A 72,089-nucleotide genomic window follows, 5' to 3' on the forward strand; every position below is an offset into this window, starting at 1 on the left:
ATGACAATTGTGTTTCAGAGTCGATACACCTGTACTGTGATAGAGAGCATTGTACTCTTGGAGTAGCATGAGACCAGGGTCCTGACCACTTGTGCAATCTTTAAAGATCCTAAAGCACTTTTCTCAAGATTAGGGGACACTAGCCTGTGTTCTGAGTGATTACCTTCTGTCTGCTTATTTTATCTCCAGTTTGAATGGGAGTAAAATGCTTCATTTTGTATCCTAAACAGTAGTGTACTGTTGCTGTACTTTGTTAAATATCCAATATGTTCTCCCCAGATGTGGCTGCTGTGATTGCTATATAAAGTTTGCAGCTTGCTTTAAAATCCTTCAGGATGAAAGACATGATGTGAAATGCCAGATCATTATCACTTCATTGATTTTGTACCATTTTCTTTCTCTAAACACACATACAGAACTTAGAATTCTGAAAAAATATGTCACTTCATTTAAATTAATTTATTTTTAGAATATCCCTTTTAATCCTGCATGCATTTTTAGCACAAAAACTGAATTTTATCACAACCTCCTTTGTAAAAGTTAGTACTTTATGTATATTAATGTAGCTGTTTCAACAGTTCCTTTGTTGCATATCCCATGTCTGCTGAACCTTGGCAACACTGTACAGTCAGTGACCTACATAAAGTTAAAAAAACCAGATTACTGAATATCCTCTGTTTAATGTAAACAAGGCAGGAGGCAAAACAAAAAGTGTGTGTATATATATACATATATATATATATAGAGAGAGAGAGAGAGAGCGTAATTATTTTACAGGGCCCAGAAAATATTATTAGTGATCATAGTTGGAAAGCTCTGTATGATATGCATTATATAGGTTTGGATTTATCATATAACCCAAAGTACAATTACCATGAAATCTGTAGGTTTTACATAATACTTCATTGTAACATTTCTCTTACTAAGACAAATAATGATGTCTTTCATCACTGACTGGTAACTGTGCATACAGCAATGCCTGGTAAGAAATTACCATGTATTACAAAGCAATTCCATGATTACTTGTGCCCTGTAAAATCAAGTGTAACAATCTTTACACTAGCAATAGTGTAAGCAAGCTCAGGATTTCAGTCCTTATACATACATAGGTGATGTACAACCAGACTGATGCTGTGTATCAAATCACAGCTCTCATATTGCACAGATGAATACATTATGACAACATTACATAGACAAGATTTGAATACTAGGAAAATTACAATCATAATGGAACTGGACTAAGGACAAACTTCTGTTCTATCAGATGTAGCATGTTGCTTATTACAAAAGTTTCTACATCAGAGACAAAATCAAAAACATACAATAAATGGCAGAAAAATAAAAACATGTCCTTATTTACAAATATGTGCATCAAGGCTAAAATGCAATTTGAATTTATTTACTGGAACCAAAATCATCCCAGTATTTTCCCCAAATATTTTGAAATATTATTGGCCATATTTTTCAAAGATGATGAACACCTGCAGTTCCCAATGACATTGGAAGGATTTGCAGGTACTCTGAACTTCTGAATATCAGGCCATGTTTCTCAGGTGTCCACCTGTGGGTAATAAATAACCACATACACACACAGAGAGAAACACAATGGGCAACTCAATAACATGCAGAGATTCAATGAGTAAAATCATGGACTTGAACTAATTTTTACTTTTAAAAATAAAAGTGCATGAAAGACAAGAAACAAAATTCAACGATCCCTCTCTTAAGGAAGAGCCAATCGTTTTTACAAAAATACAAGTCATTGTCACAATTTGTGGTAATTATTGTATGCAGCGCCCATTGCTTCGCTTGCTATCAAGACAGATCCACTTTTTAGAATTTGTGGCCTGAATAATATTTGGCTTGCGAAATATCATCACCATGGCTACTCAACGCGCTGAAGATTGAATACTAGACAATGACATCTTGAATTTAAGAAGATTTATAGTGATATCTTATTGGTCAACTGCAAACAATAAACTATCAGGCTTGCAGCTAGGTAGCTTGTTTTGCATTTAAAAACTACAGACTCTGCAGTTATCCTTGCATACATTGACTGATGCAATGCCTTACTGTGTAATTAGCTCAGAGAGCAGCAACTGGTAACAAAAGTAAATAATGTTCACATCTCCATCTGAGATCCTGCACCTCTTAAATAGATTTAGAACTATTATACTGTTTGGAATGCTCGAATGTGGGTTTTGTTTTCATTCATTCTCATTTTTCATAGCATTATGTCTTCTATGATTTACACTGCAATGGGACTTTGGGAGTATTCTAAAAATCAGAGTTGTTTTTTTTTAATAAATAATGAAAACAGGATTAAATTTTGGAGCAAGTGTAATTAAATTCAAGCTAAAACTAAAACAAAAAAGACCTGAGTCAGCAAAGCACGTAAGAACATGCATAACTCCACAGCTGTTCAGCAAAACACTGAAACACAAGCTTAACTTCAAGTGTTTTCCTAACTCATATTCACTTAACAGGTCTTAAGTAAATGCTTAACTTTAAGCTCATGCTTAGATGCTTTGAAGAATTGGGGCCTAAATTATCGAAAATGTAGGCATTAAACATAAATCTTCTCATATGAATATGTTTATACTGTATGTATAGGCAGGTACATTAATGAAGTGTCTCAAAATGGATTAATTTTAGTATACATTGCTCTGAAAAAAAAATCACTTGCTACTTTCCAAATATCCATGTAAAGAATGGGAATGAAGAGGAAGTACCCTTTCTTACACTTTATTTTACTAAGCTACTTTGGTATGAAAACATTTTCAGGCCACATTCAGCAAAGCTGGTGCATGTGCCTGCTAAGTCCACCGCTACCCTCTATTGAGAGCATCTTTCATTCCAGCTGAAGTGCCAGAGCTCTGTGGATGGGAGGATTTGTACGGAGCTACTGAATCATCTTACTCCCTGGCCACAACCACTTTTGGGCAATGCTGTCCTCTTTTGGAGTGGTGCTCCACATCTCCTTCTGCCCCCACAACCTGTAACCCTACTGGAATGTTTACCAGCAGGACCCTTCTCTGGAGTTTATGCTGTGAATAAGTGGTGAATTTAGCCCATTAACTGTGAGAATGTTCAATTTTGTTTGACAAGCCACCTGGTAACTTCAGGAGTTGTTCAATATGCAGATTCCATAAAGGTAAAAAATAGACATGGAGGGCCAGATTCGGATCCCAGTTATGCTTGTGGAAACCAGGAGGAATGCTACTGCTTGATTAAATCAGTCCTGATTTATACTGAAATGAGATAAAAAACCGGCACTCACTGTCCAACAGGATATTAAAAAAGACAGACTAAGAAATGCAATGTGAACATTAAGGGCTTTACCTGCTTCGTCTGCTATGCTACTATATTAATTAGGAAGATATTCTCCTGTGTAAACAGGAGGGCAGCTCTCCCTACAGGGATCATCAAGAGTGATATGAAGGTTAAGAAGCACATTCAGCCCCTCCAGCCTGCTAGCGTATATGCTGCTCTCTGCAGCAAGTGCTAGCTGCAGTCATTCAGGAGGAACAGTAGCAAAATATGCTTGAGTACATGCCCCTTGGCCTGCAATGGCAATTTCTGCGCTGGCTGGTAGAATTAATGTTGCAAAGAATGCAATGGGAAACATCTCTGCATCCCCGTGTTGTGAAAACCAGTGGAGAATTTTGGTCCTCTAAGTATTGTATCATCCCTTTTACTGCTGCCCAAAGTGGTATCAGCCACTCTTTTGTCTGGGTACTATGGTTACATTTAGGCAAGCAATAGAGCATTTTTAAAATAACAGAACATTTACACTACCAATTTGCAAGGCACAAAATATTCTTAAACCAATGTTAAATAACATTTAAAAAAAATACTGGTTTTAGCAACTACTACTAATGACCTGTATAATTAGCATCCTTGTAAAGATGACATGGATCAAACATACTGGAGCTCACATACACAAATCTAAGGCAAATCTAGTTATAGAGCTGAACTCAGGAGAAATCATTTGGAAAGCCAAAGAGCACGGCACTAAAAACATGCACATTTAGGCTATGATCATTTTCTACATACAGGCCCTGATTAACCAACGTATGGCAATATAATTTCACCGGCCCAGAATTCACTACAATATAAGAAGATTCACAAAAGTAGAATTCATCCCACATGGATCATACTGCATATGTATTAGCAGGTCTTTTCAACCTCTCTGCAATGTTTTAGATGGTATCACTTGTATCTAGACATGCTGCTTTACTCTTTTCCTTTCATATTTTCAACTGGAGAAAAAATGTATGACATGAAAACACTACAGAAATAGCTTGATATTTGAAAAAGCAATAGTGATCACAAAAGACAATTTAAGTATATGAGCCCCAGAGCATATCAAAAACCCCTACCCCCTAAAATGTTGTTAAAACAATGGCTTAGTAATTAAAGTTCTGAAGTTTGTGGCTCTTCAGACATTGTTTTCAGCTCTTCAAACAGCGGCTAGAAATGTTATGTTTTGTCTGTCCTGGAGTCCTTTTGATTGCATCCTGGGTTCAGTATCTCCATCAGAGCCCAGTCAGTGCTGGAACTCACCCTTCACTGCCATCCATAACAACAGTCAAATGTACATCGACCCATTGTTAGGAGGCTCCCTCTCTCCTTGTCTAGGTGGAGTCAATAGTTTTTTTTGACTGAAACACGCTCCATTTTGTAGTCCAGTCACTTCAAGTGGCTGCTTAGGGTGTAGACGCGGCATGGTATTTCACAAATGCAATTGCTGCCAGTTCTTTACAGAACTCTTCCAGTACAATCACGCCCTCCAGTAATGTCATGTGGTCAACGCTGGGAAAGGAAAAAACAACACGAGCTAATAAGAAGCTGCACACAAAAACAGTTTGCGTGGAGGGTTTGCAATTTATTGACTTACATGGGCCCCTCTGGCTCCAATCCAAGCAGACGTTTTCTGACCAGCAGAAGTTTGGGAGTGAAATCTGGGATGCGCTGGATTCTCACCATAAGATCTCCAACAACCTGCAAATCACACAGAGACGAAGTAGTATTATATGAAGTGAGAGCCAAATAAAGAGACAGCCAGTGAGAGTTCAAATAAATATCAACTTTCAGGTGGTTAATTCCTCTTCACAATTTCCCAACATGGGTGAGGGATATTCGGAATCTTTCTGCCACCGGATCTCGTCTGCCAGCCATCGACTGCATTCCCTCTGCTAATTATTGCAGAGACCATGTTATTTTACAGCGTCTTGTCCTGGGCTGGAGAGCCTGGGGCTCAGCCAGTCCTGATTACAAGATGAACCTCAGCTGAGAGGAATCAGATGATTCCAACAGAAAAGGCAACAGGAAGTTGCGGGTGTGTGTGCATTTGAGATTGCCAGAGGCAGGAAGCTTGATTAATAACATGGGACACTCAGGAGAGAGGAGACTGTGTGGAGCTGGGACTGGTGGGAGGAGCAAGCCTTAGCCAGATAAAGCCTGTAAGTGAGAGTAAAGAGAGCTCAAAGGAAGAGCAGAGTTAGAAGGGGACTGCAAAGTGAAGATGCAGGGAGAGAGGGTCTCCTGAAGTGGTCCCCAAGGAAGGGACAGTCCCTCAGGGAGGAGGGGCTATGCCCATTTTAAGGCTGGGTGGGAGATTTCTTATGTGTTTGTTTTTGGCAACTTTGTTAATAAAAAACCCGGACCCCAAGAAGGGCTGTGACTTTGTTTAGGGAGCCCTGAATGAGAGGAAAGAGGGGCAGGGCATTGCAGAGGCAACCTGCCCATGAGGGGGCCACTTGGCTGGCAGCTGCCATACTACAGTCATCTACACATAACATCATATCCCTGCTGGGGGCGGGAATGAACTTGGGGATCTCTGGATCTAAAATCATGTGCCTCTGCTGCCTGAGCTAAAAGACCCAGTGCTATTACTCAAAGGTTTTGCAGACTCAAACCAATTTGTATCCTAGCCACTAGATGGTGACAGAATTGTTAGTGCACAAGTACCAAAAACATTAGCAGAACTTAGAGATGTGGAACCAGCTGATGAACAGAGACTTGAAGGCCCAATAACTGCAGGTCCAATGCACTGCTCTATGAATTGGTGGAACTCTCTTGACTCTACGATTATGCTAGTGGTGAATTTGGCTTCCTAAATATTGGTATAGGGAACTGGCCAATAACTTAGTGGCTTTAGGGACTGCAGACGGGGTGAGTACTGAACTGCGTTTTTAAAAGGCTTGGAAGTCGGGCACTCTTATTTGTTAAAACCCAACCGTGTGCTTGGCTCTGCAGATGAACAAAGAGAATGCCTGCCCCAAGAGTTTAACAGCAGGTGTGGTTCTGGCAAAGGACCAACCTCTAATTTAAGAGAGAAGAGATTGAGATCTGGCTGGAGGGCAGAACTGGCAGAGTGAAAAAAGCAAGGTGTCAGCGCTGAGGGACACCATCTTGTGCAAAACCCGGTTTGACCCGCCTACGTCAGTGTTTGACCCAGGCAACAAATCAAATCAAGTAAAACAAGCCAGAGCCCATAAATGTAACAAACAAGTCAAAAAGCCCTTGGCTCTCAGGGCTTCTATCTCCCGATCTACCTCCTTTGTGCTTCCAGAGGGCTTTAAATCTCTCACATGTAGACTGGTGCTAGCTCTTCTGGCACAGAACCATTGCTCCCTTGAAGGTTTAAGCTCTTCTCCCCAGCTCCTTTTCATCCTGTTTCTCTTTCTTTATATGTGGACTTGCCATCATTAGCTACGGCCACTGGGGGGCCAGGTCTCTTCATAAATGACAATCCTCACAGCTGAGCCCTCGTGGGGCTGGTTTTGCTGTCTGCAGGCAGAAAGGGTTCTTAACATGTTTCTGCCTGTATTTTGTGTGGGGTTTATAGACCTCATCATGCCAGGTATTAGAGGGAGAGATGAGATCAGAGGGAGATGGGGGGACTTGAGGTAAGTACAGCAATTTTATAGTGGACATGGATCTGCAGTACTTACAGGTAGGAAAGGAATGAATCAATCATGCTTGACGATAATACGCTGTAGCATTCCATCCAAATGCAAAGAGTGTTCAGGATGTAATTTATTTGTGCCTTAATAAAACCAACTCTTTCACAATCCAGTTCTGATGCAGACATATGCCTGTACTTACGGCATTACATAATACCACCATGTCAATGATTCTGACAGGACCCATTCAGAATTAAAACAACTTTATTGCAGAATTATGGGCAAATCCTTGAAAGAAATCATTTTATATCCACATCTTTGAAACCTGGCAGGTGAAACAATTATAGAGACACCCTTGGAGAGCAAATGGATTTACTGAAAAATGTATTCTTCAGTGTTGTTTGGTATGAGACTTAAGAAAAAAATGTCTCTCTCTTTCAAGAGACCAGACAGTTGCAATATTAAAGCCAAAATTACCCGGCCTTTAGACTTAATTACACAGCTATTTAAGTTTATCGCCCCTGAAGCCACACATAAATGTTCGTTGGTCATTTACTCACCCTGACAATAACAGAGAAGAGAGATCGACAGCCTGAAGCCAGATTTACATAGGGATCCAAAAGGTATTCGTGTATATGTGGATGGGGAAACAGGGAGAGTTTCGACAACACTGATGTAACTTGTAAATTTACATCGTATGGCTGTGAACAAACAAGAGGACATTATTTGTTAATTTCATTATGACTTCCTCCCCTTCAATCCCATGCCTACAGAGCTATCAGGGGGTATCCAAGGTATAAAGTATGGCCAAAATCCTCCTATCTCCACAACACATGCTGCTCTGCAACTGAGGTGTGTCAGACCTGGACTTTCCTGCTCTTGTAAGTTGCATCATTTCCTAATGTATTAGATCCAGGAAATGAGGCTAACTATAGAAGTGTAGTGGACGGAAAGTAGCTACGCCCTAGCTGCAACATATTCGTGGTCTCAAGATCTGATCACTAATAAATCGTTGTAACAGAAGAAACTGAGCAACTGATTATATGGGAGCCATATAAGGACCTAAGATAGGCAGATAAATAACTAGGCTAAAACCTTCCTCACAATAATAAAGAAATGATTAGTGTCAAAAGGATTTCTAAATGAAAAAAGCAAAGGGTAGGGTAGGAATGTGACCAGGCAGCAATGGCTACTGCTCAGGCCCTTTGCTGTTGAAAGGAAAGTCTATATTTGCCAATGGTTACATGTTTTCATTGTGTGACATCACACTTGAAAATCCCTTTTTCATTGCTTTTATTTGCTATATCTCTATAGCTCTGCCCAGGCCATCAGTTATCTGTGTTTCATATTTGGACAAAGCCCACAACACCTGTCCAGGCAGCATGGTGCTGCAGTGGGGAAAAACTATGAAAGAACTAAAGAAATTGCATAGAATCCCTTTAGATTAAAGCGCTGTTGACTTTTCCTCAATGATTACTAATTACATTGAGACACACATTAGAAAGACAGAGAGACAGGAAAATCTGAAATACAAAACCATGCTCATGCTTGTATTTTCTTTATCTTCCTTCACTTTTATTCTGTACTAGGAGGAACAGTCACAGGTAGCCAGGCCATCTAGTGACAGCACCAAGTACTACAATGCGGAGTTGAAGGTTTGGATGTGGCACTGGGAAACCTGCATGACCAATGTATTTTGCACTGTTTTCTAAGGACCTTTTTACCGAAACAAACCCTAACCAAATGCAAGAAGCAGCACTGTCAAGTACTGAAGGAAGCTCTGTCCAGCGCTCCTTGGTAAGAGAGACTTTCAGGGAAGAGGATGTAAACAATGAGTAGTTTTAAGAGGATTCCCTCAGCCCACAAAGAGGATCCATTTCCATGAAACCTGTATTGTCAGGACAGCTTTTATTTGTTCCTGGTGCTTATTCCTCAGCTACTGATCATCTCCAAACAGGAATCCCATTGGGAGAGAGGTGATCTTCTAACTCAGCACAAAATCTCAAAACTGTTGGATGATTTTTCAAATGACTGGCAATGGAATACTTATTGCTGACATTTAAAATGTCATCATTATACTTCTGAGATAACACCCCACTGAAGTGTGAGGGAGCAGTTAACACCTCTCTTCTATGTTTTTATAACATGCCATTCAATGGGGGATCCAAGTACGTTACAGATTAGTCAAAGTGAATATATACATTTCTTTGTTCTCTCTCCAACCCTAGTCAGTGGGAATTATATTTGTATGTCGGCCTCCATCTGTAAAATGGGGATGCTGGTACTTGCCTTCCTTTGTAAACAGCTTTAGGAAATGCTATGTAAGAGCTAGGTATTATATTCTGGAGGCGGTGTTCTTGTGGGACAGGCAAGTCAAGTGGGATTTCCATGGTATTCTGAAGGCAAAGATTCATGTTCTACGTTCACCCTGGTTACTTCCAGAAGTAAGTTCCACAGTGTGAGCCCAGCTACTGTGAAAGCTCCCAGTGGCTGACAGTTCCACTGCACCAGAGGACTGGAGCTGCCGAGGAAAGCCCTTAGTCATCTGAGCCAATGAATTCCATGGAGGACGCTGAAGAGAAGAGGACTGAAACCTTGAATGTGATCCGGTATTCAAGGAGGAGACAGTGAGGCACAGAGGTGATGTGCTCTCAGCAGGCTGCGTTGATTCGACACACAGACTGCTGTGTTTTGAACTAGCTGGAACTTCAAGGGCTGTTGGTTCTTCTCACCGAGCTATTGTTTCTATCTCCTTGTCAGCAGACTCAGTAAGAGCTGTATCAGCTAAGAGCCACAACCTTTTTTCACAACTATAAGAGCTACAAACTTAATATTGGAAATGAAATTTGAAATGCTGCAGGAACAAATGGGAGCACCAGAGAACTGCTTCTATGGTATACCTGCCAGAAGCAGCTCAATCCAATCCATTTCCACAGCAAACAAAGCATTAAGACTGCAGGAAGGAAGAGAAAAAAGGACCAGATGAGCTCTTATGAAACAAAGAGCCTTGCTTCATGCTAGTGTACTGTATATTACTAATAAGGGGCTGCAGAGTGGTCCAGAGTGGACAGAGCACTGGACTGGGACACAGGAGATCTGGGTTCTATTCTATTACCTGCTCTGCTACTGGCCTGCTTGGTGAACCCTGAGCAAGTCACTTCATCTCTCTGTCCCTCAACTGCCTCATCTGTTAGTGAAGATAAGGACACTTGTGACAGATACTGCAGTGCCCTGCAGGACCTTTGGGGACCACTGTATTAAATTTAGGAATGATTCATATATGAATGTGTTCTACTCCTTGGGGAAGAGTTACCACAGCTCTTCCAGAAACTAAAAGCAGTAAGGGGAATACCCCTAGGACTGCAGACAGCTTCAAAGCAGCAGCACCCCTTGGGGAGGTTTGCATACACTGGATCAGGCTGGGTTTTCCAGCGTATGTCTACACTGCATCTGAGAGCGAGTCTCCCAGCCCACAAAGACCAACGAGATTAACTTACAGCTTGGGCTGGAGTTCGGACTCTCAAGTCTAGGGGGTCAGGTGGGCTTGAGAGCCTGAGCACCTGCCCAAAGTGCCATATCCACACTATTGTTGGGCAAGCTCAAGCCTTGCTAATGTGAGTCTGTCTACCTGGGCTGGGAGGCTCACTCCCAGCTGCAGCCTAGACACACCCTAAGAGACTAGGAAACAACACAAAGGCTTTTGGTATAAAAGATGATCTTGAACTGACTTGCAGTTTTCCTTTTCATTCAACAAACTGACAGGAACTTGGGTCCTAGGGGGATCCCGGCCCTTGCTGAAGGGTTGGACAGACCGCCACTTCCAAGAGCCGTTGTCGGAGTTGGGGGTGACGGCTGATAAGCTTTTAGTAAGCATGGAGCAACTTTTCTTGCTTTTACCTTAAAAATAAATGCACTCTGCTCAGCAAAATTTGTGTGGTACATTGTTCATAGCCCTCAGAGAGAAAGCAATGCACAGGTACTGGCCATTAGGCAGACCTGCTTGTTGGGGATATCAGAGTATAAGGCAGAGAATGTGCAGCCTGAAAAAAACCAGTGAGAAAAGAGTAGGACCATGGTTCCTACCCAGAGACGGGTGACGGCTGGAGTTGTGAGACCTGACAGGGTATGCAGGTGCACTTACCCCTGAAACTCACAATACTTACCTCCTTCATAAGCTCTTTGAGATCTACTCTACATAAAAGCTAGGTATTAAATAATGTATTATGATAACAAAGCCCAAAGGAAAACTAACGCAAGCTGAAAGTAGAACTGAATGTTTTGCTAAACTTATCACTTGGTGTGGACCTTTAAATTCACCATATCAAATTTGTCACTTTTATTTGACAAGATAGAACCAACTTTTTATTTTTCTGGGTTATGTTAGCACGTCACTAAGAATTATCCCCAGGCCAAGTTTCAATTTAGCTTTAAGTCTGGGTTTTTTGGTGGGAAATAGCTTTAGCAATATACTCTTGCTGTTTGACTGAGGCAGTTTGTTTTAATTCTTTTGGAGTCAAGTATTGTTTTTAACACTGTAGAGCGTGACATCTTGCTTGACTAACTCAGAAACTGTGCTATGCTGACAGGTACTAAATCAAATTGACATTGTGCTTCAATAGTAGGTATTTGTTCCCCGATGTCCCTTAGGGATATATTTTTGCTCTTTTATTTGTTACAATTTATGTCTCATCACTGAGACAAGATTTTCATATGTATAAGATTAGCTTTTCCAAACACAGATGATACTCAGATCTATTTGTTATTAAAAACCAGTATTGCTTTAGTTAGTGATGCACAGAATACGTTTACTGGAAGCAAGACCCTACGAGTACACAAAGTGTTCTTTAACTTAATCCACATAAAACAGGTTGGATAGATACAAAATCCACATGCCAGAGGAACATTTCTCTGTTTCCCTCAAAATGTAAAATTTCTCATTGCCCCCAAATTACACTGAGGTAAGTCAAAGACTGCAATATTGAAGTTCAATAGCTCACGGCATAGATGTTCACATAGGTTTACTTGCTTTGAGATTCATATCAATCCTATTTAACATGGAAAACATTCAGTATTAAGTAATGCATTAAACATCTAACCTGATCTATTAAAAAAACCCCAAGGAAATGCAGTATTAAGGCTGGAAACACGTCCTCAGCATACTGAGCCTGCATAGAGTGGACAGAACTAAAAATGACACAAACTAAAGACACATTCTGCAACCCCTATAGGGAGTGTTGTAGCAATGAAAACGTTTCAGCGTTATTTTTCAATCTCCTTTTATTTTATAATTTTATAAATTATACTCTCACAGCATTTTTCTTATAGCACTCTCATGGCAGATCAGCTGTACACTGTTGCCATGATTCCTGATCTGCTCTACCTCTGCCCCTGACTAAAAGTGGCGGAAATCAGATTTCACAGGAAATCTGGTACCAGCAGCATCTAGTTTTACACTTGGAGCTAGCTACAGAGGGAAACAAATGCTTAGAGAAGGATTTTATCTTAGTATTACCTCACTCACCTTGTCTCTCTAGTATCATATGCTTCTCCTGTAAATAGTTTCATTGCATCTATAGCAACGCCACCTGTAAAGCATTCACATAGCACTACTGGGGGAATAATTTAGATTTTAGATCTTGTCTTCACTAGGAAGAAAAAAGATGCATTCCTAACTTGAGGCAGCTAACTGGAGTTAACTAACTTATGCTAAAATCCTAGTGAAGACAAGACTGTTTATAGGTTTCACATGAATTGACCTGCTAACTTGTGTGCAAACTTGCATTTTGACTAGGATTTTAGCTCAAATTAGTTATTGCCAGTTAGCTACCTTAGGTTATCAACACAACTTTTTTTTCCTCGTGAAGATGCAGCCACAAAGAAGAGAGAAAAAAGGAGGCAGGAGAGGCGATAAATAGAAAAAGGAGAGGAATGGTAGTGGAGGAAGGGGATGAAGATAGAAAAAAATGAAATAAGGTTAACCAAAAAGGATTTCTCTTCTACCTAGAATTACCTTCTGTAAATTCCACTATACTAATCTGGACTTTATGTATTATATCTGTTTTTTCAGCAAGAACAACCAGTCAAATTCACAGCCAATTTGTTCACCCCCAATAACTACATTTTTAACATAATGAAATGGTGGAGAGACCTATTTTTAAAGTGATCTGTTGGGGCCTGGAAAAAGTACCCTCCAGAAATTTCCTTGCATCACTGGTGTGAGGAGAATAATTATTTCAACCCTGAAAAAGCCTGGGGGAAACTCTGCGGATGATATAGTAATACAGTCTGGCTTTCAATTTGATGCACAGAACTTTGAGAACAATATTATACAGTAAAGTTTATTAAATATATAGGATATCTAGACCGTAAAATATTCTATATAGTGAAGAATTCACATGGCTACCTGAGAAGTATAAATGCTGGAAAAATCAAAATAAAACAGACACTCACAAAGGCCATGTAGTTATAAAACAAAAGGAATATTCTAGGTAGTTAAAAAGCTCTTCTCCTATCCTTTACTACTCCATAACACCCCACCTTCTCCTGGAAGGATAAACATGCAAGAAGGACTTGTGCTTTTGTTAATTTGATGACAGGAGATCCAATGCACCATGTTGCCCCCCTTACACTGTAGTGACATTTCCACTCTATGAATCATCTGTAGCTTTAAATGACATCATTCATGAAATCATTTAGAACACAAAACAGGTAACTAACACAGATGACTATGGTGCTCAGTGTAAGTGAGAATGTCATAATCTACCCCTTGTTATTGATAAATGCCAGTCACTTCAGTATTTAGTAATCTAGAGAGTCCAATAGCAAGGACAATCTGTAGAATGCTCCTTCAGCATGTTGACAAGATTGCCAGTATTAGTAAAAACAACACCTTAAAGCCACTAGTCACTGCAGTCAAGCTACACAGAATTTGGTAGCAGAGTTGCACAATAATACACTGCTATATTAAACATATGTAGAAGGTATTGATGTGACCTGGGGGAGATCAGTCATTTATAAGGGATGAATGCATCAGAAATGAGTCATAATGACGTGTTTTGTTACCTGATCGAGAATCCTGCCCATTCTGTCAAACAGAATTTTCAAGAAATGTCCTTCAAAAAACGATGCTTCTAAATTGCACTTTTCCAAAGATTTGGGAGAACCCGGCCATTCCCATCGTAAACAGATTGCACAATAATCCCGGAACTAGGAGAAAAGAGTAAGCAAAACATACTCAAACAACAGAAGGAGAAAAAAGAGCAAGAAGCTACAAATCTTTATGGAAACCATTTCCTTTTTCTTTTAATAACCTACACTACTTGAGAATGTGAATGGCAGCTATCTGAGAACTCCTTTTCTTAGGTTTGGTCTACACTCACCTCCGTGATTCGGCGGCAGTCAACGGGAGTTACGCAACTCCTGTCGACTGCTATGCTTCTCTTCTGCGCGCCGTCTTCACGGCACTATGCCGATGGGAACCATGTTCCCGTCAATGCAGCGCTATGCCACTTGCGGGGGTGGATTAATAACGTCGTCTTCTGGATCGACTGAGCGGGTCTTCACTGACCACTCAGTTGATCCAGATAAATTGATCTGACAGCAGCAACTTTGCCGCCATCAGTGTAGACATAGCCTCAGAATCTTCCCAGTTTGGAAACATTCCATGACAAAAGGTATCAGCCTTCATTCAAGCACTTTATTTTCCTCTTGATGTGTGCAACATTATGGGGGACTTACGCACACAGAGGGAAGAATGGACCTCTAAATCAGCAGCTTGCTTGGGACACAAATACTGGGCAGGCACAGTAATTTATTCACATTGGCTGTGATTCTCCTAACCAGAAGTAACTCCATTAAAGTCAATGGAGTTAAACTGGTGCAAGGGAAAGAAGAATCAGACCCATGGATTCTTCTTCAGTGCAGCTTAGGTACTTGTGCATCTTCCACTGGGCTTCCAAGTACAGACACAAGGAGGCAGAACAGCTATTTGAGTGTAACTGCACCAATGTGGAGGTGTGACGGGGTGGACTAGGCCCAGAGGCCACCTTCTGGAGTCCTCAAGGTCCTGCCACATTCTATCCCAGAAAGAAGCAGAAGAGAAGTCTTTCAAGTGGCCTAGAGTGGTTGCAGGGAAGTAGCCAATAAGAGAGGCTGCAGGGAGGAGCCAATCAGGGTCCAGCAGGCTCACATAAAAGGAGCTGCGGGGCCTGACTGAGACATTCAGTTGCTGCCTGGAGCTGGAGGAATGTGGATGATGTACATGGCAGGCTGAAAGAGCAGCAAGACCATAGACAGATCAGTTGCTGGAAGGGATGGGGGTGGGAAGCAAGAGGGAGCTTCTGGCTGGCTGCCGGGACTGAGTAAGGACTGAGCCCAGGGAGGACTGCAGGAAGACAGTCTCTCCAAGGAGGAAGCTCTAAGAGTACAACCCCATACCAGGGCCAGGACTATTTAAAGACTGAGCCTCAGGGATGGCTACAGAGACACCAACAGAGGAGTACTAGGATGGGCCCCTGATGGACTCTATACTCCAGAAGGGGTCCGTTCTGTTTCATATACAGACTGTGTGTGAGACTCAGATGGAGGGCTGAGTTGTTGAAAACCCGCCTGAGAAACCACCAGCAGGGTTCACCACAAACAGAGAGCTGCAGGCACATACTTGACCAGGGGGCACTCGTGAGAGGTGGATGCCACCCCATTATAAGAGGGCTATGTTTTTGTGGGTGCAATAATTCAAGACCAGGCATATCATTGAGAATAAGAGGCAGAAATCAATCCTCCTACTTTCTAACTGGCTCCCAGAATCCTCCTTTCCCCAAGACAAGAAAGAAAAAAGAGAAGACAGTATGCACTTTCCTGCATCCAAAATTAGAACATTATGAGAACTGTACGCGACTTCTGCTCCCCCTATTTTCTCCTTCATATTTTCCTCTCTTTTCAAGAAATGCTGTGGGTAAAACCATAAAGGAAGCAAAGAAAGCAAACCTTTCTATTTGAATGTGTGCTTATCAAATTTCAGAGAGTAGAAAATCCCTAAAGTACCACTGCATGTATTTTTATTCCAGTTACTCTACGCTGCCCCCCCATGCACTCTGTATGTCTAATTTTGTTCCATTACAGGAGTGTCACAGAACTTCACTTGGAAGGCTGCAAATGAATGCTGATTGTCCTCTGACACGGAGACTTTAGATCATATTTTTAGAAACAAAACCTATGTTTGTTATTTCAAAATACACAACATTAAAGCTTTCCCTTCCCACCAGTATTCTCAACTTCAAACCTGCATGCCTTAGTATGCACATTACGTTCATTGAACCATTATTTTAAAGCCCCGGTTGTTAACTCTTCTGCAGCATTTTAACATCCACTTAGTTCTTTCAAAGATCTTGCCAGGCATTCCTCTACTGAAGAAGAATGCAGATAAATGCAAAGGCAATTTTTGAACCAATCTGAGTGCAGGTTTGTCACATGAATATTAATACATTTAATGTAATCTATAATGCCCATTAGAGCTGTGTAAGGGGGATTCAGAACTCAGTTAAAAATCTCTAAAGGTAAAGTCCTAATTAGTGCAAGACAATTGAATTTTAACCCTTTCCATTACTAGTTTATCTATTTTTAGTAGAACTGTACATGTCCCAAAATCATTTTGTAAATTCTTACAAGCAATTAAGGGGGAAAAAAAGAAGAAAAAAAGATTATAGTTGTGTGACATACTTGTCTGTGGGCATCTCTGAGGTAGGTATCATAACCTGTGCCCTCTACATGGTATGACGACTTGGCCTCTTCAGGTACTAGACAGAGGAAGCTAAAAAGAAACAAAAATACATTAATAAATGAATCTAGTCCTACAATGGCAATTTCTTCATTATCAATACATTGGTGGTCAATACAATAATGAACCATCTGTCCAGTTTACACAGGGGGTTACTCAGTAACATTGTGTGAGGAAGAAGGGCCATAAAATCTACTGAGGCATGTCTAACAGTTTAATTACTGTCAGTGCTAATTAAGTGTGTGCATTAGAGTTTGTGTATCTAGCACTGAGTGTGAAGAAACCAGTATAGGGCTAGTGATTTCTGAAAGCAGGGAGGCAGAAGTGAAGTGAAGAGTCATAGCCAATTCCAAGCATTTGCTAAAGATCAGACTATAATCAGGCTTAAAGCAGAGTTAGATGGAAAATCTATAGGCAAATGAATCAAATAAACGAAGGGATTTCATATGAAAAGTTACTACCCATTTATTTTTTTTAGTTAATAAATCATTAGTTGTCAGTTTGCTGTGATGAAAGAACAGTTAAGAACTTAAGTGATCATTTGTAAGTACGTGTTCCTGTTACAAATATTGCCGATATTTATTGTTATACAGAAGACACCACCTTGGTGGTAACAGAATTAGCATGATCACAGCACATATAGGAAATTGTTACGCTCACTACACAGTTATAGAAAATGTGCCTTACAAATCTTGTCTCCAATGTTCTGCTTTCCCTACATGCATGGAACTGCCACTGACACCAGTGGGAGTTCTGTATACGTAGGGAGAGAGGAATATCAGAGTCCGAGATCTGCCACGCAGATCTTATCATCTATGAAAAATGTTCATTCTTCCATCAAAGCACTGCAAATACCCAGAACATTTCCATTCCTCTGATGGAAATATAAATGGGCAGTTTAGCAGATTGTTTTTTGTCTGTGCTCCAAACCATGACCACCATAAACTGGATGCAAGAGTATCTGGGGGGAAAAAAACAAGTATTCAATTCCATATCCACTGGGCTCGCTCTCTTTCCTGTCTCTCACACCACTAATTATTTTGGGGTCTGTAGGTAGGTCAGCACCAAAATACCAGTGCTGCCTTGCTAATATGTATTAACTGACCAAATACCATCTACCCCACTTTTCAAGTTAATGACTGAAAGAATTACAATCACTAAATAGTTTAGATCAGAGAGTCTGTCCTCTTGGTGATTTCCACTTTGCTGTCCAGTGTGCACAGCCAAATGTTACGGGGCCAGAAGTGTGACATGGTCCCCAATGAGCAATGAGTTAGCTCAGCTTCCCCCTCTCGTTGCACAAGTGCTCAGGGGAAGGACTATGGACTTGATCTTACTCTCATTTTAGTCAATGGAGAAACTCCCACTGATTTCACTGGAGCAGGGTCAACTCCTGTAAGGGAGGCTGGTTGAGAGATGAAGCCAAACTGAATGAATGTCAATGAGAAGGGATAGCTTTACACCTTGATTCATAGATTCCAAGGCCAGAAGGGATCATTGTGATAAACTAGTCTGGCCTCCTGTATAACAGGCCATAAAACTTGCCCAAAATAATTTCGTTTGAACTACCGCATATCTTTTTAAAAAATGAAGTTTTGATTTAAAAATTGGCAGTGATGGAGAATCCACCACAACCCTTGGTAAATTGTTCCAATGATTAATAATCCTTTCTGTAAAATATTTACATCTTATTTCCAGTCTGAAGTTTTTAGGTTCAAACTTCAGATCTTGTTATTCCTTTGTTTACTAGACTGAAGAGTTCATTATCAAATATTTGTTTCCCATAGAGGTACTTTTGACTGATGAAGTCACCCCTTACCCTTTTCTTTGTTAAGTTATATAGATAGAGTTCCTGGAATCTACTACTATAAGGCATGTTTTCTAATCCTTTAATTATTTTTGCAGCTCCTGTCTGAACCCTCTCCAGACACCAAAGGCCCAGGATGGACAGTAGGCTGGAAAGATTTTCTGTTCTTTTTTGGTTTATGTTGAATTATTTTTTGCTATAAATACTAACTCTTGAGGAATAACCTGCTGAATGAAAGTTTACTTCTGATGCATCATTCCTCCAAGTTACACAGAACATTAGCACTACGCAAGCTACATACCTGATTCAAATTACACACACAAAACAGCTTTTTAAAATTGGTTATTCAACTCACCTATTTACAATTTTATGAACTTCCGTCTTCCCATCATTTTTTGAATGTTCTGGGCTGACAGGAGGAGAAGCACTTAGCCACTCTTGATTCAACAATGTGTTATCCGGGGAAAGATCAGTAAATAATGGATCTTCTTCCAGGTCACTGTAAGTTTACATTAGACAGAGAGACAATATAATTCACAGAATGTTATGGAAGGCAGGAAGCCTTCTGAATCAAAGGCACATCATCTCTTTTTCTTCTCTCACCAGCCAGCACACATTCTAGATTATCACAATTTGGATACCGTTTCACTGAATTATTATGATGAAATATCAGCATTTATAAATTGATGACTAACTTAAAAAAAGAGGGAGAGAGGCATAATCTCGTGGTCTGAACTGGGAGCCAGGAACTTCTGACTTCTGTTTCTGACACTGAATCCCACTGCATATCAAGTCACTTAGTCCCCGATCCTCAAAGGTATTTAGTTCTAATTTCCATTGGTTTCAATTAAAGTTAGGAGCTTAAATACCTTTGAAGATCTGTGCCTTAATCTCATTGACCCGATTCCTGTCCCACACCCCCTCCACTTGTAAAAGGGGACAATACTTATATACCAAGCACAAAAGGGTATTTGTAAGGATTATGTATGAAGTACTATGAAAATTAAAGATACTGTGGCCCTGATTTAGCAAGATACTTAAGCATATGACTAACCTTAAGTATGTGAGCAACCCCACTGAAGTCAAAGGAACTTCTTGTGTGCTTAAAGTTAAATCCATGCAAATTGCTAAATCAGAACCTGTGTGTGTTATGATGTCAGAAAGACACTTTTGCTAATTTACAATCATCCATCACTGTTGTAATCACATACACAAGCTGCTGATGGAGTAAAGTGTGCAACAACTAATCTACATTAACTATGGTTAAATGGTTGTATTTATTACAATGCTGTCAACGCAAAGGGCAAACGATGACAACTAAATGTCATCCTGGTTCAATTTTATTTCAACTAGTTAAAGAAAGAAAAACTGATCTTAAAGATTTTTTTTTTTTTTTTTAAGAAATAAGAACTGAAAGGTATACTCAGCCATCATGAAATCCCTCACTGATGCAACAGAAAAACTTACACTGCTCCTGCTATCTGTCCATTCTCCACCACATCTTTATCTTCCTGACAGGGTGGTTTATATTCTGTGTAGTTTCTTTCTTCTAAATTTCTTAGAACCAAATTGTAAAGAATGTGCTCATTGGGTTTTTGTAAAAGGTGCTCAAACATTCTTAAAGTCATTATGCTGATCTGCAACACAAATAAAAATAAATAAATAAAGGAGTTAAATAAATGCAAGCAGTGTTTCCTTAAACCACTGTTCTTGGCTTACTAACAATAGCTGTGTTTATCCATGCTGGGAGATTGTTCTTATTAGTCTTTCATACTGCAGCTAAGCGCAAAGATCCCAGTCAGGATTGGGACACCATCATACCGAGTGATCCATAAATGTAGATGAAGAGACAACACAGAAGTCAAAAAGAATATACACATTTATCCATGATAACCTTTATCTTTTATATAGCATTAGATCGACACAGCTCTGTAAAAGAGGAGTACTGTGCCAAACTAACAGTATCCTTGCTCAAAGAACTTACAGTCTAAGACTTTGCTTCTACAACCAGACCAACATGGGCAGGCCCCTGCACCTGTATAGATCCAGATATAGGATCAAAGCCTAAAGACACTAGTGGATACAATACAGACCTGACACAGAGTGCCATGGGGATTTTATAGCTGGAATTATAGTCTGAACATTTCAAACCAGCATGCCTGAAGTTAGGCACCTAAATAAAAGTGGTCTGATTTTCAGCAGCACTATGCACCTGTACCGCCCACTGACTTCAGTAGGATCTGAGTGGTGTTTCACATGTCTCATAATCAGTTCATTTATTTAGCTGCCCGAATAAAAATTTTGGTGTCCTGGTTTGTAAGCATTGGCTGCTGCGTTTAAGTAGGTAGGTAACATGGACATATAAAGGCACAGATTCAAAACTCAGGCAGGTTTGGGAGATTTTCTGAAGCAGAGAACAGGGGCCTGGAGTATTTAAATTGAGAGGCCACTCTAAGCATAAGGAGCAGTGTAAAACGGAAAGCACAAAGTCAGGGTTTAACATATACAAACATTCGTGATGTGTGGCTGTATTCCGAAAGGGGTGACTCGGCAAGCTGCTCCAAGGGGAGCCTCACTGCAGTCAAGTAATTTCAACATGGCTTCGCATGGAGCAGATTAAGGATCAGGGCCTAAAAGGAACTATGACATCTTCTTAGTCAGCACATCTGCACTGTGTACCGTCTCAACCCTATCTGCTGACTTTAGTGACCAGAATACATTTTTACTACTCTTTATCTGACCTCATTCTAGAACCAGAACAACTAAGAGAGAGAGGAGATGCAATAGAACGATAAACTCAGCTCCCAATGCCTGGCCAAAGTCTGTCCGCAGTTACACCTATACAAGCAAACCCAAATGGACATACACAGGTGCAATGATGGCAGAATATGGCACACAGAATCTTGATTATTGGTTCTGACGTGCTAGTCAGAGACAACACCGAGTTCCACCTCCTAAGGGAAGTTCTGTACGGCTGGCAGTTAGAACCTTGCCACCTCCATCTTTTTACTTGTAAAACTCAGCTAAAAGTGACTGACAGACAATAAACATGAGACCTCATATTGCTATTTTTGAAGTCACTTTTCACAGCAGAACAGCATTTTAGACACACTGACGTGATGATTTCTCACCTCATCAGAAATATGATCACAGTGCTCGATCAACCTGTGTCGCAATGGATGTCTGTTGATGTCCGTCAGGGTTTCTGGCTCTCTGTGTCCTCCAAGTATAAAGCTAACCATTTCTTGCAGCAACACATCTGAAGTGACTTGACGGACAATGCGATGCAACAGTGCTGTTGATGTAAGGATCCCAATCTCTGACCTGAACAAGAAGTTTAAGATGAGAAAGTTACTGGATTTCAACTGAAAGTATCAACTCGACTTATATTCTATCCTGTTGTGCCACACGCAAAGAGGGCCACTCACGTTTGCATCAGCTGGGGTTCCATGACACCAACAAAAAATCGTTCCCGTACAGATCTTGCCATAGCAACAGCAGTAGTCTAAAACACAGGCCACAAAATGTTACCCTTCACACTCAAGAGATGTGGAATAATATATTTGCTGAACTATACTTGGATTATCCACATTTATGCTAGAAAACATTTCAAACCTTTTGTGCTTCTTTAATGAGTTGATCACAGTAGTCAAACCAGGACAGAAATGAAATCAGGGCTCTTTTCCCTGGAAAGGCGGATGTATCTTCTTTGTGGCTATAGGAATCCAAACTGGACGCAAGGGAAAATATATATATTTAGTTTATATACATTTAAAGAACATTGGGCCCAATACTACTCCCACTGAATTCAATGGCAACATTCTCAATCTGCTTTAATGGGAGCAGGATTGCACTCAGAGAGAAAAGAGGGAATATTAAGAGTTTTCCTGCTGGTCTTCCACAAATCCTGCAGTGCTATCATTACCATTCTATTGATTTCAATGGCATGCTAAAGTGTACTTGGTATGTCCAGCAGAAGAATTCTACATGGATGTACCTAGAATGTTTTAACAGCTTTTTAAGTCAGAAGAGTCAACTAGTCTGACCTCCCATGTAACAGAGGCCATAGATATTGATCTAGTCGTTCCTGCAGTAGAGAGATTATTCTTCCCTACTATGTAAGTGAACACTATCCAGCCCACTCCATACCTTGGGGCTGAACTAGAGCATATCTTTTAGAAAGACAGCCAATCTCAATCTGAAATCTCCAAGTGATGATGGATTCACCATATCACTTGGTAAGCTGTTCCAACTATTAAAACAATTTCATCTTATTTTCAATTTGATTTTTTCTTACTTTCTATTTCCAGCAACTGGATGTTATACTACCTTTGACTGCTAAAGAACTCCTTAAAATCAGATACATCGTCTCTGTGTGGGAATTTACAGACCATGATCAAGTACGGGGATCAAGACAGAGTAAGGTGGGGTGAGGTGTGGGGAAGGGAATTCCAGAGTAAAAGTATTTAGAGTCTAACATACAAGCAGTTGGGACAACAGGCTTACTGTCTTTTGCTCCACGCTGATAAGTCATGTTGACAAATTTAGCTGATAAGTTATGTAATAACTATTTGCCCTCCTGATTTTTACTATCAAAATGTTGTAACAGTTCTTCATCAAACAGATACTTCCTGCCTTCTCTTGGATTTGTGTACTCACTGCATGCAGCAAAAAGGTTTGTATATTAATTTTCTATGTCCTTGACATTAAAATAGAAAAATAATGATTCTGCAGCTACACCAGACAGATCTCTAATCTAATTCAATGAGACAGCTGCTCTTAAATGACTGACTCTATGAAATGGCAGTCGAACCTGCCCGTAACTCAATAATCAGTGCAATGTATGTTTCAAGTCTTAAGAGTACTATATTTTATCTGAATTCTATTAATGGAAATACTTGCATGATGCCTTCTCTCTACTAGCGGTCTAATTAATGATAGAAATTCAGTTTCAGTGTGTGATGCAAAGTTATCTAAAATATTCATAACAGAAACAATATTCTTACCCCCAGTTAATTGCCTCCACCGATTCAATATCTAATGGATCCACAGACTGAGGCAGGGCTTTGTAGAGTGTGGTGAGCCTAGCCGTCAGCAATTCACATAAGCAAGTGCTCTGACTCAAGCACTTGGCTGCCGCAGGCTCTGGCAAACTTACTAAGAGCATGAGGCCTTCACATGCCTTTACTGCTATGCGACCATCCTGTCAAAGAGACGTGGAAGAGTTAAATAAATCAGGAATGCTGCTCAGAAGGTTGAACTAGATGACCTCCTGAGTTCCCTTCCAACCCTAATCTTCTATGATTTGAAGTCAAACATCAGAAATCAAAGGATTTTCAGACCAAAGCAAAGGAGGGACTGAAGAGATTTCTTAATGTTCCATATTCAGAACTAAGAACAGTTATTTCTACTAAATTTGTTTTAAAATCTTTCTTTTGAAGAGGGTTATTCACATGGTGAGCATAACACTCACGTTTATATAACCAATGATAAAGATTATACACTGGCTTGGGCCTAATCTAATGTAAAACATCACTTTACAATATGGCGTATGTAACGTTTTCTTTTCTGCTCTCAACACCAGTACAGTAAACAAAGCCATAACCAGCTCCCCTTGAAGTTAATTCTAAATAATCCCTTTGAATTCTGAGGGACTTGGATCAGACCCCATATTGTTGGTTTTGACAGGAAATCAAGTTCACAGAGAGTCTGGTCTTCTGAAGCTTTTAAAAAAAGAGTGTTTAGTTTATCACTTTGGTTTAGATGATACTAGATAAATTAGCCCTTTCTTCCATTTTTCATATTCTTTTGTGATATAATTAACCCACTCAACTTGCTTTGAAAGGCTGGAAGCTACAATATACTTAAACAATGTGATCCAAATGAATATCAGATTGCAATCAATTCACCTTCTAGAATTTTTGTTGTTGTTTTCACCTGGAAATTTGCAAAAGAAATGGTCTATCAAAAAGCTATCTGCAAAATATCTTATTTCTTTAGAATTCAATGATATATATACACATTTTTGTAAATGCCTCTCTTCCAGCAATATCTAAAACAATTCACTCATTTTTCCACATTGAATAGAATCCAGAATGACTCACTGGGCTTTTTGTGAGATTAAGCAAAGAATTCACTAAATTATAGTCTTGGTTTGGACAAACAGCTGAGGCCTCAGGTGATGAAGTGACATTTAGTTCATCCATAGATAGATCATCCTCCTTCTCTATGTGCTCTGCTCCAGCAGCACTAGATATTTCTTCAGGTTGAACAGACTGTCCTGTGTCTGTCATCAACGAATCTTGGCCTTTTAGCATGTCTTCTGTAATTACACTTGCTGATCCTTTGGAAGCCAATGCTTTTAACTTGTTCTGAAAAGCATTACATGAGGGCAGGAGATTATACTGATCAAAATGCTGTTTGCCCTAAAGCAGAAATTTACTAAAATAAAGGTTTATGTAACACACACACAGCAAGTAGCACTCTATGAGGTTGGATGTATTAGTCATGGGGGCAGAAGCATGTGAATATTTAAATTTAACATATTTTGTATTTTACCAAAATTTCTCCCAAATTCTATACTAATCTGTTTTAAGGCTGCTTCTGTGCTAGTCTGTCAAAGACAAATGAAAAGAGATGACTTTGTTCTTTATATCAAACAACTGAAATGGATACCATCTGATTTGTCCAATCTCCAATATGAATTTCACATTTACTTTATGCAGGCACCTTTTGACACTAGCACATTCAATAGAAAACATGGCTTTTCAGATCAAGATCTCAATATATTTTTATCTCTGGGACTCTGGAAACACCATTCCAATTCCAATCATATAATCAAACTGATTTTTCTAGAGAGTTTGCCTTCAAAGTGAAAAAAAAAACCCTCTCAAGATTTGTGAGCTATTCTCAAATGGTATAATTTTTCTGTTTGGTTGGTTGTTTTTTTTTTTAAATCTAGTAGGTTTCATAGAGGGGGAGGGATAGGTGCCAACTTATCACTGGACACCTTGTACTCATACAAAACTTTCTTGAGAGTTGTAGGACATCGGCTTTGTTACCTTGAAGGAATGTGGCCTAGCCTTCTCTCTCTAAATCTGTCTTGTGTACATAGAAGAGATATTTAGATTAGTATGTTATAAGACCGAGAGAAAGACTGGTTGTGGGGCAAGGATTCTCTGTTCTTCTGGCATACAATATTTACTCATCTATGTGTATCAGACTCATAAACTAGACTTCATCTTAACATCAATTTTTTCAAGTGATCACAGTAATATAATAAATTCTATGATAAGGTCACAGTTATTTCAAATACTGCGCAGACATTAAAAATTTAAAAGAGTCACCAGTTGAGTTAACAGCTTTTGGTACACAGAGATCAGCAGGGAATAAAATACATGACACTCAGACAGCAAACTACAGAAATGCTCTGAACACTCACCTACCTGATGTGCATTCTTTGTGGAGACTATGTTCTTCATTGCTACTGTGCACTAATATAATGAAGTCCTAGGGGAGGTAACCCAGTGATCACAGTTTACAGTCTACTCCACGGTACAACAGAAGTAGGATTTTTGGGTATGTTGGAAAAATTATGGTTTCAAAGAACACAAAACTGTCTTTTGTACAAGTAGGTCTTTTTTCTACACTGTGGAAGGCCTAAGGATGCAAAGCAATCAGACTAAGTTAATGTATATTATCCTTAAAACTGAACTTACTGAACCCTAGAATATCTTTCTTGTTGCCTATAAATGGGAAGTGTCTGTATCAAGAACTATAACCCTTGTATGAGAAGGCTTAAATACCACAAGTGTATAACTGCCCTTTAGAGTGATGAGCTATGTTCAAACTCAGTTATTTCTGGCAGGTGCAGGTAATGTACAGGCTTCTGTACATCAGAACACATGTATTCAGAGTTTCTGTGTATATTTCATTTTGCATGTGTCTAGTCATGCAATTCTGCAGTCTAACTGCTCACCTGCCTCCTGTAAGAGTGCAGGACAGGACTGTGAATCACCGAATAGAAAAGGTTACATAAAATACATATTCAATGCTTTCTAGCAAAGCTCTCCTCTGAGAGACCCCCTTATCAGAAAACCCAGCAGAGAGTAGACAATATAAAAATACATTGGTACGGGGGGAGGCGGGGGGTGTCAAATTCTGCTGAGAGTGGTGCAACTTTACTTTATCAGTAAATGGCTTCACAACTTGTTAGCTTGTAGTAACCAGGGATAGAGAATACTGAAAATATAATGTAATTTTATAAACTGATGGTACAGCCTCACTTTGAATACTGTATTCAATTTTGGTCACCTGCTCCCCCACCCAATGGATACAGAAGAAATAGAAAAGGTCCAGAGAAGGAAAGTGGAAATGATCAATAGCATGGAAAACCTTCCATATCAGAAACCAAAGGATACCCAATAAATTAAGTGATAACTAATTTAAAGCTGATGATAAGAAACCCTTTTACACCACACATAATCAGCATGTGGAACTCACTGCCACAAGATCTAAGTAGGATAAAAATGGTTTATACAATGTTACTTCAACTGCCATTCGCCTAGAAAATTTTCCCAAGAGATGCAGCTATGCTACCAGTCCCTGATTAGGGATGTAAAATAATAAATGGTTATACAGTTAACCGTAAGTATTAGTTTTACCATTAAGATAAATATTTATCAGTTAATTGGCAGTGCGGGCTCTCCATCTCCATGGTGATGGCACTGGGCCATGGTGGAGGCGGCCACACTGCTGCCCAGGGGGGCCAAGTCCCTGGTGCAGGTGCTGCGGAGATTCCCGGTGCAGAACATCAGGGACCATGGGTCTGAGACGATGGGTCCTCCACGAAGCTGGACTGGGGGCGCTACCCAGGGACAGAGGGGAGGGGGCAAGGTGTGTGTGGGGATGACACAAAATTATATTGGTTAAACAATTAACCAATATAATTTTAATAGTTTAAAGGGTTACCTTTTGTAACCAGTATTTACATACTTATCCCTGAGCCTAATAGTTATTAAACAATACATCTGAAAGCTTTTGTAATAGAATGAATAATTAGCTAGTGAACTGAAAAAAAAGCCGATAGTTTAAACACAAAATTAAATAGGTGACTTCCTGGTTTTTTTTGAAAATTTAGAAGCAGATGAGATATAGCACAACTCCACAAACAAACTTCCAAAAGGAGACTATATCTAGATATACTTGAAGGTACAATTTTGGAGTGATGCACCAGAGTTTCAGCTACAAATTATGTCTGTGTCAATGGGATTAGCAAGATAAGTATCAGATGGCATACTGGGAATTGACCCTCTTAGCTCTTTCAAGGTCTGAAACAGATACTGAGTCACAACTTGAGAGCCCTTGAAAGTGCTAGAGGCGTGGATTGGCAGAACCAAAACTCTGCATTCCAATAAAACGCATCTAAAATAAAATAAGAATCCAATAAAACACATCAACAAGGACAAGTGAAGAGTCCTGCAAAGAATCCCAAGCACTGCTACAGACTGGGGACCAACTGGCTAAGCAGCAGTTCTGCAGAAAAGGACCTGGGGGTTACAGTGGACAAGAAACTGGATATGAGTCAAGAGTGTGCCCTTAGTGCTAAGAAGGCTAATGGCATATTGGGCTGCATTAGTAGGAGCACTGCCAGCAGATCGAGGGAAGTGATTATTCCCCTCTATATGGCACTGGTGAGGCCTCATTTGCACTACTGTGTCCAGTTTTGGGCCCCCCACTACAGGAAGGATGTGGACAAATTGGAGAGAGTCCAGCGGAGGGCAATAAAAATTATTAGGGGGCTGAACCATATGACTTATGAGAAGAGATTGGGGGAACTGGGCTTGGCTTGTTTAGTCTGCAGAAGAAAAGGGTGAGGGGGGGATTTGATAGTGGCCTTCAACTACCTGTAGGGGGATTCCAGGGAAGATGGGACTAAGCTGTTCTCAGTGGTGAACAAGGCCCAACCATCTCAAGTTGGTGTAGGTTGGATATTAGGAAAAACTTTTTCACTAGGAAAGTGGTGAAGCACTGGAATGGGTTAATCTAGGGACATGGTGGAATCTATATCCTTAGAGGATTTTAAGGCCCAGGTTGGCAAAGCCCTGGCTGGGATGATTTAGTTGGGGTTGGTTCTGTTTTGAGCAGGGGGTTGGACTAGATGCCCTCCTGAAGTCTCTTTCAAACCCTAATCTTCTATGATTAAAATGCCCTGTGTGAAAATAACTCTTCTCTAGAAGTTGTGAAGAGGACTGATAAGGGCTACTAGGTTTAGAAGCATCTTCTGGTAAACACAAGAGCTTCCAATTACCTCTTAAGGCTTGGTCTGAACTCTAAGACAAAATTCAGTGATCCTAGAACTCTCTTTGAAATTCAGTAGTATCCTGAAGTTTCTAAATCTTCTTGCTATTAAACCTTCTAGTTCTGATGTCAGTCAGCACAGTGGCTATTCGAACTAGCACTCCAGACCACATGCATCCCTACCAACTAAGGACCCAAGCCTCTAAGGCCCTCAGCATTTGGCAAGGTGCATTCAAAGCCTCATGGGATAGTCCCTTTGTTCCTGCCTCAGATCATTGGAGACTAAGCAAGAAGTCGAATTTCACACCTGAATGTAGGGCTCCCACATTACATTCCCAGTTAACTGTTACTTCCCCACTAACTGACTAAGATGCTAGTTTTCTAATTTGAAGAGTGCCCCTCTAAAGGTTGTATTAGGCATGGTCTCAAACAGAAAAATTTGTGAACTCTGAACGAAGCTGTGGCACAAAAGAATGAGATTGTTTCTCTAATAGAGAATAAAAATTAAAGAAAATCTCTTGAATACTTTAAAGAAAATGACATTCAGTTAATGGAAAGCAGCTGTGCAGCACCAGTCTGCTCCCACCATTTCTCAGGAAGTTTTTGGTTGTAATATAGCAGTTTTGAAATATACTTATAAACAAGGTATTTGACCTACATACCTCAAGAAAGAAGTTGACCAGGTATGGATCCTGTTTCAACTTTGCACATACTATGCAGAGAAACTGAATTTCTTCATTTTCTGTTGGTGCTGCTAGAACTTCACCACAAAGTCGGATTAATTTCTGTGGGGTGGAGGGGAAAGAAGAAAAGTAGACAATTAAAAGTGGAAGAAATCTAACAGCCTATTGATAGGCACTCCAGGCTGAATTCTGTTCTCAGAGCAGTTCTCTGATGACATAAGGTACATTGACTTCAACTTACTCCAGAATTACATTGGGATAAATGAGATATTATCAATATTTATTAATTGCACTGCAGTAATACTCAGAGGTTCCAATCTGTAATTGGTTAAAATTGTTATTGTACTGGGGGATTAAAACAAAACAACTCCACACAGATGCCCCACAAAAGAGACATCCACATCCAAATTAAATTCCACATCCAAAAGGTCGGTCATACATAAATAACAATTTGTTTGAAACTTGAACAGTACCTGCACTGGTTTATGTACATTTATATGTGGGAGAAGAGGTTGTCGTATTCTTCCTAGAAGTTTGGTATAGAAAGACAAAACTTGCTGTTTCATTCCTGGGGGACACTAGACCACAACAGAAATACAACAAAGATAAAATAAACAACATACAAGATGATCATCCAAAACAGCTGAGATTAAGTTGATGTAAGATTAACATCCACTTGAACAGCTTTAGCATAAACAAACAGGTTAATTTAAATAGTTGATCCAAAACAACTGAAAATATTAGGTCTTACTAACTCTAAACATTTTATTTTATAAAAAACACACATTCGCAATTAATTAGTTGAATGCATGCTCTTAAATTGTATTTATTTTCACAAAACTTGGTACTTTAACAACCCAGAGCATATGCCTAGCCAATTCAGTTAACACAGAACACACAGAGTGGGAAAGTTTAGGCCACTACAGAAATCCATCATCATCAATTTAGGTACAGCTCTTCTGTAAGTAAAACCATCACCCTTAACGCACCATTAAGGGTTTGTCTACATTAGATGGGTTTCTTGAATTTGAATTAACTGACTGCCTGCTAACTTGAATGAAATAGTCTAGCACTTTTGTACATGCTAATCTGGGGACACCACAAATGTTTGTTCCAGGACAAAAATACTTATAATCTACCCAAGGGCTCAGGCTAGGTAAAATCACTAATGTCTGCGGTGTATTCTGAGGGCTTGTCTACACTCCTGGTTATGCTGGCAAAACTTTGTTGTTAAGGGGTGTGAACCCCCCCCGAACGATATAAATTTTGCTGGCATAAGTGAGAGTGTAGCCATGTTATGTTGGCGGGAGAAAGCTTTCCCCCGCCAACATAATAAAACGACCTAGACAAGTGGTGGCTGCTATGTCGGCAGAGCGTCTCCCACTGACATAGCGCTGTCCACACTCATGCTTATGATGTCAAAATTTATATTGCTCGGGAGGGTGTTTTTTTCACACCCCAGAGCGACAAAATTTTGCCAGCATAACCGCGAGTGTAGACAAGCCCTGAGTAGCATGTCCAAAGATGTTAACTTTAGTTAGTGAACGGACAATCAATTAACTCGAGTTAAAAAAGTCTAGTGGAGACATACCAGGATGGTTGATAATGTAACAAGCCTGAGGGGATGTCTACATAGCAGTTGGGAGGTATGATTCACATCTTGGGTTTAGACATATATGCACGAGCTCTGCTCAAGTTCATGTGTAAAAACAGAAGTGTGGCCATGGTGGCTCAGACAAGCCGCCACAATGTGTACACAGGAGGTCAGATGGGACTGTATTTGGATGGCTACTCTGAGCTGCCGCGGCCTCACTGCTATTTGTAGATGCTAGCTCAGACAGAGCTAGCGCATGTACATCTCCCCAAGCTGGAAATTATTACTCCCCGCAGCTGTCTAGTCATACCTGTAGTCATAATGAAGTGAGAGTCTTCCCTAACTGGCTCTAACGGCAACACTCTGCACACATTAAACCATGTATTTATTTCAGATGTATGGATTCACAGAACAGTAGGGGCTGGAAGGGATCTCAAAAAGGTCATTGAGTCCACACATGGTAAAGTAGGAATGGAATGGTAACTCACAAATGGTAAAATATAAATGACATGCTGTCCAAGAATCACTTGTGCAGATATATTATTGTAATGACTTCTCTTGACTCCTAGAACCACTTTCCCAGTTTTGCATTTCACACAGCTCAATTGCATCATGTTGTCCTCACAGAGTTTGTGGTTACATCAAACCAACTATATTTCTGTTAAATAAATTGCTAATTAAATATCCCAGCCATAGTATATATTATAGCACCTCATTAACCAGGCTTCAAGACAGCTGCCACATTGATAGGAATATTGGGAGAAAGGTGATCCCGGAAGGAAGAGATTGCTGTCCCTGATGCTCAGACTACCCGAAAACTATTTATAAATGTAAGAATCAACCAGATAAGACAAAATACATCAAATGAATTTGTGAAAGGTGCAAGACAGACGACCCTGGAGAATGAAATGCTCTGTTTATCCTCAGAACAGGCAGCTGGAGTGCAAGCTCTCTTACACTACCCAACTGATGGACTTCCACCATGACATGAAGAGATGAAAAGGTAAATTGAGTCTCCATGGTCCATTCAATCCTTGGCCTTTCAGCATATAAGGCTGTGAAGAAGGGAATCAACAGTGGTGGTGGTAGTTTTTGAGGACATTTCCTGTTACAGGGAAAAGGACTGAGATCCCAAAACACATTTTCACACAGGCCACAGAACAGCCATGAAAACGTAACACTTATTGGTCACTATTGACCTGGGCTGGATTTGTACCAGTGACATAGATGTGAAAGGCTCTAAGGTAACTAATTTAATTAATGCTTGTACAGTTTCATCTTTTATATGAAGTCCTGATTATGTACTAACTATCACCATCTCACTACTAGTTCTGAGCCATCCAGTTCTTTACAGTTTAAAAAAAAAAACTATTGGTCCCTTGAAATTCAGAACTTTAGGAAGTTGAAAAGGCTTTTTAATATATAGAGCCAAGCTGCCAAATGCAGCATAGCATGACTTAGGGCACAGGTGGCTTTACACCTCCTTTCTGTCCCCCCAGCCCAGCCAGTTGTGGGGACTGTCAGGCATCAAACTAGCCTGGCACAAATTAGAGTAGACTCAGGGCTGGTTTATCTCATGCCATATCCCTAAAGGAGCTGCTCTACCAGCCAGAGCTTCCTGAGCACTTTGCACGCTGATCCCATGCCCTCTGCTAGGGAAGAGACAGCCGAGGAGGGAATACAGTTTGGGAAATGCTGAGCTGGTGACAGCTTAAGACAGCTTTAAATCTCCTTTGCCCCACTGGAGCAGAACAAAGAGGACCTGAGACGCCATATGGGATCTCACTCATATTTCTCTCTGCTTTATTAAGTTATCTAAAGAGCAGTGTGCCTGACAGATTGTTTTATGGAGGGTAATTTGAATTTCTTTTGCAGCTCACAGCACTAAATCAGGGACAGAGCATGCTTCTTTAATCTGCACAACTGTTTTTAGAAAAAACAACAAAACTTAATATAGCATCTTAACATATCACCCAAGGATCTCAAAATGCTGTACAAAGGAGAGCGATTATTATCCCACACACAGGTGGGAAAGTGAGCCAAAGTGACATTTTGTTCAAGGTCACAGTCAACAGCAGAGCCCATGTTTCCTGACTCCCAGGTCCTGTGCTCTAACCAATGGACCATACTACTTCACTTTGTTCATGTTATTTGAGTACTCCAGCAACACTGTCAGATAATGTGAAACAAACGACCGTCAGCAAGATCTCATAGAGCTTTAGGGTCCCATCTGCCATTCTCAACTCCCATTAGAATTATGTCAGTTGGATTATGTCAGCTGACCATTCTCAACTCCCATTAGAATTATGTCAGTTGGATTATGTCAGCTGACCATTCTCAACTCCCATTAGAATTATGTCAGTTGGATTATGTCAGCTGACCATTCTCAACTCCCATTAGAATTATGTCAGTTGAGGGTCCCAAGTATCTCAGAGGATGAGGCTCTTGCCGCTGCCTGAGATGTACTTACATCAGCTTTTCCTAGCGTGTACAATGTCTCCAAAATCTTGTGATGTAGTAAATATTCCATACACGGCCCTGTCTCTCCTGATTCCCTCTCATTTTCTTCTTGAACTAGAATATCCAACATCTGCTCCAAGTGAGAAGGAATGTTGGTATCAGTCACAGGAGCTTTGTCATCTAAATAAAAAATATTCAGTTAAAATGATGAAAAACACAGTTTTCATTTTCCTTCAAGTTCAGTTATAAACCTTTGGTTTAAAAAATGGCCACTATGTTTATTATACAAAATAACTATAAAAACAGTCCCCTGAAAAAATTGTTACAAAATAGTTAGCCGTAATTAGACTATTAACTGGATTTTTCACATTTATGGAAATATGCTTGCCCAAATTTTCAGAAGGGAAATAGAGATTCTGGATGACTAACCTGAGACATCTTAAAGGGTCCTGATTTTCCCAAAGGGCTGAGCACATGCCTCCTAAAATCAGATCCCTGTAAGGAATCTCAAATTGGAGACCTAGCATTACTGGTCACTTTTTAAAATGTGGACTGCTATACACATTATGGAGAAGTTTCACCTTAGCATGGAAAGAAAAAATGTGGAATGCTAAATTTCTGACACTGTATTAGCCAGATGGCCCAAGAACAATCCAAGACTGGAATCTGTGAACAGCAAACAGAATCTATCAGGACGTTGTTCCTTCCTCCACTGGCTCATGATCCACTCACTCCAGCTTTGGCCATTGTCTGCCTGAATGAAGGCCTGAGTCACTCTTATGAAATGCCTGCAGTTCCTGAGGCATTGAGCCGGCAGAGGCTGGAGGATCCTTTCATGAAAGGGGTGGAGTAGGCTGTTAGCAGCTTTGAACAGTGGAGGAAGGAAAAATGCCCTGGCAGACAATCAACAACTGCCTCCCATCTCCACCTGACCCACAGGCTACAGCCTGCCATGAAAGGAGTGGACCTGTTTAAACCACCTAAAGACTGGTGTAGGGCGCTTTACCTCCTGCATGCACCATTGGAACCTTTGTGCTACTGCAGCCTGTGAGTACGGAGAAATACAAACAGCGGACCATCTTGTGGAGGAATGCCCCATCCACTGCCTTGAAGGTGGATTGGTTTCTCTCAACCTCCTGACCAACAATGCACTGGAATGGCTGAGGTTTGCCACATACAATTGCTGAATGAGTGCTTGAATGGAATTCCACACCACACGCAAGAACCAGACCCTACTTCATTTCTACTTGATCAATTCCTTCATGAGTGTTAGACGCTTTTTTTTTAAATCTCACAAATAATATATATTCAAACTTCAGACTCAGTTCATTTTAAAAAAAAATTCTTCAGTATGACTATTATATCATCTTTGTTAAGACAGTGTATTATTTTATTCAAATTTCAGAGTACAATTCAGCTCATAGATCTCTATAAAGGAAAAGAGCCAGATTCTGATCTCAGTTACATTGAAGGCCATGGAGTTACTTTGAATTTGTACCAGTGTAACTGAGAACAGGTATTAGCCCAAGGTGTTGCATGGCACTGGTGTGTTTCTAGGAATTTAGAAACAACTTTTTATTTTGTCATATTTTAATTGGACAACTAACCCAATGTGCAATCAATCATTTCTTTTTTGCAATAACCTAAAAATAATGGTCATTTGAATGGGGAAACAAAGATTACAAAAGAGAATTGCCACAACAGAGCAGTTTCAGTTCTTTGTCTGTCACCAGTTAGCTTAGACTGATCTGTTGAAGTGAGGCTTCTAGGACCTAAACCTGCTCCCACTGAAGCCAAAGGTAAAATTTCCATCAGTTTCAAAGGTAGCATATCCAAATGCATAGTTTTCAAAATCTTTTTGCAGATTTTCATTTGGGGGAAGGTGGTGGTGAAGGAGAGGTAGCAGAGAGAAAGAAAGCTTGTTTTTTGCAAATAACTATTTAGTACAGAAGCCAAAGATGAATTTATTTTTATTTTGCACCACACATGCCTATATGTCAGTTTCCAGGTATCATCTTGTCAATTTCATTCTAGGAAGCAGGACAAAGTATATCCAAGGCAGGCAGTCTCAAGTTTCAGCTCTTAAGAGTACATATTGATTTAAACAAGAAATCAGAAGTCCTGAGGACGTGAACACAACATTCAATAGCCACTCTAACAGGGCATGGTAATATTTGTCTTTAAGGACAAAAGACTAAGACCAGTGATGAGAAGGACAATTATTTATGTATTTGTTCTAAAAAAGTGTAGGAATGGTGGAAATGTGATTTACATTAAGCAAATGCCACCATAATTCAAATGAATATTCAGCTTTTAAATTAAATGAAGAAGAGCAGAAGGCAGATGCTACAGCTTTAATGAACTTTGGTTTGATTCTGCCACACATGAACGAAATCTGTAAGAACTTTCAGGGTTGCAATCTAAAAATACCTTAAGCAGAGAGAGAGTCTGTTGAGAAAAAATCAAAATAAAAAAGATAAAATACAGAAAGATGCCCAGTACTAAGCATTGCATGAAAGCATGACCGGCTTCAGAAACAATTGTGCAAGTGTATTTGACTGCAAAGTTATTTGGTGAAGGCTTGTGGTAAAACCTTGGAAAGAAAAGGAAAATAGGTAATACAACAGAAACGAGAAGGATGATCAAAAGGATTAAATTTCTGCAGACGTCTGTTTAGAATGAACTGGACAGGTGAAGTCAGAAATTAGGTCTGACATTAAAAGATACAATTCTCAACATGGTGCACAGGGAATGAGGCATTACATCCACCGTTGTTCACCCTTCTGTCCATCAAAGTGCTTTGTCAAGGGTAGATCAAGACAAAGGATATTTTAAAACGAATGGTTTTTCTTACTTTGGAAAAAGAAAGAGTAACTTGCTTAATGACAACAGTTCTGCTATTTCCCAATCTTCACTTTTAAACAGCACTGAGGTAGTTCCAGTTTGCCTCCTTCCATGGTGAAGATGCCAAAAAAAAAAAAAAAAAGTTCTCTTACCTGAAGTCTCTATGTAATAATGGGTAATTGCTTTCCAGTGGTAAACAAAATCTTCTTGTAATGGAAGGGATGGCGCAAGCTATGGAAATAAAACAAAACAAAAAACGAAAGTGGTTAGAAATGATCAAAATATATTTCCTGGAGGACTGAAGCAGAGTCTATCTTGTATTGGAGCAACAGCACCACTAATGGTACAGAATACAATATTTATTCCATGCTGCTGTGGCCTAAGCAGTGTCTCTAAAATTACTCATAGACGGACCACATCTTAATAGTGAGATTGTCTCATGGACACCTGTGCACCCACTTGCGATTATACAACATACTTCAGCAACTAAAGGAATTGCTCACATAAGAAAGGAATACTACGAATGTACTTTCAATCTGTTTAGATCTAAGTGTTTTGTCCTTTAAGAAGAAAGTTAATCACACTCCTTTGTTTCTACTCTTCATATCATCTTTCCTTCCTATTCTCTCTCTCTGCTCTCCTGCCTACACTGGCCACTGCTTCTTCCCTCATTTCTCTCCAGGACATTCCTTTCATTGGCTACTAGGAGTTCCAGTCTCAGAAAGCGATTCCTGTTTCATTTAGAGGCTGACTCCTCCTTCTGGTTTCCAGCTACTTTTATAGCCTTCCTGGTTCTTCTTTGCAATTAAGAGACTGGGCACTTGAAGGAGCAGCTGGAAACAAAGGGAGCCAGTATCATGGCCACCCAGCTGTCCATGGATTGCCAATAAATGCTCCATGGAGCACAGTTGGTGGGTCCCAACGTAAGGCATACATGGCATTGAGCCCCACTCATGACTAGAATAGAATGTCCTACAACAAAAATCTCAAGACCGTCAACATATCAACCTTGGGCTCTATTTCATATCAGGGGTCTAATACAGACTTCTTCTTAGGAAGGAGCCCCAGAAAAATTCACCCACACATTGCTGAAATGAAATGCAGCCATTTCAGAGACAAGGATGCTGCAGCCAAGAGGATTATCACTGGGCAGCATTCTGCACAATAGTTGGATGGAAGGTCATCCTTATTGGAAAGAACCAAACTCCATGGAGCTCAGTATATTCCCCTTAGAAGGTTCAAGGGCTGAGTCACCCCCATGGGATCAGGAATCTGTGATTCTTCATGTCTAGATATTTCAAATTTGAGGCTTCGAACCTTAAATCATTTCTGCCAGTCTCCCCCGCTAGCGGCTAATCCCATAAAGCACTGAATCTCCTCAACGCCTAATAAAGCTTATGGGAACTGAGGGGTCTCAGAACTTTGCATACCCCTGAAGATTTTATACATCCAATGTTTTTTTCTAGTCAATTAAGTTTACATATATCTTTGGTAAAAATGCAAAATCCAGTGTATGAACAGCATATCATGAGCCAAAGGAAAGAGGAGTTCTTAATATAATTGACCTTATGTAGACAGTACTTGGAAACAAAAGACGTTAAAAAGTAGCTGTGCATAGGCGCTAACTATCCCCATATCAGCGTTAAAATACTCTCTCACAAATGTCAACGAAACAATCAAATTTACACTGTTTATCCATTCCCTGCTACCTGACTGCTCTTCTGTGCTCCCAAGGCTATCTTGGGCACTGAGAATAACATTTTAGTGCACCATATGTCATGAAGTTAAAAAAAAAAAAGGCACCCGAAGCCTTTCACTGAGGGCAAAGCAGAATATTTATTTTACTATATAGTTTGTCTGGTTACAGAAAAATAGAGGAGTAACTGAAGATACAGGACAGAGCTTTACATATCAGGTGTTGTTTTCCCTGCTGGCCAAGGATGGGTAGTTGAAGCCATTATTACCATCAGTTCGTACTGGTTTCTATAATAAAATATATTCAGAACTCAATTTTGTTTCATACATGGCTGGAGAGAGCATTTCTTAGGGATAAGGGGCTTCTCCCCATCACGTTTCAGAGCACATTATTTTCAAAAGTAACACTAGATATATTAAAAATTACCCCTTGACTGATGCGATTTTCCTCTTTGCTTCTATTCTAGCCTCATCTCATTCTAGGTGAATTCAGTGTTTCTGAAAGCTGGTGCCAGACAGGATTTCAATTCCCAACACTGATAATAATTTATCCACAGAGCGAGCAGCAGCGGCCACAAGCTTCCCAGACACTGTCCCTCCCCCAACAAATTGCCTCAGCACAGCCCTCAAGGGACTGCTCTTCGAGGTGAAAAGGTAATTCCGAGCTAGATCCTGCTGTTCTTACTCAACTGAAATTGTCATTGGCCTCACTGAGTTTTGCCTGCTTGAGGACTGCGGGATTGGTCCCTCAGCCTACATGCTCCTGAAATTCCGAGCCTTTTGCTCAAGGTGCAAAGCACTTGGTTTTCAGACACTCTCCTGTCTCCTCTTATTTAAGATATTTTTCTTTGCTTTCACAAATGGTTTAATCTTATAAAATATAAGAGACTGAGAGGAAGAAAAACAACAGGCTGAGTAGGAAAGGAGGGCATTTGATGGAGCGAAACTCCTCTACTAGCTCATCACTCCTTCAGAGGGAGACAGCAACCTGACGGAAAATATTTCTTTTTAAAGTTTTAGATTTTTCTCCTCTTAGGTTAGAGCAGATTTAGTATTGGTGGGCAGTCCTAGACTAATGGCTTGTCTACACGATTTTTTTCTTTTCTTTCTTTTTTTTTTACTGTTGGTATAACCTTGAGCCTGGTATATTTATTTCTGTTTTTAAAAAACACCCCCTTGCCCTGCTGAAATCATTATACTGGTATAAATTGTGTCATAAGGTTCTCCGTTTATCTACAGAACAGGTACAGAATTGGCAGAAGTGCAAGACTCCCGAGAACATGGTTTAACCCTGATAGGGAGGGATCACGCACAGGGGTGAAAAGGTAGTTCAATCTCCAAAGCCAATTATCAGCTACCCACTGAAACCAACAGGACATAACTACTGCCAATTTGAATAATGATTTATTTTCTAAAAGCATGGATACTTGTCTTCTAGGATCCTGACCAAGACCAAACTCATTTAAAAGGTTACTAATGAGCTACCGCATATGAAGGAGCCACCTTAAAGGTTACAGGTGAAAACAGGATACTCACATTTACTCATCTCAGTCATATTTAACCCATGGAAATAATCTTATTGTAGGTTTACTATATTCAGCCATTTTAATTACAGTTTAAATAAGTTTCCATGTGTCATGACCAATTCTCAGTCCTCAATTACACAAAGAAAAGCTTACGTCCTTTACTCATGACCCAGTCATACCTAGATACTCCAAAAAAATTAGTACTTTTGATCTAACAGGAATTACAGATCTTTGGGGTGACTTCTAACTATAAAATATGCCCAACATACAACTGTTAAAAATAAAAAAATTTGACTTGTCAGAAAAAACTCCACATAAAGTCTCAAGAAACCAGACAACATTCATTTGGATTTTTTTCACTGATTTTATAAATGTTTCCTGTAACATTTTTCATGCACACTCAGGACCTTGGAAGGTCTCTTCCCAGCTCTCCTGCAACCTGACTAGAGGTGGGCCACAGAGACTGAGGTCAGAGTTTTCCCTTCAGTGCCATTCGGCCAGGTCAATGGAGGCATACAAAGTAGAACTTAACTCTCTGAGGGATTAACAGGACCTGGAGGTCACATACATGCTCAGCAGAGTATAAAAGGAAAAGGAAGCTATGTCAAAGGCGCATTAAGGGGAAGGGTGTGTCCTCTTCCCTCCCAGATGGCTGAAGCAGGGAAAGCCTCTGGGAATTTTTGTCCAGTGTTTTTCTTTTGATTTGCTTTTGATCTGTGACTGTTTGGTGGATAATAAAACTTGCACTGAGGAAAGGGCCTTAAAAAGTGCTTGGAGCTTTATTTCCCTTCTCTAGTTAGTGAAAGCACCTACTAGTTTATAGAAGGCCATTGACTTCAGGTGTAAAGTTCAGCATGTGTGTAAGTATTTGCAGGATCAGGACTTTAGCTTATAACTGTTATCATTAGATATAGCAATAAGCTTTTCTACTTTCTTATTTTATTCATAGACTATAAGGCTGGAGGGGACTATTGCGATCATCTAGATTCTAGCTTGACCTAAATAACACAGGACATAGAACTTCTCTGCATGTTTCTTGTTAGAACTAGAGTGTACCTTTTAAAAAAAAAATCCAGTCTTGATTTAAATATTACCAGTGATAGAAACTCCACCACAGTCCTTGGTAACTTTATTATTAGAAAAATATAATGGGAGGGTTTAGTCTGATCTGCTGTCAATAACACATGAGTTGTTATATTATATCTAATTAAGTCCAACCAAGGAGACAACACCTCGCTCTGAGTACTTATACTGATGAAGTTAATGATTCGGGGCAGTATAAGCAAGTTTAAGTGATTCTTTAAAAGAAAAGCCTAGTCATTTGTTAAGGTCAGTTTGGGCTAGAAGGAATCTGTCATGACAAGAACAGAAAGGAAACTAGAGTTAAAACAAATGAGGTACCTTTGTAATAAGGTACAACTGAGAGATAAGCATCTAGAGAGATTTAGTCAGAATTTACAGACCCCAGCAGCAGCTAACACCTGTTGTTATTGTCAATCAGCTATATAATGATACAGAATTATTCAGCTTTGAAGTGAAATTGAAAGCAGTACCAAATGTTCAAAGTTTATGATTTTCTTGCTAGATGTAAATACCTCTAAAAAGCCTTAAAGGTTGCTATTAAGAAATACTTGGGCCTGGTCTACACAAGGAAATTAGGTCGGTATAACTATGTTGCTAAGGGGTGTGAAAAATCCACACCTCTGAGCGATGCAGTTAAACCGACTTAACCCTTGGTGTAGACAGCACTCGGTCGACAGGAGAATTCTCCCACCGATCTAGCTACTTACTGCCTCTTAGGAAAGTGGTTTACCTACACCACCTCTCACTTCGGCACAGATGTCTTCACTGAAGTGCTAAGGTGGCACAGCTGCAGAGATACAGCTGCACTGCTGCAGCATTTTAAGTGTAGACAAGCCCTTAGCAATTCACAGAATCAATCCTGACAAGACCTGGATCAAACAAACAATGGGAGCACATATTTCTTTGAACACTGACCAAGAACCCCCCCCGAGATTCAATTTCTTTCTAGGAAAACAGAAGTGAGGAGCACAGGATAATATAGATAAACAACTTAAACCCCATTTGCTGTGAATTGTCATTCACTTCTTGGCAGTCCTGAAGATTCACTCTTAGGATCAGTCAGACACAAATACAAGTATAATGGTAGGGATCACATCTGTTTAAAGGCAGGGTAAAAACATCATTTGTAACAAATCTATGACAGACTCTCTGGAACATACCAATCAACCCTATCCTATACCTGCAGTCCCACTAACACTTTGGACCTAAAATAACACAGAACAAGAGGAAAATCCACACACAAAATCCAATTCAAGGATGCCTCTGTCTTCAGATGGCGCTACTGTACTTGGTTACTATAGTTCATATGATCATTCGATCAGGGTAATACATCACACAATGGTGGATCTTCATCCATGGTGTTTTCATCTGTGCTGGGATTGAGAAGGACAGCAAAAATAACTGACATGGGGTAGGATTTACAGGTGATAAGAGGCTGCAAAAACCTAGGATTTTTTTAAGATTGTGTTATAAAGGACATCAGCAGATATAGAAGAGATGTGTTTAGAAAGCATACACAAACTAGGATTATTTAAGCAGCAAAGGAGAAAGGCTAGAGGATATTTGACTGAGATATTCAAAATTAAGAAAACATAGTGAAAAATGATTGGTCCCTTACTTTTTCCCCATTACAATGTTGGAACAAGAGGATACTCAATGAATCAAAGGGCAGTACAGCTGGAACAAATGAAAAGGCAAATATTACTATGCACAGTGTACAGTCAACCTTTGGAATTCTTTGCCATAGGTCATAAAGTCAGTCACTGTGGCTGGATTATTATTTCATATATAAAAGCTAAGATAATAAGAATAGGCGTGCACAGCACATTTCCTTAGGGTGTGCACCCAGGGAATCTTTATCAGGGGTGTCAAACTCAGTTCCGCCGGCGGGCAACATTTGAATTACCCGCCGGCGGAATTCTCACCGCGTCATAGTCTCCGCCAAGAAATGACGCGAGAGAGGGTATTTCGGCGGCAGATTGCGGTGTGTTCCCATCCGCTGCAAAATATCGCAAATCCGTCCACCGAAAAACCGCGCACCCTCCACTCTTTCAGTGGCAGCTTTAAACATAACGGGACGGTGCCATGGGCCATGTCAAAAAGGTTCGCGGGCTGGATAAAAAAGGTATGTATGATACCCCTGCATTAGGGTGTGCCTGGGCACACCCGGCACACCCCGTGCGCATGTCTATGATAATAAGGGTAATCAACTGTTATCTAGCAGGTTGGAAACTCATACTGTTGGAATATCTGTTTCAACAGTTAATTGGTCAGGTACTTAGAGGGCGGGACAGAAGCATTAGATAAATGACTAAAACTGCATGCCTGTAAGGGTCAGGAAAGTATCATCCCTCTCCACCCCACTGCAGAATGCACCTTTGAACTTTACTGGTAAAGTAGAGAAAATTTGCCTTCCTCTGAAGCATTTTACAGAGAAACTAAATTAATTCTTTGCATCTGTCTTCATGGCTGAGGATGTGAGGGAGATTCCCAAACCTGAACCATTCTTTTTAGATGACAAATCCGAGGAACTGTCCCAGATTACAGTGTCATTAGAGGAAGTTTTGGAACAAATTGGTAATTTAACAGTAATAAGTCACCAGGACCAGATGGTATCCACCCAAGAGTTCTGAAGGAACTCAAATGTGAAACTACAGAACTCCTAACTGTGGTGTGTAACCTATCATTTAAATCAGCTTTTGTACCAGATGACTGGAGGATAGCTAATGTGATGTCAATTTTTAAAAAAGGTTCCAGAAGTGATCCCAGCAATTGCAGGCTGGTAAACCTAACTTCAGTATCAGGCAAATTGAATGAAACTACAGTGAAGAATAGAATGATCAGACACATAGATGAATATGATTTGTTGGGGAAGAATCAACATGGTTTTGGTATAGGGAAATCATGCCTCACCAATCTATTAGAATTCTTTGAGGGGGCCAACAAGCATGTGGACAAGGGTGATCCAGTGATATACTGGTCTTAGATTTTCAGAAAGCCTTTGACAAGGTTTCTCATCAAAGGCTCTTAAGCAAAGAAAGCAGTCATGGGATAATGGTCAGTTTTCAGAGTGGAGAGAGATAAATAGTAGTGTCCCCCAGGGGTCTGTATTGAGGCCAGTACTGTTCAACATATTCATAAATAATCTGGAAAAAGGGGTAAACAGTGAGACGGCAACATTTGCAGATGATACAAAACTACTCCAGATAGTTAAGTCCAAAGCAGACTGTGAAGAGTTATAAAGGGATCTCACAAAACTGGGTGACACGGCAACAAAATGGAAGATTAAATTAAATGTTGATAAATGCAAAGTAATGCACATTGGAAAACATAATCCCAACTACACATATAAAATGAATTAGCTGTTACCACTCAAGAAAGAGATCTTGGAGTCATTGTGTATAGTTCTCTGAGAATATCCACTCAATGTGCAGCAGCAGTCAAAAAAGCTAACAGAATGTTGGGAATCATTAGGAAAGGGGTAGATAGACAGAAAATATCGTATTGCCTCTTTATAAATCCATGGTATGGCCACATCTTGAATACTGTGTGCAAATCTGGTCACCCCAGCTCAAAAAATACTGTAGAATACTGTACCACACATCTCTCAGAGGAAGTTATAGCCATGCTCAACAGCCTCTCACTTTTGTGAGGTCATGTTTCACTCTTAGCATTTAATTCTTGCTATTTATGCCCTAATCATGCAAATACTTACTATTGTAAGTAACCCCACAATATTCATAAGTGTCACAGGATGAGGACTTCAACTTGTAAACAGGATGCCAAGAGGTGAACAACAATACATGGAGTTTTGGTTCACAGCAATCACAAAATTACATGCTTACCATCTTTTTAAATTTAATTTATTTTCATTATTTTACTTTCTAGTTGCTTATATCTTTTAATTTTATTCTATATTGACAGGCATATTGATTTTTCTTGGTATTTCTTATGGCCCTAAAATGAACCCAGCTCCTTTTGATTATACTAGCACACAAATAAGTAAACAATCATGTAAGCACAGTTCTGGGAATAATGTTTACTAGTTTAACTTTCATTGCAGAGCCAGCAAGAATAAAAGCTTTTCACCAAATCCTGTCACCCTTACTAACTCAGTCAGTCCCACTGAAGACAACAACACTGCTCATATGAATATCGTTTCCAGGTTCATGCATTCAATTTTGTTGGTCCTACGTAAATCTTCTATTCATTATGATTTGTGTACAGAGTCATCTACACAGTGTTTTCATGAAAATCTCTATCTTGCTTTAAAACTTCACTCACCGATGAAGGTATTTTTAAAACAATAATCTCAATAAGAAGCTGCTCTTGAAAACAAGCATGTGCCTAATTTTACACCAGACCAATCCTATTGAAATCAATGGGACTACTCACGTGCATAAAGTTAAGCATGTGCGTAAATGTTTGCAGGATCACGGCCTAAATTAACATCTGAACATGCATCTCCTATCAGATATTAACAACTTTAAGGAAAGCCAGTTTTCATCTCATGCTCACTTTAATAAATATTATGATTACTCCCAACATTATTTCATTGCCAATCTTTAACATCTGTATTGTTTAAAGCTCCAATTTTGCAAATACATATGCCCACTTAAGTCATGAGACTACTCTGGTGCTTAAAGCTGAATAGATGCATAAGTGTTTGCAGGATCAGGGCTTTATAGGTTTCATAGAGTTGTCAACAGAGTATATATAGTAAGTCACTTATCTCAAAACACTTTTCAGAGATAAATAAAAAACAGCAGTAAGGAAAGAAATTAAGATTTATAGATTAGTGAGAAAAGCTACATAATTCATAAACCATTTAAAAAATCTGGATCTTGTTAAAAATTAATACAACATGCAAACAGTGAAGATAAAATAAACCCATCTTGGTAAACAAATCGGTTTGTTTACCACAAGGTCTGCAGAAGCAGCAGGCTGAGAAATGGGCCCTGCTGTTTTACTCCCCACAATGCAGCCTTTTTGGAGAGCTTGCCACTGACTTAGCCTGGTAGAAATCCAGTTTGATTTTTCAGTCAATACATTTTTTAAAAATGTTTATCATTAAAAAGCAAATTTTCTGGAGGCTAACTTTGCAGGAAACCAGAGAGACACCCTGATGTATGGATAGCCTGACACTGCTACACCTCACTGACTGAGAAAATCCTGGGCAGCTGCCCTAACCCAACTGTATCTTTACCTAGATCTGCAAAACACCCAGCATGTTTTTAGGCACCCAAAACCAATAACTAAACCACCCCGGCTCCTGAAGGCATCCTCACCTCTGCTGGGGGGGCAAACAGGCCTACTAGGGAGCCATTCCAATCAGTGACGGCTCCAACCTGGCTCTAAAATCCTGTTGCTTGGGGGGGAGAGGCACCTTTTGGGCGACGGGTGGCGAACTAATGGGGGGTTTATTAAGGATGATGCTACAGGGCTGGGGGGATTTCTCAGCCCGCCTCAGACGCCCAGGAGAAGAAAGAGATCGTCGTCTCTGCCCGCTGGCAGGGGGGCTAGAGGGTTATGACCGTGGCCCCGCGGTGACTGCTCTCGACGGGCCTGGGGGGTCTCGGCTGCCTCAGCTGCCCCTTGGCCGCCGCGGTGGGGAGGCTAAATTCACCCCCGCCGCGCGGAAGGAGAAGGGGCCAATGCGGCTAACGTCGGTTACCGGGGCAGCTACCCCACCCTCCGCTGCCCTGCCCCCCCTCGCCTCGCCCCTGGGCTCCGCGCCCCAGGCTGCCCGGGGGATCCCGGGGAGGGTCCACGACAGCCCCCACGCAGACCCCGGCGGGGGACAACGGGAATCTGGCCCCCGCCTTTGTCACCTCCCTTCCCGGCAGCGGGCAGGCGGGTGGGGAAAAGGGGCACGGAGCAGGGTCGATGTGGAAGGGGAGCGACGGGGCGATTAGCGGGCGCGGTCCCCCCCGGCGGCCCCGCTCCCCCGGCTAGGCCCCAGTTGGATCCCCGGGCTGGCGTGGCCGGCCTGGCCAGCGGCCTTACCGCCTCCACGGCGTGCTGCAGGATGGAGGTGAGCTTGGAGAACATCCTGTCTTTGGACTGGAGCAGCCGCTGTCGGGAGGATCGCGAGAGCTCCTCGATCCGCCGCCTCCGCTCCAGGGTGAGGGCTGCATGCGGGGGCCTGGCCGCAGAGATCGGGCTGGGGGCGCAGCCAGGCAGGCTCCTGCTTTCCCTCCCCGACAGACACCGTGGCACTGACACCCGCCCGCCCGGCCTGCGGCGCCGGCCTGACACACAGAGACGCCTTGTCCCGCTCGGCCTGCAGGGGCCGCTGTCTCCACAGCACAGTGCGGCTCTGTGCAGGGATCCCGGCCGCCGCTGGGCCTGGGAGCCCTGTTAGCCCTAGTGGCACCAGCACCTTGGTGTAGCTCCATAGGAGTCCCCTCATCTGGCCCCAGTGGGACCAGGCCCTTGGTTTAGCCCCCTCGGAAGCCTCTCATCTAGCTCCAGTGGGACCAGCCTGTTTGTTTAGCTCCATAGGAATCCCCTCGTCTACCCCCACATTTCTTCGGAGAAATCCCTTTCATTCAGCCTATATAAACAAAGGATCCCATATTTGAGGGGTTGGGGGAAGGAATCCCCTCTAACCAGCTCCACAGGGACTAAGGATTCCATTATTTTTTCTGGGATAAGTGTGGGAGGAGGATTCTTCCCACCCAGCCGCATGGAGACCAAGAATCCTATACAGGGAGGAAAGGTGAAGTCCCTTCATCCTGCCTGTAGAGATCAGGGATCCCTGTATGATGGAGAATTGTGTAAAAGGGAGCAGCAATTATTTCAGTGGGGCTCCGCATGAATGGAGTAGCTTGCAGAACCAGGACTGTTGCAAGCTCTTATGCACATGCTTAACTTTACACACCCGAGTAGTCCTGTTGTAAGGCTCTGATCCTGCGGACATTTACCCATGCATGTAACTTTACTACTGTGAGTTTTGAATAATTGGAGTCTAAGTGCATGTGTGATTGGGACCTAAATTTAACATGACAAGACAAATGAGAGTTAAAACCAAACAAAACTGCTTTTTGCAAGTAAATAGTTATACATAGGTACATAAGCAACAATGGCTGCAGAAAAGAGCTGAGATATTTCTTTTTCATAATCAACAACAAAAGAGAGTATAAGTAAAAATGTCTTGTTTTTATTGAGGCTTTTATTTTAAGATTACTAATTTTATTTTTGCTAGGTTGCCCGGATAGCCATGTTTTATAGTATATTCTTAGCAGATGTAGGTTTCGTATATGAGCGATAGTATAATGAGGTTGAGGATATCTCTGCATTTATGTATTGAAGTAATTAATCCATTTAATCATATGTCTGGAAAGTGTCATAATGTGAGATCAAGATCAAAAGTTTTAATAGGCCTAAGGGGAGGAGTCACTGGACCCGATACGCAACTGATTGCAGGGGACACCTAATGAAAAAACAGGAATGGGCATGGGGGTCACAAGGTCAAACGAAGGGAACCGGAAGGGGACGCTGAGCAGAGAACCCCAGACAGTGCTTACTGCTCCCGGAAGGCATCAAGGGAGCCAATGGATGCTGCCGAGAGGAATTCTGCCCGGATGCAGGAATGCATGGAGGAACGGAAATAGGCCGCACAGTCGTAGAGTACCCCCTCAGCAAACCTCTTCTTCCTGGTCATGTCGATGACCATTTTGACCAGTGCTAGGAGGAGGTCTTGTGACTTTGAAGGGAGATATATGAGTCCCAGAATGATCAAAGCCTTGTTCCCTGTGGATTGAGCAGGAGTTACTACAAGTCAGTTAGGAGCACCTGAGGCCAATGAAGGCCCAGCCAGAGACCTGATAAAAACCCCTGCTGCACCCCAACAAGAAAGAGAGTGAGGGGGACTGGTGGTAGAGTTGAAGGAGTGCTATGATTGACTGGAGGATCAGAGGAGAGCCTTGAGAAAAGTACAGAGACCAGGAAGGGGAAAACTTGCTCAAGCAGAGCAAAGATACTTCCCAGGCACAGAGGCCTGAGAGAAAGGACCCTGCTACACAGGGAAACAAGACTGACTCCCCAGGCAGGAGACCTAGCCCAGGAAGAGAGAGGACAGAGAATCCAAGAAGCTGAAGGGGCAGAGGGGGAAGTACCCCAGAGGAAAGAATTGCAACCTCAAGCACTGTCAACAGTGATTAGTTGCTATTCATAGGGCTCCTGGGCTGGGACCCAAAGTAGAGGGTGGGCCCGGATCCCTTCCTGCCACTTGCCCCTCCTGCACTGGGCATTACAGGAGGGGTTGATGCCCATAAGCAGGGGCAACAGGCAGTGCCCTGATCCACCACAGGAGAGAGAAGCGTGGGACCCACTCTAGCAGAGCCGGCAATTTGCCATATCTCCCAATGGCAGCGGTGGGAGATTGCTGTGGATTGAAGGGCATATGGAATCCTAAATTTATATCCTGTCCACAGATCATAATTGAACATAGGATTTGGCACCTGCACAGAATGACACCTCTGATCTAGAGAGACAAAGTGGGTGAGGTAATATCTTTTACTGGATTACTTTCTGTTGGTGAGAGATGCATGCTTTTAAGCCACACAAAGGTCTTCTTCAGGTCATCAACAGAAGGTGTATCCAATAAAAGATATTGCCTAACGCACCATGCCTATCTAGTATCCTGGGACCAACATGGCTACAACACTGCAAACCCCTGATCTAGGGCACATGATTTCTTCAGTGTGAATTTCTGGGGACTTCCTTTGAATTCCTATATTTGTACTGGGGTGTCTAGGAGAGTGTGGGAATTTTAAATGATATTCACAAGTACAAAAATATTTTTTTCCTGGGTGAGGCTTACCCATCTATATGGGTAGCCAAACAAACAAAGAGTTTTGTCTCCTGCTTGAAGATGGATTAAGAAGTAGTTGAGTCAAACTATTTGAATCAAGAATGAGAATGTTTTTGGAACAATAGTTGTTTTTTATCTTCTAAATGTTCATTAAATTGTTTTAGATTAAATGGAGTAAGAGGACTGCCCGATTTCCCAGTCAGTGGTGGCATCACCTGCCTGTATAAGGGAATACCTGGACGCTGCTTTGTGATGAGCTAATCTTCTACTGGTGGTTTAAGAGAAATTACAAAATGATTAAAGTTACAAGTGTTTTTCTTTATATTGTAATTAGCCATAACAATAGTGACTTTAACCCTCATTTTGGTTCTAAGCTTCCAGTATAGTTTGAGACTCTGAATGAATTCCTCATCGCACCCCCACAAAACACAGTATTCAGAGAGTGGCAAGTAGCCAGTAAAGCACTCAATGGACTCTTGCTTTCACTGGGTCATAGTCTGCAAAGTTTATGAACACAAATGCAGTGTCAAAGCAGTTTTATGTGCTGCTTAGACTTACCTGAGACATTTATATTAGGAAAGAAAAGAAATCATAGTTTTATTTGTGGTCAATTGATTCCCCTCCCTGCACAGTGTGATGCGGATAGTAGAGCAAGTTTTATTAGTTTTGCAGGTGTAACAAAAGAATGATCACTAGGAAAACACTAGGACTGAGCAAGCTTCATTTCATTAGCAGTCATAAAAACCACTGGCACGTTTCTAAGTACCCATATTAACATTAGCATTTTAACTGCTTGTGTAAACCCCCCTTCTTAGCAGGAAAAATCAGCTGAAAAATCTCTTACTCCTGCTGATTTTGCAGATCTCTCACACAAATATTGGGAAAACTGCACCTAAAAAAACTCTAACAGGGCAACTGAAAAGGAGATAGAGAAATAAAGAAGAAAAACAGTTCCTGGGTCAGATCCTCAGAAGAAGGAAATTGGAGTAGACCTCTTGAAATCAATGGAATTACACTGATTTATACCAGCTGAAGATTGACACTACAACTTCATATATAGGTTTTATTGCTCACCCCCAAATAAGGGTTACATTGTGACTAAAATCTCTCTCTCCCTTTCATAGTTTCATTGTAGTGTAGACGTAGCCTAAGAAAGAGAATTCTCTGTAACCCTCAGAGCACTGGTCCACCCTGTCCAGCATCCTATCTCCACCTGTGAGCTATCCCTGGTGCTTCAGCGGAAGGTGGAAAAAAAACTTCAGAATACTGCTGGCCAATTGTGCATTAAGGAAAAAATTCCACTTGTGACCAGCCAAAAGACATCTAGTTCTAAATTTGTCCTAATTGAAATCAGAAAAATAGCAACGTGCTGCGTGCAGTTGTCTTCTGAAAAAATGACCTAGTGGAGCTCTTACACAAGAGATGTTTTCTAACCACAAGCCCTGCAAACTGATTCTGGGATCTGAAAGTGAAACTGTGCTCTCTGGCTTTTGATTTATCACAGATAATACACATTCTGCTATCAGACTTAGCTAACACACGAACTGCTATTTCACAATCCAGAAGAGAATTCAGTTTACTTACAGAGTTGTGTTTGCTCTGCAGGGTTAACGGGAGTAAATAGTGATAATAAAACCTTTTGGACAGCATAATAAGCAGATGTTCTGTAGAACACTCTTAGGGAGCAGATCTGTTGAATAAGATTCTGACCATAAAAACTTGAAAATTGAGTTTTAAGGAAAGACTGTCATAGACTAGCACAGTGGTGTATGGTTGGGAGTCCTTCAATACAAATAATATTCTGAGAAAGATTCTGCTCTCAGAGCTGCATGGTGCAACTTTACTCCAATATTGTGCCCTTCCAAATAAAAATACTTGGTAATTTTCATTAAAGCACTGTACAGCTGTTAATCCATTAATTCTTCCAATATTCTTTCAATTAGTTTGGTAAATTGAAGAAACTGAGGTAGAGAGATAAGGATTAAGTCTTGTGAATGTGAGAGGAGAAGAGAATTTTGGTCTTAGTCTTGACCCTACAAAGAGATACCCGAGTGTGGAAAAAATTTCAAGCTTTGTTCTGGCTATGGATTTTCCTTTGTAACATATAGTAGGATTTCACCATTACTTATATTTTTGGATTAACAGACGTAATCTGTCAATCCCAAAAACAGCATCAGATAATCTGTTTAATCTTGAGCAAGCTTTGATCCTGATAGAGTCAATCTAATTTGACTCGTGCAGAATAGTTTATGCTGATCCAGAACTGTCCAAGTACAGAAATGGGACAGTGGACATTTTCAGCAAATATATACTTTTTACATGTTGAAAATTAAAAGGAAATTTGTCCTAGTTCCAATGCGATACCGTTATTTTGATGCATAACATTGGTGTTTTTTTTCACACAGTCTGGATTTGCTAAAATTTTGGCATCCTCAAAATATCTTAACACTGAACCAGCTGTCTAAAATATATACAATGGAGCCACTTGATAGTGGCTCCTAGTTAATGATGGCACAATTATCTAGCAAACTCAATCTTGGCAGCCTTAAAAAAAACCCTCTTCATTATTCATAAAATTACATGATGTATTGGGTGATGCTCTTTCATACATAGATTTACTACTAGGAATCAGTGCCTGCAGGATCTTCCAGAAGGGAAAGTATAAATCTTGGGCCAGATCCTCAGACCTACTGTAGCAGTGCAAAGGGATCTTAAACCAGCTTTAATAGGCATGCACTGCTGATCCTGAATTAATAGAATGGTCACTTGGGGACTGTTCCAACCAACGTACGAGCCATGCTGCAACTACTCTAACTTGTGCTGGGGTCTGCTTCTGCCACAGGCCAGCCCCAGGATTTTTGGCTGCCTTCTGCTTCCACCAGCTAAGCCCAGTTTGTTGACCAGAATTAACCTTGGTACTTCTACCATCCACTTTGTTGTCAAGTTTAATGTGCATGATTGTATGTTTATGATAAATGACTGGGTAACTTCCAGTACTTTAGAGGCACAAGCAGTCTGAGACTAGTAAGTAGCATGAGTTGGCAATTTGGTTACTATTTCACCGCATGTTAACAGGAAACCGTTATTATCAGCAGAGGACATAGAGATCCAGGTTTAATGGATAGCTGCGTGCTTAACGTTAGGGTTTGGTCAGAAGTAGGGAGCTTCACCTCTTTCCTCTTTGAAATTGTTGTCTGAAATGAGCTGGTGTTTTAAGTCTAGGTCTTAGCAAGAGGGATTCTGAGCTTCATAAAGTGAGGCTGCAGGTGAATGCATTTAGCCAAATGTGCATGGGCAAGTCAAAGACATGCATGTATGTATGGTTACATAGTGCCTAACTGCGATAGAAGATTGTGCCCCATTAAACACAGACCTAGCCACAGGAAGCTGTGCATTCATGACCTCTTGATGGGCTTGATTATTGTAATTTATTTGCCTGAAGAAAGCTTCAGGAGCTTCAAAATGCAGGAGCTTGTCTGTATAATTTATTGCCCCAGTGCTTCATCATCTGTGCTGGCTCCTAAATACTGAGTCCAGTTCAGTTCTATTATTCAGAGCCATCCATGGGATTGGCCCTAACTCTCTGACAGCTCCTCTTACCCTTGTGACCATGATATCCTGCAAGAGCTTTGTACCTTTGGAAAAACGAAACTCATGATAATGAAGGGACAGTTTGAGAGACAACTTCCACAAAGGCTGGAACTAAACTAAAAAACTCACTCCCACAGGAAATACGAATGAACAGGGATCTCACCTTCAAGCTATTTTATCTACAGGCGGTGAAGCTAGAGGGATTCTTAGTGTTATTTCTATTTTTAATTTCATGGGAAGTGCTCAGATACGGCTGTAAAGGAGGCCATATAACTACCTAGATAGTCTTGTTTTTTTCTCTTTTTTCACTTCCTATTTTTATTAATTTTTGCTCTTTTTAGTGTTCCCTCAATCTCCAAAAGACTGCATCACGCTTAGTGTGATGTTTTTCTATCGGTGGTTCTGTGGGGCTGAGACATATGGTCTCACAGCTAAACTGTGTGTTTCCAGAGCAGGCATACAACATATAGTCCCATGAGCTGCTTCCTGAATCTCTAGTCCTGCATGCACAAACTGATCCTTAAGGGCCTAATTCAATTTCTATCTATGTTGGATCTGGCCCTTAGCCATCTGATTTAGGGACCACAACAGCAGACAAAGGTATAACAATATCCAATGGCTGGAAGTTGAAGCTGGATAAATTCAGACTAGAAATAAGGTGCACATTTTTAATCTTGAGGATAATTAACTATTGGATCAATTTACCAAAGGTATGGTGGATTCTTTGTCATGGTCAATTTTAAAATCAAGATTGGATGTTCTTCTGAAAGATATGCTCTAATTCAAATAGGAATTAATTCAAAGAAGCTGGATGGCCTGTGTTACACAGGAGGTCAGGCTAGATGATTGCAATGACCCCTTCTGGCTTTATAGTCTATTAATCTATGACAAGGAGGGAAAAATTTACCCACAACAAACAGTTTGCAATAGGGAGTCTTGCAACCCCCATCTCTATTGCTCCTTTGCTCTGCCCTGCACCCGTTACTATTCTGCTCTGTGCACCCCATGTAATAGTGTGGCACTCCAACCCCAGATTGTGAAATGATGAGGTAAGTAAATCTGTGTTTGTACCGTGCTTAATAAAATGGAGTCCCATTCCTGATTAGAGCCTTTGGATGCTTCTATAATATACATATCTATTATTATTATTAGAACTGATATTTAAGGATAATATTTATGTTTCAAGTACAATATTTGTGTATGGAGGGATTATTTTTTTAAATGGGCTTTATTTAACATCTTTATTAATGACTTGGATGTAGAACTAGAGAGCATACTGATCAAATTTGCAGATGACACAAAGCTAAGAGAGATTGCGAACACTTTGGAGGATAGAGCTAAAATTCAGTGGGATCTTGATAAATTGGAGAACTGGGCTGTAGACAAAATGAAATTCAACAAAGACAAATGTAAGGTGCTATTCTTAGAGAAGAAAAACCAAATGTACAAACACAGAACGGGATAACTGGCTTAGAAGCAGCACTGCTGAAAAGGATCTGGGAGTTATGGTGGATCACAACCTCAACCTGAGTCAGCAATGTGATGCTGTTGCAAAAATCGCAAATGCGATTTTAGGTTGCATTAACAGAGGCATCGCATGCAAGTCATGGGAGGTGATAGTACCACTCTACTTGGCACTGGTTAGGCCTCAGCTGGAGTACAATGTCCAGTTTTGGTCACCAATGTATAGAAAGGATGTAGAGAAACTTGAAAAGATCCAGAGGCAAGCAACAAAGATGTTCAAAGGGATGGAATGCAAGCCATATGAGCAAAGGCTGAAGGAACTGGGTATGTTTAGATTGGAAAAGAGGAGATTAAGGGGGGACATGATAGGGGTCTTCAAATACTTGAAAGGCTACCATAAAAAGGATGAAGAAAAGTCATTCTGTCTTGCCACAGAGGGCAGAGCAAGAGACAGTGGGCTTACATTTAGATTAAATCTCAGGAAAAACTTTCTAATTGTAAAAACAGTAGGAAAATGGAACAAACTGCCTGGGGAGGTTGTGGAAGCTCTTTCACTGGAGGTTTTCAAAAGGAGTCTGGATACCATCTGTCTTGGATGGTTCAGACAAACAAATCCTGCATCTTGGCAGAGGGTTAGTCTAAATGACTCTTGCAGTCCCTTCTAACCCTATGGTTCTATGATTCTCAGCCAACTCCAAATGGTAGAAATATCATGAGAAGACCAGATATTGTGTTAATTTGGTCCCATAAATGGCTCAGTAAGGCAAAACTTAGCCCATGATATTCGGGTTTATTTGTGCTCCCACAGAGCCAAAATGTTTATCCCTAGTGCAAGACTACATAGTTTGGCTTCCTTTATAGAAATCGCTGTGGCCTTTTTTCTAGCTCCTCAATACCAATAACCATGAAACTGAAAACTAATTTATCATACTAAAAATACATTTTGTTGGTACCAGCTGATGTACAATCTAGACAGAACATGGATAAATTCTATGTTTGGAACTAGTGCATTAGTGTAAAGCAACCATCATGGTTTGCCAAATGAGCAACTAACCATTATGTGAGAGAACATATCCTGAAGAGGGCAGCATGAGCAAGCATTTTATTTTAGCAGCTCCATATACAAGATAATTCCGTAATCCATTGTCATCTATGTTCTGTACTGTGACTATCCTGAATAAATAACAGAAGGCATTGTGGGGAATTAGCGTAGAGTCTGTATGAGCTCGGGATTGCTGCTAGGCAAAGGAAAATATCCTATTGGATAATTTCTAGTTGCCATACGTTGCCCACCTTTCTGTCTAAAAACATACAAAGGGAGTGGAAAACTCAGCTGGGTTTGATACCTTAAATATGTAGCATATCCATCTCCTGCTGGATTTTGATGGCATGTGAGAGGGAAGGAAATGTAACAAAAATACCCAGAATAAATGTAAATGGATTTATTATGGAAGAAAAGAGTGTGACATCCATTGTTTCTAAAGCAGTTTGGGATCCCTTTGTGATTTATTTAAACCTCTGTTAATAAAAAGATCACAAGAAAGTGGCCTGCCTGGCTGACTGTATATATCATACAAAGGTGTTGACCTGGATACTATGGTGCCCTTGTTCTTTCTCTAAAACTTACAGAATTGCTGGCTTATCTATCTGACTCTGGGTAATATATTGTGGATGAGTAGATCAGTGATTATGCATTTCTAAAAAGAAAAGAGGCAACCCTTTCGCCTAATGATAATCTCTCTCTCTCGGGCACTTGGGAAACTTCCATCACCACAATATCAAGGATCCGACTGCAGACGGTGTATCTAGGTGCAGACAGGTGGCCTAGCTGTAAAACTGGGCATTGCCATATGGGGGACCTGGATTTGTTTTCTTGTCCGAGTTTGGTAACAGAGGCACAACATTCAGCTCCTGAAGGAAAGGCAGTACTTTGTGTCTCTTGGATCCAAACTGCAGCCCATCCAGCTGGTTAAGAAGTGAACTTGATGTGCTCTGAAGGGAGTCCCGTCCTCTTCAGCCAGAAGGTTAGTGACCCCGGCGTATGGAGTCTTCATGGTGGACAGTATAAAGAAATGATGAAAAAAAAAGCAGGTGAGGAATGAGGGCTGAAACCAGTAAGAGCTAAACCCCACTAATATGGGAAGAATCCCCTGTACTTCTTATAATAGGAAGTTAGAGATAATGAAAGTGCTCATCCCCCCTCCATTTAGGTTTAAGCAACATTATTCTTAAACAGAGATGGACCCAAGCTGTATAGTTCAGACATGGATAAGACTGGTCCCAGGTCAGGATGTACTAAGTTTCAGGGTTTTGGTTTGGTCCAACATATAGAGAATGGCCACATGTAAAATTTAGATTAAGATCCCAAAACATTTCCAAAGTTCAGGGGGTTTGGTTCTTGATCCCAAATCCATTGACCTTGATGGGTTTTGGATTAGAACCTGTTAAGGGAGTGGAAAGTTGTGGGGCGGCCATGCTTTAATTTTCTCCCAATGCTTAGGCAGCAATTCAAAAAGACTGCTTCAAGTAGCTGGGTTGTCTGTTAACTGCCATCTTCCCAGGCTTTCTACTGAGGCCCAATCCTGCATTCCTTGTGTACCCAAAATTCCCATTGACAGCAAATAAATTTGGGTGCAGAAGAAATGCAGGATGGAACCTAGAGGTTTTTTAAAACACCCAGCAGCTCTGATTTTTTCAGATTTTGTGTAAGAATTGGCATTTGTGTCATAATGTGATTTTAATATCTGCTTCACACAGTATAATTCAGCTAACATTCACAGTCACAAAGACTGAGTAGTTTAAAAATGTCCTGAGTCTCATGTGTGTCACACATATTAAAAGGTTTATCAGGGTTACATAATTGCCAGATGGCAGCAAACAAAAAGAGATGGAATTGGTCCCCTTTCAAATACGCCATTGTTTAGTGTTTCATCCTTTTTGCCTTTAAAACCCATTGAATTTGCTGGTCACCATTATGATTTTATTGCCCCCTCCCCCCCATCTGTGACTTTAATTAATAAACTTTAATGTAAGATTAAAAGAATAATTAGAACAGAGTAAAAAAATAAATGGGTATCAAAATTAGAGAGACATAATACTCATACTAACACATTAATCCTCATCACACACTTATGAAGACTGAAAGGAAGTGTTGTTATCATCCACATTTAACCAAATGGAAAGCTAAGAAACAGAGAAGAGAAGTGACTTGTCCAATACCATAGAGAGATTCAATGGCAGAATTAGACTTAGTACGTGAGATTTCCAGGCTTCCAGAAGCATTCTGATGTTATCTGTGGGCTAAGTGTGGGTGATCATGTTGCTGACCCTACTGTGTCTTCTCAGCTAATGGAATGACTCCTTTAGCTCAGGTGACAGGGGCATTTGCTTGTTGGTGCTGATGGTTCTTTTGCTATCACTGAGGAAAATCATAGTATAATGAGAAGGTGGTAAAGAATAGTTGAATTCTACCACTGGCCAAGGAACTCTATTACACTATGGAAAAACAGTGTACAGCCACCTTGTCTCTCTTTTGGTGTTTCATTGTAGGTCTTCTTCCTAGAAGCTTTCCCAGGCTCTTCTACCTGGCTTCCTGCTATAGTTTTAAAGAAGAAGTACACGTATCCTCATATGTGATGCTTCTGTATACAACCCTGGATTCTTGAGTCCAGTAATCCACTGTACCTCATGACAATGCAGGTACAGTAAAAATACAGCTTTATTTTGTATCATTCTTTCTCCATAAAATGATATGTCCCAAGGGCTATTTACAGTGTGAAATAATTCTTTAAAGGCATATGGAATGTTTCTGCAAAATTTTAAAAGAATTGTTAAAACTGCTTTTAGAAATCATGGAAACATTACCAATATTTGAAATTTGACTTTTGTCTAAGTTTTCTTTGTTACACCATCAAGATAGCCATTATTTACTTTTTAAATTTCCTTAGAGTTAAATCTCCTTAAACGCGTATACTGCCTGGCTACATTTGAAGAAAATAGGTTGTAATTAAGCAAAGTTATTAACGATTGTTGCTGTGAATAATTTTGGGCTCCAGTCTGCTCATTGATGTAAATGGAAATTTTTTTCCCCATTGGTTGCAGTGGGAGCAGGGTCTCATCCAAAGCCCATTGAAGTCAATGGAAGTCTATGTATTTACGAGAACATGCTGCCCTGTATTGGTGGTTGCAGAACATATATAAGGAGATTATAGCTCAGTGTTTCTCAAACTGGGGGTCCTGACCCAAAAGGGGGTCACAAGCCACCCTTACTTCTGCGCTGCCTTCAGAGCTGGGCAGCCGGAGAGAGATGGCTGCTGGCCGGGAACCCACTTCTGAAGGCAGCACCACCGCCAGCAGCAGTGCAGAAGTAAGGGCGGCAATACTATACCATGCCAGGTCAGCAGACACTGCTTTCTGGCTGCCCAGCTCTGAAGTCAGAGCAGAGAGTGGCGGCTGCTGGCTCGGCACCCAGTTCTGAACACAGTGCCACCACCAGCAGCAGTGCAGAAGTAAGGCTGGCATCGAATGGGGGGAGGTCATCACAGCTTGATATTTTCTAAGGGTGTCCCAGCAAAAAAGGTTTGAGAACCCCTGTTATAAGTGATAGGAAGAGAACTCTCCAAGCTATTGTTCAAATGGTTGAGGCAAGTTTATTGCAGATGTAGGACCAAGATCCTGTCCCAGATCTGCAGATGTGTATCTTGTTATGGAGCGGTAAAGGTGACCTGCAAAGAAAAACAAATTGGACTTGTGCCCTTCTTTGCTTTGTTATAGTGTCCTGAAAAGCATTTTGTAAAAATAACAAAAAACTTGGTGATTTTAGGCATTGCCAATCCTACTTTTTATTTGAGAATGAAGTGGAGATTCTCATGCCATTTTTTATTTCTGCAGCTAAGGCTTTAAGAAAAACACTTAATATTGCAAGACTCACTATTGTGAGAGTTGGCAACACTCCTATTTAGATTTTACATTAATATTTCAGGTCTGATTCCCTTGGAATCCTCTGAAGTGAAATTATGACATCACAATAGATAGAAAAATTGTGTGAAGCTTCTAATATTTCAGTGTCCGTGTATCAGCCCAGAGAAATCACATTACATTACAAAATTCAAAACATAGTAAGACATTTCGGACTACCCCATCAGCCTCACTGTTGCATTTTAATGCTCACCCAGTGATCAGGTACAGTATCACAGTGATAAACACCTTATGGATATAGATAAATAGATGTAACTTTGACATTGGCTCATGCAACAAACAGTTTTCAAGGGCAGGAATAGTTAAATGTTTAAGAAATTCCCATGATCTGGAAACTAGAAAGAGCGTCTTTCATTTTGAATTGACAGAGTAAAGAAAAAGCCTCTGAAGAGTTTACTCTGTGAAGTCTCCTTTCATCAACAAATTGTTTCAAAGACCAAAGCAAATATATTGGTGTAATATACTGCTTGTACAGTGTGCTCCTGTCAATCAGTGATTTGCATGACCTTTAGGGACCCGTGGGCCCTAATCCAAAGCCCACTGAAGACAAAGGAAAGACTTCCATCAGCTTCACTGGGCAGTGGATCAGGCCCATAATGGGGGCAATGTGTTGCTTTTAGACATACAATACATGGTTTACACTGGGTATTTATAAGAGTTTTAAAGCTACTATAAGAATGGGGATCCAGCCCTTACATTTGTTTAATCAGGCCCACCGATGAGGATTGGGGAAGAGGAGGCAATTGCTCGGGGGACGGCAATTTAAAAGGGCCTGGGCCTCTTCTGCCTGTGGCCCCGCCTATGCTCCACCCCTGGCCCCGCCCAACCCTGCTGCTCACCATTGCTCCTTCCCCCTGCTCCCCACTCACACCCCCCCCGGTTGTCACTCACCGCTTGTATCCCTCTTTTCCTCCCCCGCTTGTCCCCATGCTGCTGCTTGTCATGTCCCTTCCCTCTCTCCCCACTCAGCCCCCTTGGTTTACCTACACAAAAGAAAAAAAGGAAAGTAGTAAATAAATAAACCCCAACCACCCTTGGAAATTCCAAAAGTAAAAAACAGTTTCAGAAACTAATTAAGGCTGCTAAATGACAACAATATACACTGAGGAAAAGGATGATCCCGTTAATGCTCTGAACTGGTAACACCCAGGTCCCTGCTCTGCCAGAGACTTCCTGTATGACCTAGGGCAAATCATTTATGGACTTATTTTCAAAGTGTCTAGGTGCCTAAATCTCCTCTTCAATGAGATGTAGGTGCCTAATCTCTTTAGGCACTTTTGAAAATCCTGGTAGGTGCCTAACTGCATCTTTAGGTGCCTCAATACATTTGAAAATCTAACCCGTAGTCTTTCTGTGGCTAAATTCCTCACCTGTAAAGTAGCAATAATAGCACTTTTCAGCTCACAGCAGGGTTTTGGGGATAAATACAGCAAAGATTGTGAGGTGCTCACAATCTTATAAAAATCCCCAGCACTCAAAAGCAGGGAATGAATAGTTAAGTAAATTGTACACTGCCCATACAATAAACACATTTGGGCCTCAGTTATGTAAATTGGTGTCGCTCCATTGATTTCAGTGCTATGTTATTTACAGCAGCTGGGGATCTGTCCCATTCTTATTAAATACAAACAGCAACTTTAACTCAAAATAAGTGCTGTTTTTTCATTTGCCATCTCAAAATACAAACAAAACACTATTTTTGAACACTGTGAAAAAGAAATAAAAATGATCTATGTGCACATTAATGACACACTGACCAGCTCCAAATACAGGTCCATACAATACAGAATTTTACCATGGATCCATAGTAGAATGCCTTTTTCCTGTTATACCACAGGCTTATCATTATTCTCAAGAAACAGCAATTATAGGTACTTCACCCTCCCCCCATCAGTTCATAAATATATAAAACAATAACCTGGCCAGTTACAATGTATTTGGCTTGCACACAATTCTAAATTGTGTTTCCATCAGTCTATGTTGTACCTAGCTACCTTAGATAGAGAATTTACATTAAATTAATGTGTACGCCATTTTAACAAATCTTTTAAGTTACAAATGCTTCTCTCCTCCCTACCCCCTGTCAATTACAAAGGTAGCAGAAAGACAGGAAATTCTACATGAAAAAAAGCAAAATTCTGGCTTCTGCTGAGACTCCTCTCTAATGCTACCTTTTTAGCATCACATGGGGGAACCCGTGATAACAGTGGTTAGAACCTCGTCCAGTGAAGTGCACAGGAAATGCCTTGGTATTAAAAATGCAAAATTGTGTAATCACATCACATTGATTTAGGAAAATCTTGTCTCTAGCAATGCAAGAAGGGAAAGTTGAGTTGCTTGCAAATGAAAATGTTTAATGATGGTGCACACAAAAGCGGGGAGGGGAACTGGTTTTGAAATAGATGTTAATGCATGATCACACACCACTGTGCTTTAATGTAGCAATAGATCAACATCCAGGGCTGGTGCCTAGGGGATGGGGAAGGAGGAATGAAAACCGGCTATTTATTCCACTCTTGCTACAGGATTCAGTGGCATTTGCAATTGCAGAAAACAGGATGACACAATGAATACAATTGAATTGAATAGTACAAGGCATTGGAGGTGATGGATGGAGGGCAGAGCTGGACCTTTCTAAAAGCCTCTGTTGCACAAATGTCAGTATGCGCACATCAACTGTTGCAGAACTACGCAGACACACACACTGCTTCTGTTGTGCACACACATAACATGCTTTCTGATGTGCAAGCACACACTCCCTTTTGGGTACCATGCGTGCACATATGCACATCCCTTCTGCTGCAGACTCACTCACTTTCTGTTTCCCCATCCTCCCCCCCCACACACAATTCAGTTCGAGTCATTTGACATGACAAACTACTAGCATAAACGTATTGCCAAAAGGTAAAGGAGACAGGACTCAGGTGTGTCAGAGGCAGGTAAAATCTTCTGAGGATGGGATTTCACCCTGTGTTTGGAGTTTGATCCGTGTATCCATTTGTCACTCACAAGTGTCCATTTCTGATCCAGGAGCAGGTTGCTATATTAGCATGATGAAGTCTCTGCCATCTCTCTCCTTTCTCCCAGATTTCACTGAGATTTTCCTCATTCCTTTTTGATTAAAAGTCTCTTATGATCCCTGGATATACCTTTCTCACATTGTCTTGTATTTAGGACATTAGAGCAGAATGTGTCTCTCAATCTCTCCTGTCACATTGATTGCATGATGGCTCCTCATTGCATTTGGATTGTGCTTTGTGTCTCCTGGTTTCCATCTCTAGTTTATGGTCACTTGTGTATATGGTAAGAGTTTCTTAACTCTTTTCATTTCTCGGTACTGAGGTAGCCTAACTAGTATGATAATTCTGTGCAGGGATCTGTACCATCTAGATTGTTGTTTTGGATTTGTTCCTCTGACAGACTGGTGATTTAGGGGCTAATCCTGAGCCTTTTTCGGGTTTTGGGGGAGGGGAGAAGGGCTTGCTGGCTCGACTGAATGGAAGGTTAGAATTATCGAGGTGAGGTAGTGATGGTATCTAAAACTGGATTTTGTTTCTGTTGGATTTAGGTGGTGATACCTTAGTGCTTTGCAGTGGAAGGAGACTTTGCTGCTTTGGTTGAGATCACACCAGAAGTCCAGTGTTCTTTATGTTATGTTGGGAGGGGAATTGACCCAGTTCTGTGTTGCAGCCAATGTTGCAATAGTTCCTGTGTTTATGCAGTATTTTATGCAGTTGTTTAGTTATTAGAAGTAGTTATTAGTGGTTCACAGTCAGGTTGGTAGGCCATTTTGAGTGAGGTCCTGCAGGGATCAGTTCTGTTCACTATCTTCATCAATGATTTAGATAATGGCATAAAGAGTATACTTATAAAATTTGCAGACGAGACCAACTTAGGTGGGGTTGCAAGTACTTTGGAGGATAGGATTAAAAAATTCAAAATGATCCGGACAAACTGGAGAAATGGTCTGAAGTAAATGGATGAAATTGAGTAAGGACGAATGCAAAGTACTCCACTTAGGAAAGAAAAATTAATTGCACATATACAAAATGGAAATGACTGCCTAGGAAAGAGTACTGCAGAAAGGGATCTGGGGGGTCATAGTGGATCACAAGCTAAATATGAGTCAGTGTCACACTGTTGCACAAAAAGCAAACATTCTGGGATGTATTAGCAGGAGTGTGGTAAGCAAGACACGAGAAGTAATTCTACTCTACTCCGCCCTGATCAGGCCTCAACTGGAGTATTGTGTCCAGTTCTGGGTGACACATTTCAGGAAAAATGTGGACAAATTGGAGAAAGTCCAGAGAAGAACAAAAACAAAATGATTAAAGGTCTATTAAACATGACCAATGAGGGAAAATTGAAAAAGAATGGGTTTGTTTAGTATTGAGAAGAGAAGACTGAGGGGGGACATAACAGTTTTCAAGTAGATAAAAGGTTGTTACAAGAAGGAGGGAGAAAAATTGTTTTCTTTAATCTCTGAGGATAGAACAAGAAGCAATGGGCTTAAATTGCTTTAGGGTTTAGGTTGGACATTAGGAAAAACTTCCCGTCAGGGTAGTTAAGCACTGGAATAAATTGCCCAGGGAGGTTGTGGAATCTCCATCAGTGAAGATTTTAAAGAGCAGATTAGACAAACACCTGCCAGGGATGGTCTAGACAATGCTTGATCCTGTCATAAGAGCAGGGGACAAGACTAGATGACCTCTGGAGTCCTATGATTTTATGGGATTTTTTCAAAGGTCTACTTAGCTGCGGAAGCTGTGTCCTAGTCTTCACTCCCACATAGAAGAATGAGCTAAATTGTTCAATAGTTTTACTGGAGGGTTGCATCTGTCCAGTGGTGTCTGTATAGCACCGAAGGCCCACAGTGCTGCTTTTATAGTCAATTGGGATGTGTTATAGTCTCCGAGATGTTTCTTATGATACTTAGGTGTGTATAAGGTAGGGTTGTTTAATTTCCATGTCTCTGTTAACATTTAAGTCTGTTTGCGGGCTTTCTAATATCAATATATTTTCTAGCCTCACCTGCAGGGAATGTATATTGAGGTGTGTTTCTTACAAATGCCCCTGGCTGTGTGTGCACCCTCTGCTGCTGTGACTTCTCGCCTACATCTTGCTCCTTTCTACTGCATGCACACACACAAGTCCCTTGTTACAGCTACATGCTTCTGCTGCAAAGGTGTGTGCACACACTCCTTTTGTTGCATGAGGACAGACAGACCGATCTCTTCTCTTGCACACACACACTGATCCCTCCGACTGCCTGAGCGCACAGCCACGTGCAGTGCCCTTCTGTTACCCACGACCACACACACACACACTAGTGCAGATCCCTTCTGCATGGGTGCGTGCACACATACACACACACACCCCCCCCTCCCTTCTTTTGCACACTCAGATTGCAGGCACACGTCCTGTGTTCTGCAATCAGAGTCCCTCGCTGCCTCCCCCCGCCCTGCGCTTGGCCCAGGCAGCCGGTGCATTGCGGGGAGCGGCTCTCCGGAGATCCCTTTGTGGGAGAGGTATTGATCCGCCGGGTGTCAGGGCCCAGCCTGCTGCACTGAGTGGGAAGGAGGCAGCCTAGACCCGCCCAGCCCCGGCCGCTCGCTGTCTGCATTGGCTGCGGCTGCGGCTGTTATTGTCCATGGGGCTCCCTGCTCCGCTCTGGGACGCGCTGCAGACAGGTACCACCCAGCTCATCTCCGTCCCCGGCACATGGGCGTCTGGCCACCGGGATCGCGGCAGCAGCTGCTCGTCTCCCGGTCCCCCCACCACTCCCTCACCCACGAAGACTCGTTGCCTTCCTCTGCCTGCTCGCACTGCCTGAGCCATGTCTGCGAGAGGTGAGTCTCCGCCAGGCTGCAGCTCGCCCTGCCAGCCGGGGCTCGGGGACAGAGAGCCCTGCCTCCGCGCGCTGGAGCCCAGAGCCGTGGCTGTGCTTGGGGTGCGGAGGGGTTGGCTGGCGTTTCCTTGGACAGCTCCGAGCAAATGCAACCCCGAGCCCATTGCAATGGACTGTGCAGCCGCCCCCTGCCAGAAACTTTGCTGCAGATTTGCTCCGATGCTGATGGAATATGCTTTGCCTGACCTTGATGGGTTGTGTTTCTTTGCTGTGCTGCTGCACATCTCGTTCAGCCAGTGTGGGTGGGGAAGGGGGGGGGCTCATGGCTGCTGAACTGGCACTACAATAAAGGTGAGGTGAGGAGAATGTTTTTTCCTTCTCCCTGCCTGGTACCATTTTGCAGCTCTGTGGTGGAAATATTCCAGAGGTCGATGCAGCAAGATTTAAAGCTGCAGCACATCCTTTAAAATATAGAGAGAGATATACACCTGTGGAACTGTATTAGTGACGTCTTGTTAGCCCTGTTTTAAAAGCTAGAAGCATAAAATAATGGGACTAGAAGGAAAGTGTGCAGGGAGGAGCAATTTCTAAATGTTTCCCTTTTTAAAGAGGACATGAGTATTTATAGGGAGAAAAGGAAGCTGCTGCTGAGTGTGATTTTACAGTCAATCAGAACTCGGTGGTTACTATTATTAATGAAATATTAACAGATCAGCCATTGCCTTACTGCCAGACATGGGTTATGCTATACGTCCTTTAATGACAATAACAGTATGATAACACTTTTTTTATAAACGTGTGCACCTACCTAACAGGATCATTTTAAAGTTTTAGACCAAATTTGCATGATTTCTAATGGTAAGAGGCCTAAATTTGAAGCTCCCCTTCATGTGTGTGTAAAATCAGTCTCCACATTTCTTTTCTAGTATTGCATGAGCGCTAGCATGTGGAGGGCTGGGGGAGATGAATTACAACTGAGTAGATCCACTGGCCATTTCCCCTTCTCCCCTCCTGCCTGGAAAGAAGCATAGTGTATGCAGACACTACTGCAGCCTTAATGCTGCCTAACGCTGCTGGTAGTAAGTTCCAGAGGGGTAGCCGTGTTAGTCTCTATACAGTAAAAACAGAGAGAGTCCTGTAGCACTTTAAAGACTAACAAATTTGACATCTGATGAAGTGGGTACAGCCCATGGAAGCTTATGCCTGCAGAAATTAAATTTGTTAGTCTTTAAAGTGCTACAGGACTCTCGTTGTTTTTACTGCTGGTAATGAAAGACTTTGACACACGGGAAGGGGGAAATATGCTGGCTGGAGGGCCAAGTCATGTAGAGGGAACACCCTGAATCTCACAGAGCAAGAGAGCATGCGGCACCAGAGCGTACAGCAAGCCGCAGAAGGGGGCCTTAGACCTGGAAAGAGCTGATTCCCCAGAGCAGCCAGGAGAAGGCACCACCTGCAGCGAGTGGATCATAGGATACCCAGCATGATGTAAGGAGGCACTGTAGTGCTGGATTTCAGAGGAGAATCTAAACCAAGGTGGCGGCTGCATGAGGTCATTAAAGATCCTGCAGTAGTCTCTGTAATAATTTGGCTGTTAATGGTGCTATTTTGGCCAAATGCCACATAGAGTAATGTTAACACCTTTGGTCCATATATTCTATCTAAATTAATATAACAAGACCAATTGATTGTCCAACTTTAAACAGTTGGAAACAAGGGTTTGGTATACGGAGACCTCAGGTGGCTTAGTGCAATGACCAACACCTTAAAAAAATCACTTTAACTTTTTCTTAAAAGATACAGAAAAGGAAAAACAGTTAAAGCATTTAAAATGTAAAATAAGGTTTTCATTTTACAAAATCCCTTGTTTCCTTTCCCTTTAGCTGCAGAGAGCTTTTAGCAGGAAAATCCTCTTGTTTGATAGTCTCTTTGATAGCAGCAAAGATGGTAATAAATGTCCTCTTTTTGAAGAAAGAAGAGTTTGTAGAGGTGGGCTAGAGCTCTTGTTGTTAAAGTCTGATCCCATTTCATCTCAGGTAATGCTTGGGATTCAGCTGGAGCCAACAGAGGTGTGGGGTCCCAGGAGATGATGGGGGTAGCAGGCATTCTAGTACAGCTTGCCTCAATAGCCAGTTTTTCTCCCCAGAGTCTCTTCCTTTCACAAAAGGACGGGCAGGTGCAATAGCCCATTCCCCTCATTATTTTGCCCATCCCTTAGGCCTAGTTTCCAACACAGCAGCTTTGTTTTACTGATTTCTGATTCCACACTTTGCTTGTTTACCAAGGACAATCTTAACACAGTGCTAGAGTTATGTTCCTAATCTTTTTGTTTGCCCTAATTCAGTCTTTGTCTTTGTTTTGTTCCTTTTCCCATCAACCTTTGGGATAGGATATTGTGACATCTTATGAACGTTCATGTATGTTTTACAATTGAGCTCACAATTAGTGTAAATTTGTAGGCCCAATTACCAGAACAGTAACAAGGGCCAAGGTTCCTAAAGACTCGGGCAGGCACAAACAGCCATTTGGGAAGCCACTCAAAGGCCCAAGTGGGAGCTGAACACATTGGGGATTTTTAGATTTACTGTTCAGTCGTGCCCATGTCATCTGAAAGCGCTGTTGCTGGAATAGCATGATGGGGTGGGCTATGGAGGAGTGTTATGGGTATGTAAACAGTATTTTCAGAAGATCCTAGGGGTCCTGATACGGCACCCTTTGGAGTCCATGGTGCTCAATCAGGCCCAGGGTGCTCAAAAGTTGGTGTTGTCAGAGGTACGGATGAAAGTGTTCAAGCAGCAGTCTCTCATTTGTAGCTCTGCCATTTGGGTATTTTGATGACAATACACAGAGTAAATTCCCCCTCTCCTTCCTTTAAATCCAAGTAAGACAGGATTTACTGTAGGTGTTTAGAAGAACCAAGATGGAGAAGTGGCTAAGATTGAGCCCATAGTAGTAAAAAGTGTAGTTATTCCATGAATAGTATAGCTATATGTGGTGCAAAGCTGGAGTTCATCGCTCTGGCAGCTGGATTCCCAGAATCAATCCATGACTCAGTTATCTTATCTCCCGCAGCAGTTACCTGATTTGCAGCCTAAGTTTTCAGCATCTGCTTTATGTTGGCAGAAAGGGTTTGTGAGCACTTGCCTAGCAGCTCACCCTCAAGGAAGATCATTACAGTTTCTGGGGCTGTGTAATGGTGTCCCCTTGCTCACCTCCTTCTTTCTGACATCTTCCCCTATCACCCACACTTACCTCTGTCCCTGCAGAGCATGCAAAGGAGACCCTTTGAAAGTTTCCCTGCACATTTCCAGCTACCTAAAATTACCCTCATAGTTTCAGGACCCGATCCCAAGCCATTGAGGTTAATTGAAGGACTCCCACTAATTTCAATGAGTATTGAATCAGGTTTTCATTGTGCAAAGATCTTACTTCTTATCCCAAGATATTAGGAGGTGGTGGTGTGGACTTTGAACAGCTACTGTGTTTGGCCCATAGGTGATTACCTTTCAGGTGTGAAACTATCCCTGAATATTCTTTTCCTATCTCCCAAAAGCATTGCGGGTCTTAATTGTTTGCAAAGTGCTTTAACATCTCTGAATGAAAGAGTAAAGTGTTATGCCCTACTTGTGCATATTCTCTCAAATTGTTTGAAACATGTCAATAATACTTCTGCTCCTAAAGGTCTGGTCCATGGCAAGCTGAAGTTTTAAAAATAGACTTTTTTTTTGGTGGTGGATTTAGTTATGTTAGAGCAGGGGTTCCCAACCTTTTACTCAGTGCGACCCCATTTAAACACTGAAAATTTTTGGCAACCCCAGCAGACATTGCCCAGCCCACCCACTACTCCAGGTCCCAGAGCAGAGACCCTAAGAATAGCAACAATATACCATGTCCCTTTAACTACACTGCTTTCAGTTCCTTGGACCACAGCCCCAGCGTTCACCAAAGCATCACTCTTCTCAGGGCTCATCTAAATTCAATCTCAGCAGCGACCCAGGAACAATTCCTCACTCTCCATTCCTGCCAGCAGGCAACTGTTCATATTGCTGCAGTTCCCTTTGGCCAGCCAGGAGCACTATCTGTACTCCTCTGCCTCTAGCAAGGAACTAAGTGTGGCTGGCTCTGCAGCTCCTTTTTATACGGCCCTCCTGGGCCCTGATTGGCTGCTCCCTGCAGCCTCTCTGATTGGCTGCTTCCCCTACAGATAGTTTAGGCAGCTTGGAGGACTCATCTACTTTTCATCCCTTTTCTGGGATAGATGTGGCAGGATCCTGAGGCCTCCAGCATTTAGGGTGATCAGATAGCAAGTGTGAAAAATTGGACAAGGGATGGGGGTAGTATGTGCCTATATAAGAAAAAGCCCTGAATATCGGGACTGTCTGTATAAAATCGGGACATCTGGTCACCCTACCAGCAGGGGGCCTCTGAGCTTAATCCATCCTGTCACAAGCACTTTCCCCTTCTTACTAAGCAGTCATCATAATACAGCAATGAGGTAAATTTTATCTTCGTTTTACAGATGAGACAAGAAGTTAAGTGAACTAATTTTTTTCCTTGTGTCTCAGAGCCGAGGTTAGAATCTGGGAATTCCTAGTTTCTAATCCTATGCTGAGGCTAGTAGACTACAGTTTTAGAAGCTAATAGCTGAATTTCCCTCTAGGATGAAGTATGGTATAACTTACTCTGATGTTTCACCCAAGTATCATTTCTTATTTTATATGCATTCTGCACATCATTGGCTTGTGCTTTCCAATGGATGTGGATTTCTGCTGAAGAAAACACTGAATATCTTTTGGTGAGAAATGGAAACATGAGAGTGCTGGCACCTATTTATGATAAAACTAATTTTGATTCTCATTTTCTCCAGTTTAAGATCAGCTCCATCAGCTGCAAACAAGTGCGCACTCATTTATATAGGGCTTCTGCTGGCATCACTTTGATGTACATGCTGACCCACACAAAAGCTAGTTGCTGGGCTTTCCACAGACTCTTCTTCTGTGTTTGTCTTTTTCACAACAATATTGCTCATGCCTAGCATTGAACCAGCTCTTCAGCGGCGGTAATTTTCCCGTCTGGACTGCAATGTCTTTCTGTCTGTCAGAAGTATTTTTCTCTCCAGTCTAATCACAGCCATCTCTGATGGACATTGCGTTTGAAGTAATGCATGGCTTAACCATTGATTGACTATCATTTACATGTGATCCTGAAGCTGGGAAGCTCTGTGTGTGGTGGTGGGAAAAGTACACAATTCATAAATGATGGCAGCTATGAAATATGCTCTCATATCCAGTGCATAAAGTGGGAGGTGAAAAAATTGGAGGGTCTGTTTTAATCTGGGAGCAGCATCTTTGATAAGACATTGCTGAAAGCGCATCCCTCAGTGACCCAGCTTGGTTTTTAAATTTTATTTTTGCTGGGGTTGTGATCTCTTGCAACCCTCCCTCCCCCACCTTCCACCACATACACTTTAACCACTTCCCAAATTAAAATAATTTCTCATGAATGATCTGTCCTCTTTAAGAGGAATGGAAATCAGATTGGGTTGCTGATGTTACCCACATTGTGCCATCAAGCTGATGGAGAAACAAAGTGGAATTGTTCAAGACCTTTTGAGAGATGGGGCTAAGTGTCTCATTTCAGATTCCTTCCATTCCCCCCTCCCCTGCACCCCAGTTTACAGCCTCCCCGTCTCAAAGCATCCCTCGCTCCCACCATCCTCTGAAGAGGAATAGACTGGACTTGCCAAGGCCCCATTTCTATTAATCAATTCAGGCCCTTGGAGGGATTGCTGTTGAGTGATACAAAGCATTCCTTCCCCTCTGCCCTCCAAGATCTGATAATATATTCTCCATAGCACCCCCAGACTCTGCACGCCTAGGGAGTGAAAGCATCCAACTAAAAACTGCATCTGAGTCGCCCAGAGTGCTAGTGCGAAGCCACCAGGCTTGATCATAATAATTTATGCCTGGCCCTTGTGTGGGGCACAAGGGAGCAGGGAAGGCGCAAGCTACTTTCTCTCAGCCTCCTCCCTTCTGCTCCCAGCGCAGGGGTGGCCATCCCTTGTTGCAGTTCCTGCCCTTCCTTGTTAGCCTTTGGCTGTTGCCCATGCCTCGCTGGCTTCCCATTGAAGGCAGAGAGGAAGTGGGGCCCTCTTCCCTTCTTCCCCCTGCATGAAGCAGAGAGCATGCAGTACTCGTCTCAGAGGTGGTATGGCAGTTGCATTGCTCCTGTGCTCGGGAAGCTCTGGGAGATATGTCCTGGTGCCTTTCCTGGGACCGTGCCGCTCTGCTGTGGCCCCAACACAGCCTTGTGTCTTACTGGCCCCGTTTGCCCCTGAGCATTTTTAGAGCACTTTGTATCTTCAAAGTGCTTCACAAACGTCAGCTTCATAATGAACTCCTGCGATGGATTGTTTTATTTAATTAAAAACAAAAACCTAGTTAGAATTTTGAGGAGCTGATAGCAATTTTGAAGGCAAAGATGAGACACCCAGGTCCTCCAGGCTGAATTAAACCTACATGTCCTTTTGAGTAAGCACACTGCTGAAAAGGTTTTAGGGGGGGACTGGATGTCTCTGGGGATATGGATCGCTTGAAATTCATCATTCCCATTCATATTCAGCCTGGGTTGGCCTACGTGGAACCTCAGTCTTTGTTCAATTCCTAATAGACCAGGATCCATGTTTGTGAACAAAAGGACTTTAGTTTCCTTTGT

The 72,089-nt window shown here is 41.3% G+C and overlaps 1 protein-coding gene across 2 annotated transcripts; it reads right to left on the bottom strand.

Moving 5' to 3' along the window:
* Positions 1–446: 446 nt before the first annotated feature.
* FHIP2A (FHF complex subunit HOOK interacting protein 2A) lies at positions 447–46,872 on the bottom strand. Of its 2 annotated transcripts, XM_067536942.1 has the most exons (17): positions 46,684–46,872; positions 36,526–36,604; positions 33,540–33,709; positions 29,949–30,053; positions 29,455–29,577; positions 24,598–24,864; positions 23,500–23,696; positions 22,109–22,223; positions 21,922–21,998; positions 21,625–21,817; positions 19,961–20,130; positions 18,849–18,992; positions 16,629–16,719; positions 13,974–14,117; positions 7,472–7,612; positions 4,901–5,004; positions 447–4,815 (listed from the first exon to the last, which is right to left on the bottom strand). In XM_067536942.1, the coding sequence occupies exons 1-17, from the start codon at positions 46,726–46,728 to the stop codon at positions 4,710–4,712; spliced, it is 2,271 nt and encodes a 756-aa protein (XP_067393043.1). In that variant the 5' UTR covers positions 46,729–46,872; the 3' UTR covers positions 447–4,709. The 2 variants fall into 2 exon arrangements, with proteins under 2 accessions (XP_067393043.1, XP_067393044.1); XM_067536943.1 differs by lacking the exon at positions 13,974–14,117.
* Between the last annotated feature and the right edge of the window lie 25,217 nt (positions 46,873–72,089).

This window comes from Emydura macquarii, unplaced genomic scaffold, assembly GCF_026122565.2.
Source record: "Emydura macquarii macquarii isolate MOO-44397 ecotype Brisbane River unplaced genomic scaffold, CSIRO-AGI_Emac_v2 contig_3692, whole genome shotgun sequence".
Taxonomy (NCBI): domain Eukaryota; kingdom Metazoa; phylum Chordata; order Testudines; family Chelidae; genus Emydura; species Emydura macquarii.

Bases quoted from the DNA above. Each gene is read 5' to 3' on its own strand.
- FHIP2A (XM_067536942.1), bottom strand. From the start codon at position 46,728: ATGTTCTCCAAGCTCACCTCCATCCTGCAGCACGCCGTGGAGGCG. The intron at 20,131-21,624 runs GTGAGAAATCAT...TTTGTGTTGCAG, and splicing joins GTGATCATATTTCTGATGAG to ATCAGCATAATGACTTTAAG. The intron at 7,613-13,973 runs GTAACAAAACAC...GTTTGTTCACAG, and splicing joins TGGGCAGGATTCTCGATCAG to CCATACGATGTAAATTTACA.